Genomic DNA, 72,089 nt, shown 5'->3' on the forward strand with positions numbered 1-72,089 from the left:
TTTGATCGATTTGCATTTATTAATATTTTGTAAAATATACTTAAAATGAAACTAATAACGAATTTGTGCTATGAGTTGAGTTATTTTTGTTATAATTCATGATTTAGGTATCATTAAACGAATGACTTCAAATTTAGTTTCTGCCTGATTTTAAGAAAGGAAGAACTCACAATTTTATCTTCTTGAGTCTTTGACTGGTAGGAAATCTCGTTTTAAGGGGGAAAAAAAAATTTTTGTCCGCAACTTTTTGCTTCTTTCTACTATTAAATCTTGGGTCACCAACAAAAAGAAAATTCCATTCTTATTTACTTTGATTCCGACAAACTAACTACTTATTTGCTACAAATAAAATAATTAATGAATACGCCTTAAATATCGATTGAATTTGATTTAAAAGGAAAAAATGGTTTGGATATATATATATATAATTTAAACAAATAAAACATCATATATATATATATATATATATATATAGTATTACGTGGAGTTATTTTTTGTAGCAAGCAAAAAGACATGAGATCAAGAAAATAGAAATAATAACTGGCTCGATCGATCGATTCAATCCCTTCGCTTTTGGTAAAGATGCTAGCATGAGACGAACATGCAGCAGCTAGCATTCACTAATAATATTTTTTGAATGAATTGGAGATTTATTTTCAATTAAAAAAATACAATTTGATATTTTCAGCTCCCATATAAAAATCCATCATCGTCGAGCGACATGAATCCATTTCGATCCCTTCATAAAAACCAAATAATAATTTTTTTTTAAAAAAACCTTTTTTTCCCCGACATATATACATTTGTCACATTGGCAACACATAGTCAATTTGCTATAAATAGTTGGCACTTACTACCTCATTTCCACCAAATTAAATGAATGTCATCCGCACTAAAATGCTTTCTCCGGAAGCAAGAAAAGTTTCTTTTCTAGCCATTTTCACTCTCTTAATTATCGGTAACTCATCCAGAATGGGTTTCAGGCCAGCAATGTGGCTGCGCTCGATCCGTAAGACTGCTGCAGCCGTTACGGTTACTGCGGCACCGGCGACGCATATTGTGGCAGTGGCTGCAGAGGCGGCCGCTGCTACTCATCCCAAAAAGATAACAGTAACAGAGTTTCTGCCATCCTTACCGACGGATTCTTTAACGGAATACTCGATCAAGCAGACGGAGGCTGCCCCGGGAAGGGATTCTACACTCGGGATGCCTTTCTTGAAGCGCTCGGTTCGTACCCTAAGTTTGGGACCGTTGGCTCTTCCGACGATTCCAAGAGGGAAATAGCCGCATTTTTCGCGCATGTTACGCTCGAGTCGGGATGTAAGTTTTGTTACATAAAAAACAAAGAAATATTTTGGTTATTTTTTCATATTTCAGTTTTAGTTTTACATGTTTCTATTTTTGACAATTTCGTTCCATTTTATTCGAAAATGCTTACATGGCACTGTACACATCAGCTCCACATCAGCACTGAATTGGTGCCACGTTCAGCGCCACGTCGAAAAAATGACTAAAATTGCCAAAAAAATAAAGATAGCGGACTAAAACTGAAATCTGAAAATATAAAGAACTGAAATCGCAAAGTGACAAACATACAAGACCAAAAAAGCAATTTTCCCTAAAAAAAAATTTATTCATTTCAACAAAAAAACTTGATGTACGTACACCTAATTAATATATAATTTCCAACTTAAACACAAATTATTCTAAGTTTGATTCTGCATTGTACAGTCATGTGCCATATAGAAGAGATAAATGGTCCCTCAAAAGCAGCGCACGGTGAATATTGCGACAGTGAAAACACGCAATATCCATGCAAATGGGGAAAGGGTTACTATGGGAGAGGCCCGCTGAAACTGTCGTGGAACTATAACGATGGGGCGGCAGGCGAAAGCATAGGTTATGATGGACTAAACAACCCGGATATCGTGGCCAGGGATCGTCTCATATCCTTCAAGACAGCCCTTTGGTCCTGGATGAATCAATGTCACCAAATTATAACCTCGGGGCAGGGTTTTGGGGGGACGATTCGTGCCATCAACGGTGCCCCTGAATGCAATGGAATGGATCCTGGCACAGTTAGCGCCCGCTTTGGGTATTACAGAGAATATTGTTTTACGCTTGGAGTTGATCCCGGGACTAATATTAGTTGCTAGAGAACTAGAATTGCGTTTGTGCAAGAACTGCTAGCTGCTTTGTTTTCGATTTTATTATGTTTGTGCTTCTAGTAGTACTCTTTTCAAGTTAGGAATTTGTATTTGTGGCACTCAATATAATTTGTACTCGATTGAGAATTAAGTTAATTTGATTTTACATTACGTCAAAGGGAAATCTCTTCTTTTCCCAATTTTTACCTCTTAATTACGAAGTTGACTAGTTTTTAAAATATAACTCCAACAATAATGCCTAGCTAGTTTATGGAACCCAATTTCAATTAATTTGTCTTCCAACCTTATTTATGACAACCAAATAAATGTTGCTTATTCGGCTTGCCATGCAGACGTTACGGCATTCACTGGCTAGTTACTCCTTGTCTCATATATATATATATATATATATTATCTATTATTACTTATGTAAAAGAGTGAATAAAGGGCAAAGTTTTACGATTGTGAATTGGCTACTTTGCCCTTTTATTCTTCTATCTATATAATCCTAATACATATGTATGGGGATATAAAAGTAAATATGTATAATCCTAATGCATATGTATGAGGGTATAAAAGTAAATATGTATACTAATTATTGTGGCTATTATGGCCAAAGTAAACATATTATATATTAATTATTGTGGTTAATTATTGTGGTTATTATGACAAAGTATATATTTATGTGTATGTGTGAGTGGGCGGTTTCTTGAGTAATACAAATTGCCGGCTCGGCAAAATAAATATATTAATTACTATGGACATTATAATGACAAATGTATATATAAATTTATTTATATTTTTAGCAACATTTTTAATTATTATGGCCATTAAATGACAAATGTATATATAAATTTATTTAAACTTTTTAGCAACATTTAACATCTATAATATAATATAAAATTGTGTTTAAGAGAGTATATATTATCTATAGATAATTTATTTTGTTATTGAGAATCAATTTTGTTATTTAATTAATATACTAATAAAAGAAAGCTTTATTAGAAAAAGGTTCAAAATATAAGACCTAATCATAACACCAACCCCCAATAAATTCCAAAAAAAAAAAAGTGCTTTGGTTTGAAATAAATACATGCATTGTACATTTATAATAATTTAGTATGTTAATCAAGATAATTAGAGTTAGAATCATACAAGTACCTCATAATTTCTATTTAAATCTTGAATTTTAACCCAAAAAAAAGTTAGTAAAAAGAAATAGATGACTCTGTACATACTATAAAAATGACTATTAGTGTCTTCATGCTACATCTTATTTGTGAAGATGCAAATTATCGAAAATGTTTTTACTAAACTCGATTGACTCCACAAATAAAAAATAATGACTTGATTTACGTAATTTATATTTATTATATGAAATGTAAAGAATTAAATAAACAATTTTACTTTGTTATGTTTTGAATGTGAGCAAGAGGGTTTTTAAAAATATGACTAAATATTAACAATAAATCAATATAATATTACATTTTTGTGGCCTTTATTAAATGGATTTTGTGTGCAAAATCAAAATGAAACAATAGTCAAATAATTATACACGTTAAACGCAACAAATTATGACAATCCATAATTTAATGACTTAAATGACCACAATCAATAAGGGAGAAAGGAAAAATAAAATAAAAATAATGATTACAGTGATGCATACATACAACTTTACAAACTCTTGGCAGGATAACTAAAAATCTATTCCAGGATTTCACAGATTTATTGCCAAGTTTCTCGAACTGCTATAGTTATTTTCTCTTGCTTCTACCTGATTTCTGTATATGATTGGCAACTTGCAGACTTCTGATTTACTTTCTCATTTTGTCAATGGGCAGAAAGCCGCCCTCCGTACCATCTGGAAGGTTTGGTCCTTGATGCACTTATTTCCTCTACTGCAATCAGATTTTTTTAGGCGAAGTCAGATTTTTTAGGCACGATCAGTTTACTGTATACATATGCACCTACACTCATTTTTTGGTCCAACAGGCTCATTTACAATGAGAAGAATTCAAGTTTTTCTACAAACTTTGACCACAACACTTCATGGAAAGGTATAGATGTATGACATATAACATTAACATATTTATTAAAAAAAAAAATGGTGCATAGACAAGTGAATCAGAACTGAACATGTGTCTATTTCTTATCAACAGATAATATTGCCAGCAATAGGTTATATTCATTGAAGCACAAATACATAAACTATTCTTTAGATGAAAGACACCAATATATTAATAAGGTCATGGAATCGAGAAAGAGAAAAAAAAACACGTGAATCTGCTATGGGAAAAGATGTATTCAATCCGCTTAGGCCAAGATTCGTCCAATTTCTCATCTCATCCCTTGAAAAATTCAAAAATTCTAGATTTTATTGGGTCGAAAAGCATCAATTTTATCTTCCAAAAAGTTTGGAGATAGCGCTTTTGTTCCAAAAAAATTGTTTCCACGTCGTCTTGGGATTTTGATTCATTTTTCATTGTAGCATCAATTACCTTCAGGATTTAGGATTGTTATTTTATCTATATGTTTTGTGTTTAATTTGTTAACATTTGTTTTGGATGTAAATGACTTCTCATGGTCTCAGGTGTGAATTTCTCATTTTTAATATTTTACATACTTGTGTTGCACAAATGCAATTTAAAGATATACGATCAATTTTAAAAATTGGGGTTGTATGTGTTGCACATACATATATAATTATATAAATTAAGAGCTTGGGAAAAATATGTCTGCCCTTCGTCTTCGGAATTTGCTTCATTATTCATTGTAGTATTTAAATTCAATCGTCTTAAGATTTTGCTTCTACAATTTAAATTCAAAAGTATTTAATATGCTTATGCATGTTTGTAGATGATTTCATCTTTATCTTTGTCTTTATTCCCATGTTGTTATATTTTTTTCACGCAAAATGTTGTTCAATGACAGTAATGTTATGTTATAGACTAGAATAATGATTCCTAATCCTAACGAATACACTTTAGAAAATTATTTGAATCAGTCTCACTTATCCAAATTAATATGATTTTGAAATTATTTGAATCTAGCAATGAGACATGTTTGTGATGCCTTGGCATATGTGTATTAGCAGCGTGGCCAAAATTTGAACGGTACAATGAAATCCCTGAGCCTCCACAATGTGTTTTAGTTTGAAAATTGTCACAGAAAACATAAAGCTTATAACATAAGAGGAAAAATACAAAACAAATTAAAAACTAATTAATGTCTTTGCAAATGTTTAAAAAAAAAAGAGAATTGAAGAAGAAGCAGATGTTTAATGAATATAAATAATCCAATCATTAGTCAAAGCTTTCAACTTATATCTCTATTTTTACTATAAAATGAGTAGAATCATGGTTTTAAAAACAATAATTAATTGTAAATTGTGATAATAAATAAATTTCAATACAAGTTTAAATTCAACTTGATCTAAATCTGAAATCTAACTTGTGCTCAAACGAAAATTATCAACTTAAGGTTTATAAAATTTTCATTCAAACAAATTTTTGGCGCTGAAAGTTTGAATTCATTGTAAATAGAAAACAAATTCAGGGAATGCGGTGAGATCAAATTACAGCAATTGTTGGATGACAATCCTTCTTTGAAGTAGGTGCAAAAACAATGTCGGTTTCCTGAAATATATTTAAATAATATATTACTTATAAATAGATTTATATGATTTATGTACGTTCACATAAACATGTTAATGTCATGCACATTAATGTTAGAAAATTAATTATTTTCATAGGAACATTATTATTGTTTTACATCTATGTGTGATGAGATTAAAAGCAAAGCCGTGGTATGAAGCATGTTTTAATTGTTTCAAAGCAATCATAAAGACAAAGGAGGTAGTAAGTTGTATTAATTGAAAAACACATGCTAGCATTTTCTCAAATCATGCCAAAGTAATCATTTTCTCAATTGTGGAATTGATGATAAAATTAAATTGTAACGAGGTAATCCTATTCAATTATTGTATTTATATTAAAATGTTTACTTACACTTTGATGCCAATTGAAACTCTATAGATTTCGATTAACAATGACGGTGAAAGATGACACATGGGCAAGGATTACATTATTTGAAGATACGACGACTTTAGAGTATAAATGTTGCTCGGTGAATAAATACGTACATTGAGTTGCTCAACATGGTGAACATGATTGCAAATTACAATTCTCAAGTTTTTATATTTACGAGTTACATGATATAAAACACATTGAAAATATAAGATAACAAGATGAAGGAGAAGCACAAATCACAAATACTTTTAACCATCCAACCAAGGAAGAACATACATTTGTTTTCAAGATAGATAAAGAACTTAAAAATAAAAAGTCTCTCTCTATTGTGCAGGAAGTGTACCAAAAGCCGTTGCAAAAAATCTTCGAAGCTGAAACGCAAATAAAACAAAGGACACCGAAGAGGAAAGGAAAAACAGAAAAATTCACCAAAATCTACAAACAAGATAAAAGATGTGCAACCACCAAAACAAGCAATGACTGAACTCATTGAATCGAAGATGATGAGAAACTGTCAGCGTTTACTCAAAGAAAAAGACGTGTGATAATACAAATAAATGGATTGGATGTCAAAGTCGTTAGGATGAAAAAAAAAATATATTATTTGTCATTCGTAGATGATGTGACGTTCAAATTAAATTCATAATCTTATTATAATAATTAAATTTTATTTTTATTTTCTCATTCTCATTTATTTTACTTTATATATGTTCCCACGTGTGATTTCCCACGTGCAACGCACGTGCCTATTACTAGTCATACTAAAAACTTGGAAAAAATTATGCCATATATATATATATATGTTGGATCTTGGATCTCTATCGTGCCCAAGGCGCAACGGAAGTTTAAAAATAAATTTTGACGTTCAAAATATGTTTGGACACTCATATGGTTTAAATAAATCATTCATAGGGAGTATATGAATTTATACCTATCAATCTTAAAATATTGACGATGGCTCCAACTATTTCGAAACGATTTCGAAAATAGCTCTTGTTGTAAATCCCTACGAACGATCAACTGGATTATCTCCTTTCTTTAATCTCCGAATCAGGTCCACGACCGGATTTCCTGTTCCTCTTCTAAATTGCACTTAAAAGAAGAAGAAATTTTGCGTTGAAATCGAACTTAAGAATTGATCGTATCAATTCTAATTAACCAGAGCGAAAACAGAGAGAGCAGAGAGGAAGCCGAAGGAAATTGAATGAATCAAATTCTGATTGCAATTCACAATTGCAATGTATTTAATGAGTTGTCTCCCGACAACTCATTAATTTATTTTTTTTAATTATTATAATAAAATAATATATTATTATAAACATAAGGTCCCACATCCATAAATATATATTTATTATATATATCATATATATATATATATATATATCTATATATATGTATTTATATATATATTGTGTGAGTCCTTAAATCCAAGTCCAACTCGGAAAAATTAATTAAACCCTTTTAATTAATTTTGCTCTCAAAATTTCTATAAGCCTTTATAAACCATTTATAAAGCTTATCTATCGATCCAGTCAAATTTGTTTATCATAAATTCAACTCTTTGAATTTATTATCTCAACGGGAACAGGGAAATCAGTACTTGTGTAACCCTCAATGGTTCAGGGATACAGCTAGCTATGGGTCCAGGCTTACCCTTATTAGCCTCATTCTATGCATCAACTCCTTGATCATAAAATGTCAGAACTCATTTCTGATTTAACCCATCGAATCATGGTAAGAGCGTTAAGTAGCACCGCCCCATGATTCCCTAGGTATCACTGATAGTGCCTGCAAGAAGCAGTCGATTATGGTTAACGTACAGTACAGTCCCTTCATCTCATATATCCCGATCGAAACTGCAACCATTGGTTCATCGAGGGTTGCATGTGAATTTCGATAACGATGTGATGTCTTTGAGAATACATAGTGACATCACATGTGTAACTTGGTAAACACTTTACTCTACTACACATCTTACACTCTGACCAGAGATTCCATGCACTATTATCTCATTTTATCACATAGGATATCCACACTCATAGGTGAGCGGTGAATCCCCGACTACAATGCACTGGATCCTACATGTGTCGCAACTGTACCCAACCTCGCCACCTGATGACCCTCATGGAGTCGGTAAACGAGTCAAAGTAAAGTCCTAGCATGTAGAGCCTCAGTGTTGTTCCGGGTCGTAAGAACTAATGGTGTACAACCATAACCACAGACTTATCCACTCGATGAATGATAACCACTTGGGAAGTTCGAGGGAGGGTAGTTCAGTGAACTCATCGTATGAGAACCAATCTGTATGATTGAACATCTCTATGTCCATACGAATGAAATGTGGTACACATCATCACAGATTCTAGTCTCGAGCTCGAGCGATCCTTATCCTTATTTTGGACGGCCCAATAGACTAGGAACTTGATTTAGAATATACAGTAATTAATAATATGTGTTTCATGATTGTCATCATATGTACAACCTCATATCTTACTATAGTATATTCAAGGTCTTTATCTATGCAACTTGCTTGGGTATACAGATAAAGAAAATGCCAAATAAAAGATTAATTATATTAAAATAAAGATTGTTATTACTCTTGAGTCAATAAAATCCCTGACCAACATTTGGCTTGCAATGCATCTACTCTAACAATCTCCCACTTGCCCTAAAGCCAACTACTCATTAGTTTTAATCCCATTGTTTCACGATGCTTCTCAAACAATGGTCTTGGCAAGGGCTTTGTTAGTGGATCAACAACATTATCTGTAGAGGCAACTCTCTCGATTGATATGTCCCCTCTTCCCACAATCTCCCGAATGATGTAGAATTTCCTCAGTATGTGTTTGGATCGCTGATGAGACTTTGGTTCCTTTGCCTGAGCAATGACACCAGTGTTGTCACAGTACACGGGGACTGGATCAACTCCATTTGGAATAACGCCCAACTCTTGGACAAAATTCCTCATCCAAACTGCCTCTTTGGCTGCAGCAGATGCTGCTATGTATTCGGCCTCAATGATGGAATCCGCAACTGTGTCTTGCTTGGAAATCTTCCAAGAGACAGCAGCACCATTAAGCATGAATACAAAACCAGAAGTCGATTTCGAATCATCCACGTCACATTGGAAGATAGAATCAGTATAGCCTTCCAATTTTAATTCTCCACCCCCATAAATCATGAACAAATTCTTAGTCCTTCTTAAGTACTTAAGAATATCTTTCACGGCTTTCCAATGCAATGGACCAGGGTTAGCCTGATATCTGCTTGCAACACTCAGAGCATATGCTATATCAGGACGCGTTGATATCATACCATACATGATACTACCAATTGCTGATGCATAGGGAACACGTGTCATCATCTCTATCTCTTCATCAGTCTTAGGGCACATTGATTTAGATAGAGTAACACCATAACACATTGGTAAGTATCCTCTCTTGGACTCTTCCATAGAGAATCTTTTAAGTATGGTATCAATATACGTGACTTGGGTGAGCCCCAACATCCTTTTTGATCTATCTCTATAGATTTGTATTCCCAATACATAGGATGCTTCACCCATGTCTTTCATGGAGAATTTACTTGCTAACCATACTTTAGTTGATTGCAATAATCCTATATCATTACCAATGAGGAGGATATCATCAACATAAAGTACTAGGAATGTCACTGCATTCCCACTAACTTTCTTGTACACACATGGTTCCTCAGGATTTTTAACAAAACCAAACTCTTTGATAGTGTTATCAAATCTGAGATTCCAACTCCTAGATGCCTGCTTGAGACCGTAGATCGATCTCTGAAGTTTGCATACCTTATGCTCACTTCTCACTGATGTGAAACCCTCAGGTTGAGACATATAGATTTCTTCTTTAATGTCTCCATTGAGGAATGCTGTTTTTATATCCATCTGCCATATTTCATAGTCATACCATGCAGATGGCTAGCAATATTCTAATTGACTTGAACATAGCGACTGGTGAAAAAGTTTTCTCATAGTCAACTCCTTGTCTTTGATTATAACCTTTTGCCACTAGTCTTGCTTTGAAGGTCAATACCTTCCCATCCGCCCCAAGTTTTCTCTTGTAAATCCATTTGCATCCTATGAGAACAATTCCCTCATGTGGATCTACTAAAGTCCATACTTGGTTCGAATACATGGAGTCCATTTCGGACTGCATAGCTTCAAGCCATTTAGATGATTCAGCATCAGATATTGCTTCTTTGAAGTTTCGTGGATCACATCCATCACTAGGCTCATCATGGCCTTGTTCATGAAGAAGCGTATATCTTGCAGGCGGTCTGATTATTCTTTCAGACCTTCTAGGTATGTGTGATTCAACTACTGGCTGTTGGAGATTGGGTTCAACTTCTACAGTCGTGGGTGTATCTCAAATTTCCTCGAGTTCTATCATTTTGCCTTTTCTATCTAATAGAAACTCCTTCTCCAAGAAGGTGACATTTCTAGAAACAAACACATTTGTTTCTTTTGAATGATAGAAATAATATCCAACAGAGTTCTTTGGATATCCCACGAAGTAGCACAAAATGGATCTACTATCCAATTTGTCTCCCACTGTCTGCTTCACATAAGCAGGACATCCCCATATTCTTAGATAAGAATATTTGGGAACCTTTCCCATCCATATCTCATATGGTGTTTTATCCACTGCCTTCGTATGGACATTATTCAACAACATTGCCGCAGTTTCAAGCGCAAAGCCCCAAAACGATCTAGGCAATTCAGTGAATCCCATCATAGATCGAACCATGTCCATCAAAGTTCGATTTTGACGTTCAGAAACACCATTCAATTGTGGCGTTCCTGGTGAAGTCCACTGTGAGAGAATCCCTTTCTCTTTAAGATAGTCCAAAAATTCAGTACTCAAGTATTCTCCACCTCGATCAGATCGGAGTGTTTTAATACTTTTACCCAATTGTTTCTCTACTTCAGATCTGAATTCTTTGAACTTTTCAAATGCTTCAGACTTGTATTTCATCAAATACACATACCCATACCTCGAAAAATCATCAGTAAAAGTAATGAAGTAGGACTGCCCAAATTTAGTGCTAACATTTAGCGGGCCACATACGTCTGTGTGGATCAAATCCAAAAGACCATGTGCACGTTCTACATTCCCATTAAAGGGAGTCTTGGTCATTTTTCCTTTCAGACAAGATTCACAAGTAGGTAGAGAGTTTATATCTGACATGTCGAACATGCCCTCTCCCACTAACTTGTGCATCCTTCTTTGTGAAATATGACCTAGTCTAGCGTGCCATATATGTGCAGGGTTTTGACTATCTTGTCTTCTTTTGTTTGTTGTTATTGTTTGGACATTGTTTAATGGAATATCTTTTAATTTTAAGTCATAGAAATCATTTTGTAATTCACCAGTTCCAATCAAACATTCATTCTTATATATAGTGCAAACACCTTTTGCAAAAATACAAGAATAACCATATCTATCAAGCATAGAAATAGAAATAATGTTTTTAACCATATCAGGAACATACAAAACATCTCTCAAAAGCAACTTAAAATCATTGTTTAATATTAAAATAATATCTCCTTTGGCCTTGGCAGCAACCCTTGCTCCATTTCCAAGTCTTAGAAAGGTCTCACATTCTCTAAGTTTCTTGCTTCTTGTCATCACCTGCAAATCATTGTATAGATGAGAAGCACATCCGGTATCCAATACCCAAGAAGAAGATCATTGAGATATTAATTTCAATATAAAACATACCATGGCCAGAATGCTTCTGGGCAAGATATTCAGTGCAATTACGCCTCCAATGTCCAGGCTTGTTGTAGTGGAAACAGACTTGTTCTGATTTATTTGGCCTTTTGGGCCCTAGAGCAGGTTTCTTGTATGGCTTCTTATTAGGCTTGTTCTTAACTGCAGGGGCAGAACGCTTCTTTCCCTTGTTTTGGGCTCCCTTTTTCGTCCCAGACGATGAGCCCAAAAGCATAACAGACTTTTCTTTCTTGATTGTGGCCTCATAATTAAAAAGCATATTTACCAACTCTTCAAGGGTGGTCTCTATCTTGTTCATATTAAAATTAACCACAAATCCGTCGAACGAGAAAGGTAAAGACAACAAGAGAATATCAGTCGAGAGCTCATGAGGCATAACCACATCGAGCCCCACTAATTTCTCAACTAACCCAATCATCCTAACACCATGCTCATGGACCAAAGCCCCTTCTCGCAAGCGTGTAGTCATGAGTTCTTTCACAGTTGTGTGTTTTCTGATCGAGTTTGAACACCGTATAACTCTTTCAGATGAAAGTGAATGTCAGCAGCATTCGCAGCATCCTCGAACCGCCTTTGCAGTTCATTCGACATAGAAGCCAGGATGTAGCTCTTAGCTTGGAGATCATGGTCCCACCATTTCTCAAGCTTGGCTAACTCAGTCTCACTAATGTTAGGAGCTGCTTCCTTCGGTGGCTTCTTTTCAAGCACTTACGCAATCCTCTCAGAGTTCAGAACAATCTTTAGATTTCTTAGCCAGTCTTGATAATTAGGTCCGGTTAGCTTGTTTTGTTCGAGAATAGCAGAAAGTGGATTGCGTGTCGACATCTTAAACATACTGAAATTGAAAACAGATAATCGTTACTAATTATTTTAAAATAATTATAAGATATAAAATATGGACTTTAATTTTATAAATTTACTCCCACTATTTTGACATTTTCACCACCCTCTGATGAAAACGGGAAATCGTATTTTCTTAGTGAGCACGTAGAGTCCAATCTAGACAACTATGATCCCGAATAATATCAGCCAATCATAATTTCTAAAAGGTAGAGCCCAATTGCATCCCCATGCAACCTCTACGTGTTTCGTCTTACTCTTGATAAGGACCCAATAATATGACGTCGTTTATCTTCGAGTTTCAAGCCGACCCATCAATGTTGAATCGTAGTGGACGGTCGCCATGAGTTCCCTCAATAATATGAGCCGAATTCATGGGAGTTCCACCCAATTCACATCACCTATGTCAGTGAAAGTCACAGCTTTTCGGCGTCCAGGTCTCCCCAATAATATGAGCCAGACACTGACCGCGGGTAGCGTTCATCATGCAACCACCGTTGATGAAAGACAAGAATAAATTAAACTCTTTTAATTTTTATTTTTATGGCTTGATATAAATTTTGAATCATATTCAAAATGAGAGATTTTAATTTTGAAATTGTCTCATCATTTTATTTAAAATCGTGTGCCATGATTTTGTATGTTTGCCGGATTCATGCAACTATATTATCGAATAATATACATACATGCATATTATTATATATCGCATATATCATAATATGTCAATTAAATAAGGATGATCGATTGCCAATACTATTTGATCCATGCGAGCCAAGCATGGATCAAGGTCCAAATCCTAGGTAAATGCAGGGATGCAAATGCAACTTATTACATAAGCTTTCAATATTTTACATGTCGTCATCTTAATCATCGGGTCCACCATCTTCCAATATTGATCTCCCACTATTACAAATATTTACATTTGAATAGCCATGGCACATAAGAGATACATATCAAGGGTGAAAACGAGCCATAAACCAGGCTCACTTTAATTTTATCAAATAAAATTATACAAGTTGAGACATGAAAAATATCTTAACATACACCTAGCACATTGATCATGTCTCTCGATCATCCTTCATGCATATAATATCACATATTATATAATTCATCAATTTCATGTATCTTGTTATTTTATCACTAACCGCCACAATTATTAAACGAATTAATAAATTAAATAAACTTCTTTATTTAATTTCTAATTAATTCAATAATAATTGATTTCTTGTAAAACTCTTTTTACTATAAATAATTAGAATCACATTCCAATTATTTATTTCATAAGAAAATTTATAATTTTAAAATCGCATTGGGTCCAAAACCTTTTGGCATCCCGATATTTTGACTACCCGAACCATTTGGATATCAATAAATATGGGAAGGTGAAGTATGGCCTACCATATTTATTATTATCATTATCAATATATATATATATATATATATGTATATATATATATCATATATATATATATTTAAACATATATGTCCCACATATTTATTATTATCATTATTAATATATATATATATATATATATATATATATATATTTAAACATATATATATTAATGATATATTCATATATATGTATCGCATACAAATATATATATATAAATATCATATATCCATATATATATGTATCGCATACATATATATATCTATATATATATATATATATATATATTTAAACTTTAAAAATAATAATAATATGATTTTGCGATTTTATTAATTTTCTTATGCGGTTAGAAATCAAAATACTCAACATGAAATAAACCATACGATATAGAGAACTTGGGTCTGATACCATTGTTGGATCTCGGATCTCTATCGTGCCCAAGGCGCAGCGAAAGTTTAAAAATAAATTTTGGCGTTCAAAATATGCTTGGACACTCATATGATTTAAATAAATCATTCATAGGGAGTATATGAATTTATACCTATCAATCTTAAAAGATTGACGATGGCTCCAACTATTTCGAAACGATTTCAAAAATAGCTCTTGTTGTAAATCCCTACGAACGATCAACTGGTTTATCTCCTTTCTTTAATCTCCGAATCAGGTCCACGACCGGATTTCCTGTTCCTCTTCTAAATTGCACTTAAAAGAAGAAGAAATTTTGCGTTGAAATCGAACTTAAGAATTGATCGTATCAATTCTAATTAACCAGAGCGAAAACAGAGAGAGCAGAGGGGAAGCCGAAGGAAATTGAATGAATCAAATTCTGATTGCAATTCACAATTGCAATGTATTTAATGAGTTGTCTCCCGACAACTCATTAATTCCTTTTTTTTTAAATTATTATAATAATATATCCATAAATATATATTTATTATATATATCCATATATATATATATCATATATATATATATATCATATATATATATATATATCTATATATATGTTTTTATATATATATATTGTGTTAGTCCTTAAATTCGAGTCCAACTCGGAAAAATTAATTAAACCTTTTTAATTAATTTTGCTCTCAAAATTTCTATAAGCCTTTATAAACCATTTATAAAGCTTATCTATCGATCCAGTCAAATTTATTTATCATAAATTCAACTCTTTGAATTTATTATCTCAACGGGAATAGGGAAATCAGTACTTGTATAACCCTTAATGGTTCAGGGATACAGCTAGCTGTGGGTCCAGGCTTACCCTTATTAGCCTCCTTCTATGCATCAACTCCTTGATCATAAAATGTCAGAACTTATTTTTGATTTAACCCATCGAATCATGGTAAGAGCGTTAAGTAGCACCGCCCCATGATTCCCTAGGTATCACTGATAGTGTCTGCAAGAACCAGTCGATTATGGTTAACGTACAGTACAGTCCCTTCATCTCATATATCCCGATCAAAACTGCAACCATTGGTTCATCGAGGGTTGCATGTGAATTTCGATAACGATGTGATGTCTTTGAGAATACATAGTGGCATCGCATGTGTAACTTGGTAAACACTTTACTCTACTACACATATTACACTCTGGCCAGAGATTCCATGCACTATTATCTCATTTTATCACATAGGATATCCACACTCATAGGTGAGCGGTGAATCCCCGACTACAATGTACTGGCTCCTACATGTGTCGCAACTGTACCCAACCTCGCCACCTGATGACCCTTATGGAGTCGGTAAACGAGTCAAAGTAAAGTCCTAGCATGTAGAGCCTCAGTGTTGTTCCGGGTCGTAAGGACTAATGGTGTACAACCATAACCACGGACTTATCCACTCGATGAATGATAACCACTTGGGAAGTCCGAGGGAGGGTAGTTCAGTGAACTCATTGTATGAGCACCAATCTGTATGATTGAACATCTCTATGTCCATACCAATGAAACGTGGTACACATCATCACAGATTTTAGTCTCAAGCTCGAGCGATCCTTATCCTTATTTTGAACAGCTCAATCGACTAGGAACTTGATTTAGAATATACAGTAATTAATAATATGTGTTTCATGATTGTCATCATATGTACAACCTCATATCTTACTATAGTATATTCTAGGTCTTTATCTATGCAACTTGCATGGGTATACAGATAAAGAAAATGCCAAATAAAAGATTAATTATATTAAAATAAAGATTGTTATTACTCTTGAGTCAATAAAATCTCTGACCAATATTTGGTTTGCAGGACATCTACTCTAACAATATATAGTTCGGATGAAGGGTTAACTTAATTAACCCGGCGTAGCCGTGATCATTGGGTTCGTGAAGTCGTCCTCACAAACACTAATTAAAAAAAAATTAAGGTAGCTAGTGCTTGCATATACTTAAAAAAATTCTTTTTTTTTTAAATCATTTGCAAACACCTTAATATACAGCACAGATAATATATATTAAATCAAATCACTGTTGATCGTGAAATACTTAGATGAAAGTTATAGTTACCAAAACTTTTATTTCATGTGTAAATGATCTAACATATAGTCGGTAAAAGTTTTGTTTTTGTAAAGATTAATGAATCAAACAATATTTTAATTTGGTTTGACTCAATTATAATATTGTCGTATTGCTAAATGCAAAATGAACATGTACATGTAATTGAGTACACTCGGGTTCGGTCTGGTAGAATGGATCCTCCAATTCCTTTATAGAGCAAGTCGGGTCGGGTATGGCAGAACTGCACAAGCAACAGCTAGGTTAAGGGGCGCCGAAAGTGTTTTCGGCGTGACCTCTCCGATGCCTAAGTCAGCGTCTTGAAGGCAGAGGATATGATTAATGCGAAAACTGAGAGATATGAGTGCGTGAATGTAAAAGTGAGAGTGAATGTGTGATGAATAATGAAGAGTAAGTAATGAATAATGAATAGTGGTAATAATGAATAATGAATAGTGCAACCATAACAATATATGTATTTATAGGAAAAGAATAATAAGTTACCTAGTAGAATTATAACATGTCTTGGACTAGAACTCTTCATCCATTGGTCCCTCTGTAAGCTTATCTCTATCTCGTGAATATTTGAAAAGATCCAGGCTTATCTCATATATATTAGAGTCCTACCTAAACTCGAAAAAGATGCATGCGGCCTATTAGGCCCAGCCCAAGTCGGCCCATAAAATACCAGCCCTGGTCATATCTGGTAGACCCATTATAAACGGGCTCAGGTTGAAATATTTTCTCGGGGTAACAATAGTACCTCCCGAACTGGTCTAAAATAAGAATGAGTTTAGACCAAGATTGTAGACCGGACCCCGAGCTCAAATAAAGAGTTGTAGATAACAATTGATTAGAACCGAGCTCGAATAAAGAGCAATAGACGACAACCTGATGAAACCGAGCTCAAATAAAGAGCAATAAATGACAATTGATGTTGACGAGCGGATCGGGCTTTTAGGATAACCACGAGTTGCGTGGGATTACATGATGCCGAGCTTGGTCGGGCTTTGGAGAATACCATTGACGTAGATTTATGACGCCACTGATGTGGACTTTTTGATGCCACTAATGTGGGCTTTTGATGCCACTGATGTGGGCTTTTGACGCCGGACCTGCCCGGGCTTTGAAACCACTGATGTGGGCCACTGACGTGGGCTTTGAGTGCCAGACCTGCCTGGGCTTTGAAACCACTGATGTGGGCTTTGATGCCACTAACGTGGGCTTTTTGAGACCACTGATGTGGATTTTTGATGCCACTGACGTGGGCTTTGAGTGCCGGACCTGCCCGGGCTTTGAGACCACTGTTGTGGATTTTTGATGCCACTGACGTGGGCTTTGAGTGCCAGACCTGCCTGGGCTTTGAGACCACTGTTGTGGATTTTTGATGCCACTGACGTGGGCTTTGAGTGCCAGACCTGCCTGGGCTTTGAGACCACTGATGTGGATTTTTGATGCCACTGACGTGGGCTTTGAGTGCCGGACCTGCCCGGGCTTTGAGACCACTGTTGTGGATTTTTGATGCCACTGACGTGGGCTTTGAGTGCCAGACCTGCCTGGGCTTTGAGACCACTGTTGTGGATTTTTGATGCCACTGACGTGGGCTTTGTAAAGTGTTGAACCATAAATTGGGCCTTATTGCTAGATTGCATGCCCGATGTGATATAATTGGGCCTTACAGCGAGATTGCATGCCCAATGTGATATAATTGGGCCTTATAGCGAGATGGCATGCCCGATGTGATATAATTGGGCCTTATAGCGAGATGGCATGCCCGATATGATATAATTGGGCCTTACTGCGAGATTGCACGCCCGATGTCATAAAATAATACAAGGAAAGAGAAGTCCAACAAATTTGATCACAAGAAAACAATCATGTAATTTTGATAGTAGAAGATGCCTCATAATATTATTAATAATGATAATAAATAAAAATTTAATAATTTAATTCGAACATAAAGATTATTGAAATACTTATCTTATTCATGCGTTGTCGATGACATGACTTTGGACTGTAAGATAAAATCTTATATTCTTTGATCAAAGAACCGACTTGATGTAGCAACGAAAATTGATCCCCACCGTCCAAAATCAGTATCAAGATGTTCAACTTTGAACTCGATCCGACGGTTCAATTAATTCTTATGATTTTTACAAGATTCTGATAGAACACATAGAATTTGTGCGAGGGAGCGGCATCTGTGCGGCGGTCCAGATCTGATTCTAAAAGCCACCAATCATAATCTTCACCGTTCAGATCTTAGAAAACATATTACTGAATATGTATATAAAATTTGAACTTGATCCGATGGTTAAATTAATTCTTGTGATTTTTGCAAGATACTGATATGCAAACCCCGCGAAGAACACATAGAAGCTGTGTGAGAGAGCGGAATCTGTTCGGCCGTTCAGATCTGATTCTAAAGGCAACCAATCACGATCTCCACCGTTCAGATCTTAGAAAACATATTCATAAATATGTATATAAAATTTGAACTTGATCCGATGGATAAATTAATTCTTGTGATTTTTGCAAGATACTGATATGCAAACCCCGCGAAGAACACATAGAAGCTGTGCGAGAGAGCGGAATCTGTTCGGCCGTATAGATCTGATTCTAAAGACAACCAATCACGATCTCCACCGTTCAGATCTTAGAAAACATATTCATGAATATTCATACAAAATTTGAACCCGATCCGACGGTTCAATTAATTTCTGTGATTTCTTCAATATTGTGATAGGCAAGCCCCACGAAGAACACATAGAAGCTGTGTGAGAGAGCGGAATCTGTTCGGCCGTTCAGATCTGATTCTAAAGGCAACCAATCACGATCTCCACCGTTCAGATCTTAGAAAACATATTCATGAATATGCATACAAAATTTGAACCCGATCCGACGGTTCAATTAATTTCAATGATTTTCTCATGTTTCTAATGTGCAAGCCATGCAAGAATCCAAAATTTGTTTCTTCTCTTGTACTCACCATCTTAACCCTTTGTTTTCAAATTCCCACAGACGGCGCCAATTGATGATGTCGGAATTTTACCTCGGGTTCGGTCTGTTAGAATGGATCCTCCAATTCCTTTATAGAGCAAGTCGGGTCGGGTATGGCAGAACTGCACAAGCAACAGCTAGGTTAAGGGGCGCCGAAAGTGTTTTCGGCGTGACCCCTCCGATGCCTAAGTCAGCGTTTTGAAGGCAGAAGGTATGATTAATGCGAAAACTGAGAGATATGAGTGCGTGAATGTAAAAGTGAGAGTGAATGTGTGATGAATAATGAAGAGTAAGTAATGAATAATGAATAGTGGTAATAATGAATAATGAATAGTGCAACCATAACAATACATGTATTTATAGGAAAAGAATAATAAGTTACCTAGTAGAATTATAACATGTCTTGGACTAGAACTCTTCATCCATTGGTTCCTCTGTAAGCTTATCTCTATCTCGTGAATATTTGAAAAGATCCAGGCTTATCTCATATATATTAGAGTCCTACCTAAACTCGAAAAAGATGCATGCGGCCATTTAGCCCAGCCCAAGTCGGCCCATAAAATACCAGCCCTGGTCATATCTGGTAGACCCATTATAAACGGGCTCAGGTTGAAATATTTTCTCGGGGTAACAACTGCCAATCACATATAAATAAGGAAAAATTGTAATTTTGGTCCTTTATGTTTGTTACTTTACGATTTCGGTTTTCTATGTTTTCATATTTTAGTTTTAGTCCTGCATGTTTTGATTTTTGACAATTTCGATCCTTTTTATTCGAAAACGACTACGTGTCACTATACACGTCAACTCCACATCAACATTGTATTGGTGCCACATCAACAACACATCAAAAAAGGACTAGAATTGCCAAAAAAATAAAGATAACGGACTAAAACGAAAATCTAAAAATATAGAGGACCAAAATCGCAAAGTGACAAACATATATAACTAAAAAAACAATTTTTCCATAAAGATATGAATTCCAATGTGGGCCAAATTTGAATGCTTCAACGCACGTTCTTCTACACTCACAAATATTTTGTGTTCAAAACACACACACACATATATAAAATCATTAGACAAAATTACTAAAAGTTACATATTTTACTTGTGGGAAGCTAAGCATGGAGATACAACTGACATTTTATTTTGAAAATGAACAAACATTTAATTACTTTTTAAAATACTATATTACATAAAAATTCTACTATTTAGAATTCTTATTTCTTATTTTAAAAAAAATTTTGTGCCCTAGAAATTCTGTACACACATGCCATCTTAATTAATGGAGATGTCCCAATTGAAGAGTATTCTATCTAAATAAGATAATATTGTCCCAAGCGAAAACGAAATGATAATTCTCACTATACGCTTTCAACTTTTACATTTATTTCAAGTTTAATTTCGAATAAATTTCTATCATTTTTTAAAATAAAATATTAATATTTATTATATATAAAGCGTGATTAATTGGGATTCATGTTAAGTGTTCTCAAAATCCTAATAGATAAATGTGCAAATCTATTATAACACTTTGTAGTTAAACTCACTTAGCACAGTTTGGTTTGAAGTATGATATAAGTAATATATAGATAAGTAATATAATGTAATAAAAAATAAATAAAAAATGATAGTTAAAATAGTATTGGATTTGACTGATAAATTATAGTTTATTTGATTTGATTGATAAAATTTTATATAAAAATGTTAAATGACTATTTTGCCCTTTATTAATAAATAAAATAGAAATTATATTATTTAAAGGAGTAATATAGTAATTTGAATTCAATGATTTGATTGATATGAAATAAATAATTAATGATTTGATTGATGTAAAATAAATAGTTAATATATGGATAAATAATATGATGAGAAGAACGTGAGATGTGATGAGATGAATTATACATATATAAGTAATACAGTGAACAGAACGGTGCCTTAAGTACTACTCAACTTCATTGAAAAGGAGCAGTTCTGCCGTAAGATAATCTCACAAACATATATATATATATATATATATATATTTGAAATGAGTCAATCCACTCTGTACATATAATGAAAAGTAATATTTAATTTGACATAAAAACTAATATTTTTTATGTATCGCGGTAGTGTCACAAAACTTTTGTGTATAAAAAAATATGTGTTTATTTTTGACCAAGTCCAAACTGACGCGCTAGACCCATTATATTCCAAACAATTACGCACAAGCATTCGACGACACCAGTTTCATCTCCATGCCAATCCTTTAAAAATTATGAGCTATATATACATTTCTTACATAATGTGTGAAGTAACCAAAAATGTGCAGGCAATATTATAGCATTGGAGTGATCAATTGTAAAAGCTTAAATTATTTCCGTCAGTAGCTCGCCAGTTGTATTTATTAATATTTTATAAATATATTCAAAATTGAAACAAATTAATTCTCCAACTTAAGTTATGATTGTTTGAGTTATGATTTTTTTTTTATTGAATTGTGTTATGGAACAATGAAAATTACATACATACAAAATTATCTGATCATATGTACGTGTACTAATGAAAAAATCTTTTCGTTTTGATAATTTTGTAATTTTAACTACGTGTACCCTTATATAACGTTCATACCTATAACATTTTTCTGTTTTTGCTACAAGGTTTCATAAGTTAGAGTCCAAATCTTCTACATCATTAATTTCTGTAACTTCTTTTTATTAGCTTCCCACTGTCCTCGTATAAAAATCCAAAATGATATATAATAATTATATATATATATTTAAAAAAATAATAAATTTGACTGTGTCATTCTTGCAATATCGTACACAACTGATCTATAAATAGTTGCATATTTAATTACCCCCAGCAAGCCAACACTTGAACATCACCTATATATCCAAACTCCTCACTTTACACTAAAATGCTTTCACTTAAAAAAGCGAGAGCAGTACTCTTCTTTTTAGCCATATTTATTCTCATGACCGTATTCGAAACTCGTCCAGGAGGGGTTTCGGGCCAGAAGTGTGGTTGCGCACCACAAGAGTGCTGCAGCCAATATGGTTATTGCGGCACAGGTGACGCATATTGTGGCAGTGGCTGCAGAGGAGGCCGCTGCTACTCATCTCAAAATAACGGGGTTTCCGGTATCGTGACCGATGAATTCTTTAATGGAATACTTGATCAAGCTGATGGAGAGTGCCCCGGGAAAGGATTCTATACTCGGGATGCCTTTCTTGAAGCGCTTAGTTCATACCCTGACTTCGGGGCCGTTGGCTCTACGGACGATTCAAAGAGGGAAATAGCAGCATTTTTCGCTCATGTCACGCTTGAGTCAGGATGTAAGTAGGAAATTAATTATTATTCAAAAGGTCATATATATTTTCATATGCTTGGTTTCAATAATTGTATAATTTTCCCATACGCTTTCTAAATAACTATTGCATTAATGTCCAGTTATGTGCTACATAGAAGAGATAAATGGTCCATCAAAAGCAGCAAGTGGTGAATACTGCGACACTCAAAACACAGAGTATCCATGCAAATGGGACAAGGGTTACTACGGGCGAGGTCCGATACAACTGTCATGGAACTATAACTATGGAGCTGCAGGAGAAAGCATAGGTTTCGACGGGCTTAACGATCCAGATATCGTGGCCAGGGATCGAATCATATCATTCAAGACGGCCCTTTGGTTTTGGATGAATCAATGTCACCAAATTATAACTTCGGGGCAGGGTTTTGGTGGAACGATTCGTGCCATTAACGGCCCCCGTGAATGCGATGGAGTGAATCCTAGCACGGTTAGAGCCAGGGTGGGCTATTATCTAGAATATTGTGATAAACTTGGAGTTGATCCTGGTACTGATCTTAGTTGTTAAAGCTCTAAAATAGATTACTGGTTGTTTCATAAGAATAGTAGCTTTTGCCTTTTGCATTTTATGGTTTGTTTTTTTTGGTTCTCTTTTAATTAGGAATTTGTATTTTTTTAATGTTAGTTTGTATTTATAATTCGATATTTTATGTTAATTTATTTTTAATGAGTTGACTAGTTTTTTTTCTTTTTTTTTTTAAACAATAACCATTTATATCCATTGATCAAGTATCTAAACTACCATGTTTTACATGTACACTAATAAGGGACAGAGGTAAAGCCTCCAAAAGATCTACGTTACTTCCATTGTGTATGGAAAAATCAGAAAAACTTAAATTGATACTCAATCTTTCTTATTTGTCTTCAAAACTTAATATAGGTTAAATATTATTTTAGCTCGATTTTTTTAATCAGGTTGGATATTAGAAATACATGAAATTAGCTTAGCCCATATGATTAAAAATCAATCTGCTCGGACAAAATTTTAGTGAGGTTGATTTAGTAATTTTATAGTTATTTTTTATTATTTGAAATTAGAAACTATAATAAAATGATAAATATGCGACTAAAGTTATGAATTTTAGTGAATGTATTATACATTCAATAAGAAGTTTTCGATCAATCTTATTTTTATTTTGCAAATGTAACCACGTCATAAAAAATGCTGAAGAAAATATTATAATTTTATTAAAATAAAGGAAAATTACAATTTTTAATTTTGGTCCGGTAACTTTGTCACTTTGCGATTTCGATCCTCTATGTTTACTTAAAGAACCGGAATCAGGACCAGAATCGCAAATTGACAAACATATATGACCAAAAAATCAATATTCCCTTAAAATAATCTTGTCGGCTTTATTGTTCAGGTAAGAAAAACAATCTCGACTTACAAGTCAGATCGATGTTATAATAAAAATATGTCCGAACAATTATCAAATATTCCTGCAGTTTGACGTTTAATTTACCTTTATTACAAACCGTCGTCGCTTCTGGATTCAAAGAAATGAAGTAGCCATTAAAAAAGTTGCAATTTTCACTCGTACAAATTAATTAAGATTTTCTAAGTGCTTTCCATGCTTTTCAATGTTTTCATTGTCTATAGCTATACGAATATACGATTAATTAAAATTAAACTCAAATAATTAAGTTTTGATATATTGGTGAAACCTGTTTTAAAATTTTCATAAAAAATACTCATATATTATTATTAAAGGCAAAATATATAACAAACTTTTAATTAAATATTTCCCACGTTTTCTTCAATTTTTCATTCAGATTAAAATACCACAATTCTTTCGATTACGGGCAAAATATAGATAAGGGAAACTGTAAATTTGGTCATGTATGTTTGTCACTTTGCGATTTTGGTCCTCTATGTTTTCATATTTTAGTTTTAGTCCTGCATGTTCCGATTTTTGGCAATTTCGGTCCTTTTTATTCGAAAATATTTACGTGGAACTGTACACGTCAGCTTCACATCAGCACTGAATTGGTGCCACGTCAGCACCACGTCGGAAAAAGGACTAAAATTGCTAAAAAAAATAAAGATAGCGAACTAAAACTAAAATCTAAAAATATAAAAAACTGAAATCGCAAAGTGACAAACATAGGGAACCAAAAAATAATTTTCCATATAGATAACCACATATCATTTCCAAATCAAACCTCTATGCATGGGTCGAATCTATCATTTGTTTTGTTTTTTGTTTTTTGTTTTTTGTTTTGGAAACAATATCATTAGTTTTTGTACATGCAATAGTATTGTGTTAATGTCACTCCCAACACGTTCCCAATTATTAGAATTTTGGCTGCCACAGCAGTCATTACGATAGTTTAAGTAGTCAAGTTTCTCAAATTTATTCTTATAGTAATTTTTTTTTTTGAGCCAGTTATAGTAATTTTTTCGATCTCCTAATTATAGTAATTTTTTCGATCTCCTAATTAATTATTTGACGAACTTAATTTTGGCATCTTCAAAATAAATATATATCTAGCCATTCAAGATTTATTTATTCTTATAAATAATCAAGTCTAATCTTATGTTTCACATCTAGTTGCTCTTTATTTGTTTTTTTTAAAATTAATTTCGTCGAACATTTTGTTATTAGCTCTAAAATCATGAATAAATATTTCCTACTTTCTCATAGAAAAAATCTGGTCCACGATTTTACATGTGAAGTTAAGTAAATTATGGGTTCGACTAGCTTGAAGTTTTTCTGCCCAATGGGAAAGTTGTGACCCAGAGATGCAGAGATGCAGTCAAGTCAAAGTATTATTGCATTTTGGGAATGATCTATTGGCTCTCAATGATATATATCTAATGAACTAATTATTATTATTTTTTATTTTATATATTTTTTTATATACAACACATATATGATATTGAGAAACCATACATCCACATCAAAAGCTATGGTAACCTTTGAAGGTGATAGCTTTTGTGGTGATTCACTTTTGACTAGTGTCTCACATCTCTAACACATCGATCATATATGTGTGTGGCATAATTATTATTTTTATTTATTGGAAAAAGTAAAATGGGTTATAGTGTAATTTTAGATAGTTTTTAGGAGAGCTTCTCGAAAGCACTTTTCAGGTTTTTTCTTAACAAAATTTTGAAAAATTTGAAATTTTGTCAAAAAAAAAGAAGAAAAATGCTTTTTATAAACTCTCCAAAACACTAGCTTATGTACGTACATTGATTTTTATCGTATAGAATTCTCTCATTTGATTTATTATATTATATATAAATTAATTGCAATAAATAATGGATGCTATTATTCTAGCTAGGTACGTAAATTTGCCGTCAAAAAAAAAAAAAAGAAGCTAGGTACGTAATTAAAATGTCATGTCTGTTGACTTGAAGTCAACTTTGTAATTTCCGTCCTTCAGTAGCCTAGCTTCTATAATACTGTTCAATCTCATTGTCTAATTGACTTAAGTCAACTCTCACAAAATATATTTTAGAAGGAAATACAAAGATTAAAGGTGGAATTCTTAAAATAAGAGCCAAAGTATGAGATGCGTTTGTTTTGAATTAATTGGTAATAAGTGGGTGGCGTTCAAATTTTGGATAAAATTAAAAAAATCGTAATTTCAAACCGAAAAAATCAAACATCGAACCGAATTGAACCGAACCGAAAACCATATTTTATAATTCGGATATAAATCTTAAAATCGAAGTTTATTTGGTTCGAATTTGGATTATATATGTCAAAACCGAACCGACCGAAAAAACCAAAATTTCATTAAATTAGTAATTTATTTATATTTGTATTTATATTATATATGTTATGAGATGATATTTAGTAAATGAATAATCATTTTTAATAGTTCTTAGTTGATTGTTGTTTATGTAATTCAATTTTTTTTTATTTATAATTGGTTAATTGATGATTGTTTAATATAATTTTTAGTTGATTTTTGTTTATGTATTTCATTTAAATTTTATTTTAAAAAGTTTTACTAAGAAATAATGTAAATATATAACATATTATATTTTACAACATATTTATATTATTAATTTTGAAAATAGTATCAAAATCGAAATAATCGACTGAAATAATCAAACTGTTTTGGTAGAAAACCAAATCGAATCGAAAAAAAACGATTCATATATCAGATTATATAGTTCTAAAATAAAAATAAAAAAAAACAAAATAAAAAACCGAAAACGGAATCGAACTGATTGATGAACACCTCTATATTTTTTTGTTATGTATTATTGATCAAAGCGACCAAACTGAACCGTATAAACCGGTCCATTATAGTACAAAACCGAATTTTATATACCGAAAACCGAAAAACCGAACAGAATTTGGACAAATTAAAATCGTATCGACCGATGAACACCCCTAGTAATCAGTTCAATTTTTAGGTATTTTTTTAAAAAATATTATTTATTCTAAACATGATTCAAATTTATTCTAAACATGATTCAAATTTATTCAAGCCTCCAAGGCCACTTATAATGAATACAATTGTACAATCTCATTGTCTAAATATAACTACGTACCTCCTCGAACCTGCTTATAATGAATACAATTGTGCCAGTAGGTAGACAAAAAGGTTCTTGCCGTTCAATTACGCAAATTAAACATGTTTGGATCTTCGTTGACTTTAAGTCAACTCTGTAATTTCTTTCTCCACCAGCTGGAACACTGTTAGTGACACGTCTCAATATTTTCTTGTTGACTTGTGCCAACTCTCACAAATTGATCATAGAGGGGTAATTATAGTACCCTTAAAAAAAAATTTAAAATGACTTATAATAAATTATAATTATAATTTGAGTTAACCATCTTGCATAAATCTAACTATTGACTAGCTAGCTAATTAGTGTGTATTGTGTGTGTGTGTTGTGTATATATATATATATGCCATTAAGGTTTTCAATAAGATCGATGCATGGACCTCAAACATGGAAAGAGATGCAAGAATTATAAAGTTGTTAACCCCTCTACTGTTTTTGATTTTATTGAGCAAGAAGCCTGTAGTTGCTACAACTTCAAGCCTCCAAGACCATGGAGTCAGGTGCCTTGACAGTGAAAGACTCGCGCTCCTCGAGTTTAAAAACGGGCTGAAGCATCCTGGGCAATTGCATACTTGGGGAACTGAGGAGCACAAAAAAGATTGCTGCAAATGGAAAGGAATTCTTTGTGATAATCACACCAATCATGTTGTGGAATTGAATTTACGAGATATAGAGTTGGGCAAATTTCTTATACATTGCGGTGTGTAGTTCTAAGTACTTATGGATTTTGTAGATATATAAGTCATTGACAATGACCACCGCATATTGAATATATGTAGTGATATTGTTGCAGGTAATATTTCTGAAGCTCTTGGAAATCTGGTGTCTCTTTCCTATCTTGATCTCTCGGGTCATAGGTTCCAAGGCAAGATTCCTGATACTTTTGGGAATTTGACGTACCTTTCTCATCTGGATTTGTCGAATAATAGACTTGAAGGTGCTATCCCGGATAGTTTAGGAAATTTGATGCACCTTTCTCATCTTGACCTGTCTGAAAACCAACTTGAAGATGGTATTCCTCACACTTTCGGGAATTTGACGTCTCTTTCGCATCTCTACATGTCTTTCTATAATTTAAATTTCAACCAAGAAAGTGGTATTAATCCAACTCCTATCTAATTTCTGTTTTCTAAGAAGTTATGCGGCCACTTAATTAATTAATGTTCTTAACGTTATATCTTTTAATTTGAAGGTTGGTTAATTCCTGAGGCTTTGGGGAACCTGGAGTCCCTTTCTGTTCTTGATCTCACTAGTACTAAGCTCAAAGGAAGGATTCCCGATGCTTTAGGAAATTTGACGTCTCTTGTATATCTTGATCTCTCTGTTAATGGTCTACAAGGAAGGATTCCTGATAGTATAGGGAATTTGAGGTCCCTTTCTAATCTCCATCTTCCTTTAACAAGCTTGAAGATTGTATCCCACCTAGTTTGGGGGAATTAACGTTCCTTTCGCACCTTGATCTCTCTTTCAACCAATTTCAAGGTACTTACTCTCCTCAATCCCGTAGAAACTGATTGTTTTAAATTGGCTTGACAATGAGAATTGTTATTCATGATCGTTTCGGAATTCTACTATGTTATTGCTGTTATCGAATGAAATAATACATATATATATACAAGCATGTTAACCATATCAAATTTGTTCACAATCTAATCTAATATTCTAATATATATTAAAAAGTCTGATTTTAATTATTAAATGTCCACTTTGTCCTTGTGTGAACATTAAAATGGTGAAAGTTTAGATGTGAGTTTAATAACATTAAAATGGTCTGAGTTTAATTGTGAGTTTTCTTCTTAAATGCCTTCCTATTAATTTAATGTCATGTTAGATGAATTTTTATACAAACAAATTTTTTTGCATCTCATTGTTCAATTAAATTTTTTTGTCATGCTCTCTTTAATTTATTGTGCAAATATAAAATAAATTGTATTTTTAAGTTCAATGCGTAAATAATTTTGTTTGTTATCCAAATTGTCGTAATATTTAAATTATTGTCTTAAATTGATATTTGTATCCACATTCGTGAGTTTTTATGTATCTATTAAAATTTTCATTTTATTTTCACTAGATTTAAAAATTATTTGTTCGATTTAGTCGTGTTTAATGGAGATAGAATGAAAAATTATAAATTTAGTTGTCATCATTTGAAACTTAATTGGATAAAAAATAGTGATAGTCTAAAAATAATTAAAATAATGATGACAATGTTATCAATTGTTTTTATCTTAAAAAATGACAACATATACAAAAATACATGCATTATTAAAATATAATATTTACAATATAATGTATCGAATTTTTATTTAATAATATTTAGGTAACTATATTATTTTTTTATTAAAATTATTAGTTACGTATAATAACTTACCGATAATAGTAATTAGGTTATAAATAATTTTCTTAAATAATACAACAAATAAATTAAATTTATCAAATCTAATATCTAATTTAATATAATAATAATATTATATTACTATTATAAAAGTATGAGTTTGAATTGTAATTTTACATTATTATCCCTCAATTTGATACATGAAAAATTTGTATCCCCAAATTTATATATAAAATTTATTATAAATTATAAATCCACACAAAATTAATTAATTTGTGTATATAATAATTATTAGTAATACTAATAACTCCATATATACAACAACAACAATAATAATAATAATAATAATAATAATAATAATAATAATAATAATAAATACATATAATAATTATTAGTGATACTAATAATAAAAATAAATACAGAATGTGATTGCGTGTAGATATATCTCATAAAAAAACAAAGTGTAAATTAGTTTATTGTATATTGTTTGTCTAATATTAATAATAAATATATAAATTAGGAAATGTCAGTGCACGAAAACCTATACAATATTATAATAATAAATAAGAAAATTTGATTGCACGTAGAAATAAAGATTAATATCCAATGAAACGATTTGTTTTCATAAAAAATAACTTCATATATACATTAATTAATGTATAATAATAATAAATACATATAATAAGTATTAGTATTAATAGTACTAATAATAATAATAAATAAATATATTAGGAAATGTCATTGCACGAAAATCTATACATTAATAATTGATTGTTATGATGATGATGACGACGACGATGATAATAATAATAATAACATTGAACGTAGATATATCTCTTGTAAAAAAACTTTAAAATATGTCGAAAAGGAGGGTTGAAAATTTATTTAATATATTACGTTTGGTTCATTTACAAGAAATATTGATCGAGCAAATACTACCACAGAAAATCAACTAAAATATGTCTATCAATTAAGCTCGAATAAATCGCAAGTGCACGAGTCAAGTAATAATATAGTGTACAAAGTACGAGTATCGTCCCACAGAGATTGATATCTGACAAAATTACTCAAGTATTATTCTTTAGTTAATTAAGATAACATGATAATAAATTAATAAACTAAAATAAAAGATGGAAAAAAAACAAAATAATAAAATTAAATTCAGAAAATAAATAAACGATTGTTAGGATCTCGGTTCACCTACCCCTTTTTCTTTTCTAATAATTGAAATTCAGTTCTCAAGTCATGCTTTTGAAGGAATTCTCTAATCTATCAATATACTCTGTCGAGTTATATTAATCTAATTAACAAATTGCAATAACCAAGTGTCCTTGTGTTATTTAACAATTGCAATTGCATTACGATTTGTGGAATCCTCTAGCTTTCGACCTATTGGACTATGACTATCAACATGTATCCAACCTCATATGTCTATGTAAGTTGTAGATCCATGGACTATATTACCCTATCATGTTATAAAATCTCCTTTCAGTATCAATTATAACACATAAAATCAATTCGAAGTTGATCAATCTCCAAATAATCAATAAACACAGTAATATAATCAAGAATGCATAAAAACCAAATTCAATCTTCAAGAAAAAATCAAAACAAAGATTTGGGGGTAGGATCCCCTAAATCCCAACAAATATAAAAGAAAAAAAAGAAAACTAATGTTTGCGGTTCTTGTTTCTGGTTGAGTTCTTCACGCCGTCTCCCTCTTCTCACGTTCCTTTCTCTCCTTGGTTGATGGCAGCTGCTCGCCTCCCTTCCGTTTCTGATGTGTGGAACTTCGGAACTGTGGGGACCCGGGTTGCTAATCTCATCTTAGGGAAATTAACGATTAATAAACAATTAATCGAACAATAAAAGAATATTCAAACCAAGAACAAACAAATTTTTTTTTTTAAAGAAGGCCCCTCGCTCGATCGGGTAAACTTGCCCGATCGAGCGAGCAAGAATATCCTGCTCTCGGGTCTGAACATATTTGGCCTCGCTCGATCCGCAAAAGTCACCCGATCGAGCGGGCTCCAAATTCTGGAAATTCTGCTGCAACTTAATGCTGTCAAACTTGGAATATAAAGACATCTAGTCTTATACAAGCTACAAAATAATATACATGCATTGACAAATAAATCCTAACTCATAAATACATCAATTCATGAATATAAACTAGGATTTACCAAATAGAAACATGTACAAGATTCTTTGTCTTCTAACATGTTATTAACAATACATATCATCTGCTTAAAACCCGAATCACCACATGCTATCTCTCTTCTCAAGCTATCCAAGCCAACTCTAGTTTGATCATGCCCCAACCTGATGTAATGCACACATACAAACAAAGCAACAGCCGGATAACTCCGATGAGAATAAATCTCAGTATGAATAACATGCATATACATCATTTAAGCATATAACTCATTCATATCATGAACGTTACATAATAACATAACATGCTAGCATTTATAAACGCATATTCTAAACCATAAAAATCTCTAGGTTAATGCATAAATGCAATGCATGTGCCAAGGAATAGGCTATCAAATCTGATATCAATAAATCGTAGTTCTGGGATCCCGGGGAAATAAAATCTTTAACCGACCACCGACTCTCCCAATCGAGGTGGTGTTAAATATCTCAATTTCCCTGAATTTGGTGCAACTATAGTGAGTCATCTAGCTCTAGAAAATAAATCTATATTTCGTGCCATGAGTCATCTGACTCTGGAAGTAAATCTACATTTCATGCCACTTACTACAGTTCTCCAAACGTCATCTGCACTCTAGGCCATTCTGCCCTCTGTGCTTTTCAGGCTGGAGTTCAAGATGAATGCAACATGTTTTGTATGCATTAAATGCTATAAAACACTTTGAACACATCAATCATATAATCATATGAGCATATAATCACTCAACGATACCGACAAATCTGTAAGTATCACATGTAATACATAAAACATGTTCTATACAGAAAATACTATAAATAAAAGAAAACAAGTAAACATTTACATAAATATTCTGGAAATTCAAGAAGATAGCTATCTTGAATAATCTATCCCATCTATGTAAACATAACAATAACATATATGAAAACATGCAGGTATGTGATTTTAGACAACTCAATAATCAGAAACAATCTCGAGTTATTCTGCCCATATTATTAATGTCTATTCATACCTTTCATCGCGATTCAAACCTCTTGAATCTGTTGCCAATGCTGATCATCTCAACGCTAGCCAAATCGGTCATCAAAATCTGCTCATTTCAATCAGTGCTACTTGAAGGTATTCTTGATTCAACTTCAAACACTTCAAGTCATTCGAACTCGAACTCGTCGATTCGACTTCGATAATCTTCAATTCAAATCTGAAATGGTTTATAACATAGCTAAACATCAAGTTCAAATCTGAATCGATGTTTCATTAAAGCTTATTCAGTTCAAATCTTGCTAAGACAATCGGAATTCAAACCGACGTCGCAACTATTCGAGTTCGATAAATCTTTCGATTCAAATATCATTATATCTTCATTGTCAACATAATCACATATTCAATTCATCCACAATAAGCTTAAAGATGAGCTCTAGACATTGAGAATACATAACAATTCAAAATCTTGAACCGGCGGCGTAACGATACGATTTCAAAAATCCCAAAAGCATTAACATCATCTTGTTAATCATTTAAACTCAATATCATCACCAATTCAATAGCATAATCTCGAAATCATCAGCCTCATAAATTCAGAATTTCGAAAATTCTTTTAAAATTCCAAAACATGTCCAAACGACGATCTTTTCTCGATCCGTCTTAGATATGCTATCGTCGTATATACTAGAACATGTTTATACAATCAAATCTTAATTCTAACAACATCATAGAATTCAAACATGGTAGAACTTCATAAAACTTACGTCAAAACGTAGCACTCGGAGCTGTGATCGCAAATATACGATCAATCGGAAATTCTACCGGGCGGATCAAAAGATATTGGAGCTTAAAGGGACAAAAATGGCTTGGAACCCTTATTTCCCCATTCTCACGGTTATTGTCTGATTACATTCTGATTCCCACGTGAAAATGCAAGGAAATATGTGAATTTAGATATATATTGGCCTATTTGCAGTTTAGTCCCTGAGCTTTGGCCTAATTGCAATTCAGTCCCCGGACAAGCGATTTAATTCAATTTCAATTCTAAATAATTTAAGAACATTAAAATTTAATTCTAAACTCTAAATATTCTCAAATTAAATATTCTCGAATTAAAATTAAATCATTTCGAACCTTATCGCATTTTAGTCCTTGAACTATTCAATATTTGCAAATGGGTCCTTGCTCGAATTTCATCCTCATATTCTATTCTTGATATTTATCATCTTGGAATTCACATCTTAAATTTCATAAATATCAATTCAAATATTTTTAATATTTTAATTTAAGAATTCCGGATATTAAAATTTTAAAATCCGAAAAATCCTCAAATTAAATATATCTGACCCGAAATTGAAATCTCTAATTTTCATATTCTTAAATTCATATTTTCACTTTTATTCGGAATTTAAATCTTAAATTCCGTAATTAAGAAGTTAATATTTTCGGGTCTTACAATTCCTCCCCTCTAAGGAATGATTTCGTTCTCGAAATCGCATTCGATCTTACTGCTGATTCTCGTAAACTGTATAGCTGACTGAAGTAATACTAACTCCAATTCTCCGAGCTTTCAATATCTCTTATGATATCTTCTCTTCTATCGTATCTTAATCTTTTTTCTGATTACTTCTGCAAAACATATAATCACTGAGTCAACTTATATCTAAGTTGCTCTTTTTCGTGATCGAATTCTGCATCAGTTAATCTGTCTTGCTTACAATCTTATAGACTTCTGTTGTATCTGAATTGAATGCACATACATATTCTAGCTGATATTCTTCAGCCAATGCATATGGATAACAATTCATCTATCTGACAATTTACGATTGAGTATTCATCAACTAGCTAGATCAAATACTCATAGCTTCTAAAATCTCTTTCTGAACTGAATGATGCTTGGGAAAATAAATTCTTGACTAATCATTTTATTCAGGCTTCAAAATCTATATCTGTTGCTCATCTACTAGCTCTGTTTATGCTGCTCTATTCTTATTTTGTTCGAAACAATCTTCACATTCTCTATCGTTTCTTGACTCATATCTGGTCTGATAGCTGATATTTCTGTAAGATTGTTTCCATATAAAGAAAATTCTGTGTTTCTGATCAATCAATCATCAAAATACTGTCTTTATATCTATCAAATAGCTGTCACAGGAATCATAGTAATCACGTGGCAAATAATCAATCAACTAGTATCGAATCTAGTACTATAGTTCTGAGCATATCCTCGAAAATCTGGATAATCACATCTGATAGTCCACTAATCAGAGGATGGTATAATGAAATCTCATACACCTAAACACTCAGAACATCTGACAATCAATGCCACAATCTAGAAAACAAATCTAAAGTCTCTATCTTGACAATAGATTTCCATAATTCCTGTAATCTGATCATCTTGCTAAATGCATAACCAGTATCTTTTTATGTTTGTATCATATCTAATATAACATATTCATGAATCTGTCAAAATCTACTACACTTTAAATCGCAAAAGCATGACGATTCAAGTAGATTAGACTAAAGTCGTTCACAAAGTTGATCTGTTTTCAATTCTTATGTAACTAATCTGTTACATAAACCACTTGCGTTCTTCTTTTCTGATTCTTTTACTGGAATTTTAGTATTGGTACTGTCAATTCTGTCGTATCTGTTTTCAATTCTTCTTCCAATACTAATTTTCAAGTACTGACTACATGTAAGTCATACATGTTGAGACAACTGAATGGATATTACATATGTTGTCATATGCCGCTTTCAAAATCTGATATTCCATATCTAGAATATCTGGCATAATCAAACGATTATCACCACAAACATTCATCTGTTCTGCTCTGCTGTCTTATCTCATATCTTAATCTAGCATTCTCAATCAATATTCTATTGCTTGATCTAAGATCAATATTGCATTTCTCTTTCCAAACCAATCGAGTTTAGCTTGGATTGCAACAATTCTGATCGTTTGAGTATCTGTCAAGCATAAACATTCAACAAGTATAGATCTGTACCCAATAAATCCAACAATTAGCTAAAACCCAGAAATCTTGCTAATAGTCTGAATCTGAATTTCTATCAGTTACAAGCCAAAGTAGTCAAGATAAACTGAATATTCACATCAAATAATCAAGAATTCTCAAATTTCAAATCAAAGAAACTCGCTCAAGTCAAGGTCACCCAAAATCAAACATTCTGAATAACAAAATCTGCACAGTGAAAACAACTCACTTGCATATCAAAACTTAAAGCTAGTAAATCAAATCAGACTCTAGCAAAGGAATAAGAGTCAATCAAAATCGATCGAGGTCGAATACAAAAACCTCAGAATCGATAGCAAGAAATTCAAGAATCACAATTTCTATGATGGAATAGCTTCAGCAAAATTGAAGAAAAAGCTCAACTGTAACTGATTTTTCGTATTCTCTATTGATATGAGTTCATTTATTAATTCTTAATTCTCAGCTGACAATAGTCGAATAAAATCTTTTCGACGTAACTTATTGTCATAGAATTAATCATCATTTCGGTACTACATAACTCTTTTCTACTCAATCTGCTAGCTGTTTCTGAAGTTCTTCATTTCAAGTAATGCTCTTCTATACGAGTTGCCATAATACTTTCGTACTAGACACCACTCTATATAGAACTGCATTCATGTCGTAGAAAAATCGATATATGTCATTGAATTATTTTTGTACATTCTAACCACTGACATAGCTGTCAATTCTAGGTTAATTCTGTACTAGTTCAATATATCGACTAGACTTCTACTGACATTCTTCCACGATCATCGTGATATAAACAATACCGACAGAATAGAAATTTATTTCTAAAACTCATATCAAATAGATCTCTACTCATTGCTATTGCTGATCTAACTTTATCACTGCACAGAATCAATCAATTCTTATCTGATACTCAGTTATTGCATTCATATCTATAATGCATATTCAATCTTATTTCCTCAAGTCTGCATTTCATCTTCTCTGTCTAATCATTCAAATGCATTTCTTCTACTCAAAGGCAAAAATCTCAGCAAATATATTGAATAAAGGCTCATCAGATACGGATTATAGCATAACAAATCACTAATCTATGACTGTATACTATGCAATCAATATATAAGCGGTTAACTAGAATTAACTCACTTACCTGTAATATTCTTATCTGATACAACTTGAGCCTTTCAATCTTTGCTGTTGTTGCCACTATCTCTTGCTTCATAGCTATACTGCTATGGAAGTTGTAGTGGAGGTGATGATCATAGTGTTTCCACAATTACAGAGGCATGACTAAAAATTCAACTCTGCCTCGTACTACCGGTTCATGATTTTGTTCTTCTATTACTGGCTTGAAATCAACTTATGCTTCTATTCTGCAATAGTCTACTGTTCTATCTTCTTTAGCATATACGGAAAGAAACAATTCTGTTTACTTACCTGCCAAACAATTTCAGTACTTCTTCTGGCAACTTCACCAATTTCTTGCTAAGTCCTGGAGTTGATATAAAATCAGGCTGGTTCTATGTTTATCTGAACATGCTTCTCTTGAACAACTGATCTAGCTCTTCAAATCAACTCCTTTCTAGACATAGCATATTTTGTATCTTTCTGAGTTGATAATTCATAGCTTTGGAGTTGTTCAACTAACATACTCCTCAGTGTAATCGGCTCAAAAACTTACCTCAACACTGTTCTGTTCTATCAGAGGTTCTGTTCTGTCTGAGGTTCTCATGCTATCTGCATAAGCTGTCTTATTCGATAACAGAAGCAATCGATATGGCAGATATTATAACATACAATTTAAGTATAACATACATATAATCTCATGCTTCTGAATAGAACACATGCTTGCAAATTCTCATGCTTTTCACATAATACATGCTTGCAACGAATTCACTAACTCTAATGAATTCAATAAATCATGCATACATATCAGCATATAAGCATGTAATTCTCATCTCAATAAAGCAAGTAGTGTTCAATCAAGCAATCATAGTCGCATACAATTCTGTAAAGCAAGTAAAGCATAATCATGCAATACTATAAATGCATACGACTCAATCTACCCCACTCAACTTCTATCTTAGTCCAAGACTTTACGCTCTGATACCACCTGTTGTGGGGACCCGGGTTGCTAATCTCATCTTAGGGCAATTAACGATTAATAAACAATTAATCAAACAATAAAAGAATATTCAAACAAAGAGCAAACAAATTTTTTTTTAAAGAAGGCCCATTGTAAACAAAGAGCAAACAAATTTTTTTTTTAAAGAAGGCCCCTCGCTCGATCGGGTAAACTTGCCCGATCGAGCGAGCAAGCCCGATCGAGCGAGAAAGAATATCATGCTCTCGGGTCTGAACATATTTGGCCTCGCTCGATCCGCAAAAGTCACCCGATCGAGCAGGCTCCAAATTCTGGAAATTCTGCTGCAACTTAATGCTGTTAAACTTGGAATATAAAGACATCTAGTCTTATACAAGCTACAAAATAATATACATGCATTGACAAATAAATCCTAACTCATAAATACATCAATTCATGAATATAAACTAGGATTTACCAAATAGAAACATGTACAAGATTCTTTGTCTTCTAACATGTTATTAACAATACATATCATCTGCTTAAAACCCGAATCACCACATGCTATCTCTCTTCTCAAACTATCCAAGCCAACTCTAGCTTGATCATGCCCCAACCTGATGCAATGCACACATACAAACAAAGCAACAGCCGGATAACTCCGGTGAGAATAAATCTCAGTATGAATAACATGCATATACATCATTTAAACATATAACTCATTCATATCATGAACGTTACATAATAACATAACATGCTAACATTTATAAACGCATATTCTAAACCATAGAAATCTCTAGGTTAATGCATAAATGCAATGCATGTGCCAAGGAATAGGCTATCAAATCTGATATCAATAAATCGTAGTTCTGGGATCCCGGGGAAATAAAATCTTTAACCGACCACCGACTCTCCCAATCGAGGTGGTGTTAAATATCTCAATTCTCCTGACTTTGGTGCAACTATAGTGAGTCATCTAGCTCTGGAAAATAAATCTATATTCCGTGCCATGAGTCATCTGACTCTTGAAGTAAATCTACATTCCATGCCACTCACTACAGTTCTCCAAAAGTCATCTGCACTCTAGGCCATTCTGCCCTCTGTGCTTTTCAAGCTGGAGTTCAAAATGAATGCAACATGTTCTGTATGCATTAAATGCTATAAAACACCTTGAACACATCAATCATATAATCATATGAGCATATAATCACTCAACGATACCGACAAATCTGTAAGTATCACATGTAATACATAAAACATGTTCAATACAGAAAATACTATAAATAAAAGAAAACAAGTAAACATTTACATAAATATTCTGGGAATTCAAGAAGATAGCTATCTTGAATAATCTAACCCATCTATGTAAACATAACAATAACATATATGAAAACATGCAGGTATGTGATTTTAGGCAACTCGATAATCAGAAACAATATCGAGTTATTTTGCCCATCTTATTAATGTCTATTCATACCTTTCATCGCGATTCAAACCTCTTGAATTTGTTGCCAATGCTGATCATCTCAACGCTAGCCAAATCGGTCATCAAAATCTGCTCATTTCAATCAGTGCTACTTGAAGGTATTCTTGATTCAACTTCAAACACTTCAAGTCATTCGAACTCGAACTCGTCGATTCGACTTCGATAATCTTCAATTCAAATCTGAAATGGTTTATAACATAGCTAAACATCAAGTTCAAATCTGAATCGATGTTTCATTAAAGCTTATTTAGTTCAAATCTTACAAAGACAATCGGAATTCAAACCGACGTCGCAACTATTCGAGTCCGATAAATCTTTCGATTCAAATATCATTATATCTTCATTCTCAACATAATCACATATTCAATTCATCCACAATAAGCTTAAAGATGAGCTCTAGACATTGAGAATGCATAACAATTCAAAATCTTGAACCGGCGGCGTAACGATACGATTTCGAAAATCCCAAAAGCATTAACATCATCTTGTTAATCATTTAAACTCAATATCATCACCAATTCAATAGCATAATCTCGAAATCATCAGCCTCATAAATTCAAAATTTCGAAAATTCTTTTAAAATTCCAAAACATGTCCAAACGACGATCTTTTCTCGATCCGTCTTAGATATGCTATCGTCGTATATACTAGAACATGTTTATACAATCAAATCTTAATTCTAACAACATCATAAAATTCAAACATGGTAGAACTTCATAAAACTTACGTCAAAACGTAGCACTCGGAGCTGTGATCGCAAATATACGATCAATCGAAAATTCTACCGGGCGGATCAAAAGATATTGGAGCTTAAAGGGACAAAAATGGCTTGGAACCCTTATTTCCCCATTCTCACGGTTCTTGTCTGATTACATTTTGATTCCCACGTGAAAATGCAAGGAAATATGTGAATTTAGATATACATTGGCCTATTTGCAGTTTAGTTCCTAAGCTTTGGCCTAACTGCAATTCAGTCCCCGGACAAGCGATTTAATTCAATTTCAATCCTAAATAATTTAAGAATATTAGAATTTAATTCTAAACTCTAAATATTCTCAAATTAAATATTCTCGAATTAAAATTAAATCATTTCGGACCTTATCGCATTTTAGTCCTTGAACTACTCAATATTTGCAAATGGGTCCTTGCTCGAATTTCATCCTCATATTCTATTCTTGATATTTATCATCTTGGAATTCACATCTTAAATTCCATAAATATCAATTCAAATATTTTTAATATTTTAATTTAAGAATTCCGGATATTAAAATCTTAAAATCCGAAAAATCCTCAAATTAAATATATCTAACCCGAAATTAAAATCTCTAATTTTCATATTCTTAAATTCATCTTTTCACTTTTATTCAAAATTTAAATCTTAAATCCCGTAATTAAAAACTTAATATTTTCGGGTCTTACAATTCCCTAAATTCTCCACCCCTTCTCATGTTCTAACTCTCTCCCTTAAATATGGGTTCAAAAAGCCCATAAAATAAAGCCCCAAAAAAATCGCAACTTTTAATGTTAGAAAATTAATATTTTTTTCAGTCCGCGTCGTGCCATGGCGCAGAAAAATCACGCCATAGCCTGAAAAGTTCGGTTTTCACTTCTTCAAAATCCTCGGTTCACGCCATAGCCTGAAAAGTTCTGCCTCCAGTTTTCAGCGCACAGTTATCTTGAAAAATTCATATCTTAAGTTCTAGCCGTCGGACTGACCTGAAATTTGGACAGCAGCTTCAAAACATCCTGAATTTATTCTGAACGGTGAAGATCGGATTTGGATCTCTCTAAAATTAAATATGATTTTTCTACCAAAGCTGCTCCATAATTCACTCTTCACAAATCCATTTTCCTACAAAATTAACCCGAGGAGTAAAATACACACACATAAACTAAAACACATAAAAATACATAAAAATAATATGAATGCACATAAAATAGACATAAAAATAACATGAAATAATGCACACAAAATGTAGTTATCAACACCCCCATACTTAACTCTTGCTCGCCCTCGAGCAAGACATGCAAAAACAAAATGCAAACAAAAACATAAGTGAGGACGATTCATAAATATGCACAGCCTCCGAGAAGTTCAATCACAAAACCAAAAACACAGACATGCTCTCAACTTTTCATAATATGCTTTCGGTTTAACGTAAACGTGTGTGTGTGGAATGTCATTCCAGTTTTATGCAACATAGACCGAATTCGTCTCAAATCTGCTTAGCAACCTATGACAATTTAGTGCAAGTTTCACTCTTCAAGTGCTCATTCCTTCCAATGACCTCTAGACATACCCACCTCCCTTGAGATAATGAATTACACACCTCCGGATTTTGCATCCGGTATTGCTTTAGCCCCAATAATTACCCGCATACTTAGCTAAAACTTTGATAGGATACAAAAAATCTTTATCTTTTTTTTTGTTCTAATCCCCTCGTCTATAGCCCGGATGGAGCATCAATCCCATTTAACCCGCATACTTAGCCTTAAGTTTAATTTTTTTATAGGATTTTAATCCTTTCAAGGCCCGGATGAAATTGTATACAAAATTTTTTCTAGGTGCGCCCAAGATCATAAGTGTAAACTAGAGCCTCATCAAAATTCATAGAACACAATCAAGATCCACAAACCACCTATTTTCGTGCAATGGTCAAACAGACAGAAACTTCATCAAATCTTTCGTTACACTCCACTGGTCTAACACAAGTACTTATAAATATTTACGATTCAACCTACAGTTTCTCATGTCAAGTCAAGAGCAAAATTTTTCAAAAATAAATTTTTTCAACATAAACTTCATCATCATTGGCTATTATGACTCATCCCACTCATAATAATGCAAACAACAACAAACACAAACTGTATGAAAACAAATATGTAACACGACAGATGCAACACAAAAACATAGATAATAATGCAATAACTAATCTACCCCCCCATACTTATCCAAAGCATTGCCCTCAATGCTCCAGAACAATAAACAGAATGAGAAACGAACAAATGCAAAACAAAAATAAACACAATGAAAACAAAATAACACTCCCCTGGTCAATCATCGTGGTGTATATCCATCTGCCGCTGCTGCACCACATTTCTTAGGCCATCAATATTCTTATATATTACCTTGAAAATCCAAAAATTGAGGGATTAAACATGATCAACTCAACACGAAATGACACTAGATAAAAAACTGAAATTAAATAAACAAAACAGAAAGAATTAGAATTCTTGGGTTGCCTCCCAAGTAGCGCCTGATTTTCAGTCCTTGGCTCGACCCTCAGAAGCACTCATCAAAGAGCGGCTGATGCCCAAAGTAAGTGTCATATGACACCACCAATGGGTGTTTGTCCATGTGCCCTCAAGCTTGGCCATATGTAAACAGTTTATGCTCGTCACCTCAACAACACTCCATAGCAGCTGATAAACATGGGAAGAGAAAATCTCTGTTGGCTCTCCATGTTGTTGGGTAAAACTCGTGAATACTTGTCGATGGATCATCTCAAAGTATTACGCCAGATGAATTCCTGCAAGAATAGAATATACAACGATAGATCATGCACGAATAAAATAGAATAAATAAAAAAAAATTAACTAAAGAAAATAACAAAAAGTAAAATTTGTCTATTTCAATCCCCGACAACGGCGCCAAAAACTTGATCGAGCAATTACTATAACAGAAAATCAATTAAAATATGTCTATCAATTAAGCTCGAATAAATCGCAAGTGCACGAGTCAAGTAATAATATAGTGTACAAAATACGAGTATCGTCCCACAGAGATTGATGTCTGACAAAATTACTCAAGTATTATTCTTTAGTTAATTAAGATAACATGATAATAAATTAATAAACTAAAATAAAATATGAAAAAAAAACAAAATAATAAAATTAAATTCAGAAAATAAATAAACGATTGTTAGGATCTCGGTTCACCTACCCCTTTTTCTTCTCTAATGATTGAAATTCAGTTCTTAAGTCATTCTTTTGACGGAATTTCCTAATCTATCAATATACTTTGTCGAGTTATATTAATCTAATTAACAAATTGCAATAACCAAGTGTCCTTGTGTTATTTAACAATTGCAATTGCAATTGCATTACGATTTGTGGAATCCTCTAGCTTTCGACCTATTGGACTATGACTATCAACATGTATCCAACCTCATATGTCTATGTAAGTTGTAGATCCATGGACTATATTACCCTATCATGTTATAAAATCTCCTTTCAGTATCAATTATAACACATAAAATCAATTCGAAGTTGATCAATCTCCAAATAATCAATAAACACAGTAATATAATCAAGAATGCATAAAAACCAAATTCAATCTTCAAGAAAAAATCAAAACAAAGTTTTGGGGGTAGGATCCCCTAAATCCCAACAAATATAAAAAAAAAATAAGAGAAAACTAGTGTTTGCGATTCTTGTTTCTGGTTGAGTTCTTCACGACGTCTCCCTCTTCTCACGTTCCTTTCTCTCCTTGGTTGATGGCGGCTGCTCTCCTCCCTTCCGTTTCTGATGTGTGAAACTTCGAAACCCTAAATTCTCCACCCCTTCTCATGTTTTAACTCTCTCCCTTAAATATGGGTTCAAAAAGCCCATAAAATAAAGCCCCAAAAAAAATCGCAACTTTTAATGTTAGAAAATTAATATTTTTTTCAGTCCGCGTCGCGCCATGGCGCAGAAAAGTCATGCCATAGCCTGAAAAGTTCTGTTTTCACTTCTTCAAAATCCTCGGTTCACGCCACGGCGCAGGAAAAATCACGCCATAGCCTGAAAAGTTCTGCCTCCAGTTTTCAGCGCGCAGTTATCTTGAAAAATTCATATATTAAGTTCTAGCCGTCGGATTGACCTGAAATTTGGACAGCAACTTCAAAACATCCTGAACTTTATTCTGAATAGTGGAGATCGGATTTAGATCTCTCTAAAATTAAATATGATTTTTCTACCAAAGCTGCTCCATAATTCACTCTTCACAAATCCATTTTCCTACAAAATTAACCCGAGGAGTGAAATACACACACATGAACTAAAACACATAAAAGCAATATGAATGCACATAAAATAGACATAAAAATAACATAAAATAATGCACACAAAATGTAGTTATCAAAAATGTAAGTCTAAACATGAAAAAACTTTAAAGAACCAAATAACAAATCACACAATGTTTTGTTTTTTTTAATTTGACAAATTAAAACCTAAAAACAATGATGTATTGTTAGTTACACTTGAAAAAATGAGAAAATCGAGTGATTCTTAATAAAACACAAAAGGATGGGGGGTTTGAGGGAAGAAAACCCCAAAAGTTAACTAAAATAAATAAATAAAAGTATATTACAATAACTCAAATAAATAAAGCAATAATATCACAATAAAAAAAGGTAACTGTCACAGAGACTAAATAACATTAAATTCGATAATGACAAAGAAACATGGAAATAAGAGGGAGATGATAAGATTGGTGAATTTAATCGAAAATAAAGTAGAAAAAATAAAAATAAAAGATAAAAAATTAAATGATTAGAAAATTGAACAAGAAAATGAATAGTTTAAAATAGTTGAATAGGAGATGAAAAAAAATTGCGTATAATGTTCATTTGCAAAATTTTGTGACCATTCATAGTACATTCAAATCAATATCCACGAGCAATGCACGCATCTGTTACTAGTTTTATGTTAAATGTAGTACATGCAATATTCAATAATACTTATGTACAGTCTCTAAATCATTATCATTTATGTAACCAATCTAACTAGACTGATATATCTTATCAAAATATCCAAATTTAATTGAATGATTTATTTAAATAAACATACAAGCATGTTAACCATATCAAATTTGTGCACAATTTTATATTAAATGTATCACATGCAATATTCAATAATACTTATGTCCGAGTCTCTAAATCATTATCATTTATGTAACCAATCTAACCAGACTGATATATCTTATCAAAATATCCAAATTTAATTGCATGATTTATTTCAATATTCATGTTTAAATGACAATATATATTATTTTAAGACAAAAAAGTATGTATATATATATATATATATTATAAAATATGTATTATCTAATCCAATTTTCATTTACATAATTAGTTATATTCATGTGTTTCAAAACATCATCTTTAATTCAATTGGATGTCTAATTGATCACAAATAAATCGTTCTCACGTGTGAAGCACGTGTTCCTTACTAGTTATTTAAAAAGAGCTTAATTATCATTATCAGTAAAAAAATTTTAAAAATATATATATCAGAAATCTTGTAAAATATCAACTCTAAATTTGAAGTACTCCCCGACAGTGAATAGCTAGAAGTACATGCAGTGTAGGTACTAGCTGTTTATGTATCGAAATAATGGATTTCAAGCGTATCAATTCAAATGAAAACTTAGATATGAGATTTTGCTCACATGGATAAGCTTTAGGAATGTGGCCACGGACATATATACGCATATAGATTGAATTAGAACAACACACTAATTAATTAATTAATTAATTGAGTTACTTTAATTTGAAATTGTTCTGGTTAACTTGATCTATATATCTTCCAATTATTTTGAAGGTCGGATTCCAGACACTTTAGGAAATCTAGCATTTCTTCTCAATCTTGATCTCTCCCGCAACAAGCTGGATGGTAGGATTCCTGATTCTTTGGGGAATTTGACGTCTCTTTCTTATCTCTATCTCTCCAACAACATTCTTGAAGGTATTGTTTATAATGATAGGAACAAACTAATTTTAATGGAGACAAGCATGTCTTTATTTCATTTTACGAACTAGGATTCAGGGGAGGTCGGGGTGGGGAACGAAAGATGATGTATTTGGGAAGCAAAACATAAAATTTTATAAACATGAAGCATAAAATTTAAATTTGATCTGTCTTTAAATTATTTTGAAGGTCGGATTCCTGACTCTTTCGGAAATCTAGCAACTCTTCTCGAGCTCCATGTCTCCTACAACAACCTGGATGGCAGGATTCCTGATTCTTTCGGGAATTTAACGTCTCTTTCTTATTTCTCTCTCTCCCGTAACATTCTTGAAGGTATTGCATGTTTATAATGATAGGAACAAACTAATTTTAATGGAGACATGCATGTCTTTATTTCATTTTACGAACTAGGATTCAGGGGAGGTCGTGGTGGGGAACGACAGAAGATGTATTAATTAACTATTTGGGAAGCGGTACATAAAATCTTACAAACATGAAGCAAAAAATTAAAAAAAAATTTTTTAAAAAAAATCCTGCATTTGTTTGGGTTAATTTGATGCGTCTTCAAATTATTTTGAAGGTCGGATTCCTAACTTTTTGGGAAATCTAGCATCTCTTCTCCATCTGGATCTCTCGTACAACAAGCTAGATGGCAGGATTCCTAGTGCTTTAGGGAATTTGGTGTCCCTTACCTATATGGACCTCCACGAAAACAAGCTTGAGAAGAGGATTCCTGAATCTTTCGGGAATTTGACGTCTCTTGTTCGGCTTGATCTCTCCTCTAACATGCTTGAAGGTATTATTTATAATGATTTGGATGTGTAAAATCACGTATTTTAAATTCTTAATTACCATGCATATATATATCCTATCTCTTTCATAATGAACTTTTTAGCAATGGCAGCCTAGCTAATATCCTGATTATAGGTAATCCACTAATTAATATAGCGACTTGAGCAAAATAGTATAAACTGTATAACATAGTTTTCTCCCGGCAAACATTATTTTAGAGATGAGATTTTGTGCATATGGACAACAAACATTAGGAATGTAGGTGTGTGATGTGATGGACATACATATATAGATTGAATTGGAACATTAGCTCGTTAACCAATTAATGGTTCGTTTGATGTACAAGATTGCCACGTCAGCTGTTGCTGTTGACAATGTAGGTGCCCATGGTGGTTGCTCATAATATCAAAACTCTCTCTCTATATATATATATATCTCGTAGCTCTTTCATAATATACTTTTAATTATTGGGAGCTAATTAAACTTTGAAATTAGGAATATACTGTATTTTGCAAGCGAAGCATAAAATGCGTGTTTTTTTTATTTTAAAAAGTTACATTCATATATACAAAATATAAAAATAATTTGAAGAAGGCACGATTTCTCTACTCGAGGTAATTTCAGTATTTTCAAATTAAATTAACTTTGTATCGCCTCACATGATTTTATTTAATCTCAACTTCATTTTCCCTTTTTGTTGAGCTGATTTAATATCCTATTATTTTTAAGGTGGGATTCCAGTTACTATGCGGAATATGACAAAGCTTTCAGATCTTGATCTCTCAAATAACATGTTTCAAGGAAGGATACCTAACTCTTTAGGAAATTTGGTGTCCCTTTCATCTCTTGATCTCTCAAATAACATGTTTGAGGGAAGTATTCCTGATGCTTTCTGGACTCTGTCATCTCTATCTCATCTAAACATTTCGAATAACAAAATTTTTGATAGTTTTCCGAAGAATTCGAGTAGTTTGAGTTCTATAGATATGTCGCACAATCAAATTTTTGGCCATGTACCTGATTTATCGTCCAACTTTCCTGAGCTTCGTACATTGGACTTGAGCTTCAACGAGTTTAATGGTTGGGTACCACATTTCCCTCCAATTTTAGAAACTCTGAATCTAAGAAAAAACAAGATTTCCGGGAAGTTGAATGGAATTTGCAGCGATATCAATATTTCTGATACAGACCCATATACGTTAGCGCTACTTAATGTTTCGGACAACCTACTATCAGGCGAGCTTCCTACTTGTTTGCATAATTTTGTATCACTCCAGTATCTTAATTTGGCAAACAATAATTTGTCGGGTGATGTGGGATAAAATGTTGACTTGTTGACTTGAGCATTAGTTGTATTCAACGGCTTAGATCAGTCTAATGGAGTCAAGATGTTATTCAACAGATTAGATTAGCTCAGTTAGTTAGGGTAGTTAATTAGTTGAGTTAGTTTAAGTAGAGCTTGGATCTGGGGGGTTAATCGACACAGAAAAAGTAAAATAGATCTGGGTGCTCTTCTCCTTCTTGAGTCGTCGAACAGTTCTTATCCTTGAAGATTATTAGGTATCTTCTTGATATTAGAGTGAAGATTGAAGGGTTCCTGATTGGAGCTGAAACTTCGGTGATTGTGTCCCTGATGTTCTTGTTCGTTTTATGCCTGATTTACTTGTTTTAGTTCGTGGCATAACATCGATTGAGAGGATTGTATTGAACTGGTTTTTTTGTCTCGATTCTTAGTGAATTCTTTGGGAGTTTCCCAGAACCTTGGATGTAGGATTGATCTCAATCCGAACCAAGTAAATTGCCGTGTTGTTATTGTTTCTCTTGCGTGTGTTCTTATTCTTCGAATGTTGGCTGGATTTTGGTGAATCGTCTATTGATAGTGGTTGCCGTGAATGATATAAATTGCTCTCCTTGTGCTCTGAAATACAACAAGTGGTATCAGAGCCTCAAGGTAAAAATCTTGGGGCGAAAAGATCTTGAGAGGGTGTTCTGATCTATCTTCCTCTTGTTTGAATCATTGGATTATCCTGTCTCGGGTGTGTGTGGAATTATTGTTGAAGCATGTCTACTGGCCAGGGACACTCTCTAGCAATGTCCACCTCAAGATTTGAGGTAGAGAAATTCGATGGAAAAAATGACTTCAACCTATGGAGGGAGAAGATGATAGCACATCTAGGAAATCTTGGTCTTGATGATGCATTATTAGGAGAGTCTAAGATTCCAGATTCGAAGGAGAACAAATCAGAGATATTAAAGAAGGCAAGAAACACAATTGTTCTCAGTCTAAGTGATCAGATCCTTAGAAAAGTTGTAAGAGAGAAAACTGCTGCCGATATGTGGCTCAAACTGGAGCAATTGTATATGACAAAAGCATTACCAAATAGGATATACTTGAAGCAGAGATTTTACAGCTTTAAGATGGAGGAACACAAATCGATAGATGAGAACATTGATGATTTTACTAAGCTGTTATCAGATCTCGAGAATATGGAGGTCAATATTGATGAGGAAGATCAGGCAATCTTTCTTCTAAACTCCCTGCCAAGAGCATATGATCAACTGAGGGACACCTTGAAATATGGCAGGGAGACTCTTACACTTGAAGAAGTGACAGGAGCAGCTTATTCCAAGGAACTAGACTTGAAGGCAAATGGAAAGCTTCAAAAGCCTGCTGGAGAAGGCCTAAATATAAGAGGAAGATCACTTGAGAAAAGAGAACCTGCCAGTAGGCCAAAATCAAGGTCTAGATCTAAGTCAAGACCAAAGAGAACATGTTGGTCTTGCAAGAAGGAAGGCCACATCAGGTGGTTCTGTCCTTTGAGAAAATCCAATCAAGGACAGGAGGTCACTCATACAACTGATGCAGCAAATATTCTTGAGAGTTATGAAGAGGCTGAGATCCTAACCATCTCAATGGATGACCCAAAAGAAGAATGGATTCTTGATTCAGGATGCACCTATCATATGTCCCCTAGAAAGGACTGGTTCTCAGATTTCGTTGAGACACAAACAGGCTATGTGCTTCTAGGAAACAATGAGTCTTGCAAAATTCATGGGGTTGGATCAATAAAGCTAAAGATGTGGGATGGATCAGTGAAGATTCTATCTGATGTAAGGTACATTCCTGAGCTAAAAAGGAATTTGATCTCTTTAGGTACCTTGGATCAGAAGGGGATGAGTTACAAAGCTCAAGGTGACACTCTTAAAGTAGTGAAAGGTTCACTAGTGGTAATGAAAGCCATTCTGAAACAAGGGCTGTATATACTTCAGGGATCAACTCTATTATCTGAAACTCATCTAACCATGTCTGATAAAGATCAAACTCTTCTTTGGCATCAAAGGCTCGGGCATATGAGCTTAAAGGGGTTACAAGAGTTGTGCAAGCAGGGGCTTCTGGATGCAAAATACATCAGTAATCTGAACTTCTGTGAGAATTGTGTTTTAGGTAAAACACATAGATTGAGTTTCAATACAGCTACTCATAACACTAAGTCACCTCTGGATTATATACATGCTGACCTGTGGGGATCTCCTAAGGTACCTCTATCACTCTCTAAATGTCAATATTTCATTTCCTTTATTGATGACTATTCTCGAAAAGTTTGGATATATTTTCTGAAAACAAAAGATCAAGCTTTTAGCAAGTTTATAGAGTGGAAAATCTTAGTTGAGAACAAATCTGGAAATAAAATCAAGACTTTAAGAACTGATAATGGCTTGGAATTTTGTAATCATGATTTTGATGAATATTGTACTAAGTATGGCATTACTAGACATAAGACTTGCACTTATACACCACAACAAAATGGAGTTGCGGAACGTATGAATAGAACTATCATGAATAAAGATAGATGCATGCTTAGTGAGAGTGGATTGCCACAAAGATTCTGGGCAGAAGCTGCCTCCACAGCTTGTTACTTGATCAATTTATCACCATCTTCTGCCATCGAGTTTATGGTTCCAGAACAGAAATGGTCTAGCATAAAACCAAGTTATACACATCTAAGGACTTTTGGTTGTGTTGTATATATTCATGCAAATCAAGGGAAGTTAAGTCCTAGAGCTAAGAAGGGCATCTTCTTGGGGTATCCTACTGGCGTAAAAGGGTATAGAATCTGGCTTTTAGATGAACAAAAGTGCATTATCAGTAGAGATGTGGTATTTAATGAGTCTAATTTTTATGCTAACAAAGTTGTTCCAGGAGCATCCAGCTCTAAACAAGCTGAGCAGCCTTTTCACAATGAAAATCAGACTCAAACATCCAACAATGCACTGTATAAGGATGAAGGTGGAGCTAACCAAGACTCACCTGAAGATTCTTATGATATATGTCACAATGAAATTCAAAAGTCAGAGGTCTCAAATGAAAACAAAGATGAACAAGATGTTGATACAGATTCTGAACACAATTTGGAAGACTATAAACTAGCAAGAGACAGAATAAGAAGAGAAATCAGGCTTCCCTCAAGATTTGCATCATCTGAGTTCACTGCTTTTGCTCTTAATATGGCTGAATTAATGGAAGTAAATGAACCTACAACATATGAAGAGGCAATGAAAGGTAAAGATAGAGCACTCTGGCAGAATGCTATGCAAGAAGAGTATAAGTCATTGATCAAGAATACATGGACATTAGTCAATAAACCAGAAGATAAGAGGGTGATTGGATGCAAATGGATATACAAAAGAAAACCTGGAATCCCAGGAGTTGAAAAACCGAGATACAAGGCTAGATTAGTTGCAAAAGGATTCTCTCAGATTGAAGGTATAGACTACCATGAAGTGTTTTCTCCAGTCGTGAAGCACACTTCTATCAGAATTTTGCTTGCCATTACAGCTATGGAAGATCTTGAATTAGAACAACTAGATGTTAAAACAGCGTTCTTACATGAAAATCTAGAAGAAAAGATTCTGATGACACAGCCTAAAGGTTTTGAGATTAATCCTCGAGCAGGACAAGTCTGTATGCTGAAAAAATCCTTGTATGGTCTTAAACAATCACCAAGACAATGGTATAAACGTTTTGATGATTTTATGCTCCAGCAAGGTTATGAAAGGTTCAAATTTGACAGTTGTGTTTATTTCAAGAAGCTTCATGATCAGTGTTTTATCTATCTGTTGATTTATGTGGATGACATGCTTATAGCATGAAAAGAGCTTAAGGAAATTCAGAAACTAAAGCAGCAGCTTAATATTGCATTTGAAATGAAAGATCTTGGTCCAGCAAAGCAAATACTAGGAGTTGAAATTCAAAGAGATAGAAGGACAAGGATTTTGTGTTTGACTCAAGAAAGTTACATAAACAAGGTCCTAGAAACTTTCAATATGGCAGAAGCTAGATCAGTAACTACTCCTATTGGTGCTCATTTCAAGTTAAAAGCAATGAAGGAAGATCAAGAAGAGTTAGAGGCTTTGCATATGAAGAATGTTCCATATTCTAATGTTGTAGGAAGCATCATGTATATGATGGTTTCAACTCGTCCAGATATTACTTATAGTTTGGGTCTTGTTAGTAGGTTCATGAGTAAACCAAGTCGAGATCATTGAAAGGCTGTACAGTGGTTACTAAAATACCTTAAGGGAACTAAAAGATTAAAGCTGAAGTATTCAGAACCTGCATTGAAACCATATGAAGTCACTGGTTATTGTGATTCAGATTATGCAGCTGATTTGGATAAACGGAGGTCAATTTCAGGATATGTGTTCACTTTTGGAGGAAATGTAGTGAGCTGGAAGTCAAATTTGCAAAGTGTGGTTGCGTTATCTACTACTGAAGCAGAGTATATAAGCTTAACAGAAGCTGTAAAAGAAGGTCTTTGGATCTCAGGATTTGTGACAGAAATTGGATTCAAGCAGAAAGGTGTTACAATATTATGTGATTCACAAAGTGCTATACATCTATCGAAAAATTCTGTCTTTCACGAAAGGACAAAGCATATAGATGTAAGGTTGCATTTTGTAAGGGACATTGTATCAAAAGGATTGATTAAAATTTTGAAAATTGATACAAATGTTAATCCGGCAGATATGTTAACTAAAGTAATACCGGTTGGCAAGCTCAATCAAGCTTTGAGCATGCTGCAGCTTGTGGAGTGATCTAATCTCTGTTGAAATGGGAACTCATTGAATTCATTTTTTTTTGGAGCAACGAATCTGTCAAAGGTGGAGATTTGTGGGATAAAATGTTGACTTGTTGACTTGAGCATTAGTTGTATTCAACGGCTTAGATCAGTCTAATAGAGTTTAGATGTTATTCAACAGATTAGATTAGCTCAGTTAGTTAGGGTAGTTAATTAGTTGAGTTAGTTTAAGTAGAGCTTGGATCTGGGGGGTTAATCGACACAGAAAAAGTAAAATAGATCTGGGTGCTCTTCTCCTTCTTGAGTCGTCGAACAGTTCTTATCCTTGAAGATTATTAGGGATCTTCTTCTTGATATTAGAGTGAAGATTGAAGGGTTCCTGATTGGAGCTGAAACTTCGGTGATTGTGTCCCTGATGTTCTTGTTCGTTTTATGCCTGATTTACTTGTTTTAGTTCGTGGCATAACATCGATTGAGAGGATTGTATTGAACTGGTTTTTTTGTCTCGATTCTTAGTGAATTCTTTGGGAGTTTCCCAGAACCTTGGATGTAGGATTGATCTCAATCCGAACAAAGTAAATTGCCGTGTTGTTATTGTTTCTCTTGCGTGTGTTCTTATTCTTCGAATGTTGGCTGGATTTTGGTGAATCGTCTATTGATAGTGGTTGCCGTGAATGATATAAATTGCTCTCCTTGTGCTCTGAAATACAACAGGTGATATTCAAGATTCCATCCTCTGGCCGAGTACTCTTGTTTCGTTGCATCTGTGGAACAATAGTTTTCGAGGGGAAATACCAAAATCATTAAGAGGGTGCAGTGGTTTGCGCTATTTGATTCTTGGAGAAAACCACTTTACGGGAAAAATACCAGCTTGGATAGGAGAAAGCTTATCAGAATTGAGTTTTCTAAGTCTGACATTCAATAATTTCAGTGGCAGTTTGCCTTCAACCTTGTGTCATCTTCAAAAGCTTCAGGTTTTGGACATCTCTTCCAATAACATTTCTGGTACTATACCAAGTTGTTTTAATAATTTAACGTCTATGCCTCCTTCCGCCTGAAATAAACTATCAAGCGAGTCCTGTAGTCCTTCAATATGGGAAGAATGTTTTTACAATGGAGGGGCAGTGCGATTATGCAAATCTTTGTGTTCGAGAACCATCAACAATTCCAGATAAATATAACCGTTTAAAGGTAGTGTGGAAAGGTAAAGAGGCCGAGGAGAACCATGAAACTCTTTACATTTTGAAACTCATTGATCTTTCTGAAAACAAATTAGTTGGAGAAATCCCTTCTCAAGTTACGGGTCTCGATGGCCTTATTGCCTTGAACCTTTCGGGCAATCACCTTGTAGGAACCATTCCACCTAACATTGGAAACGTGGAACTATTAAATTTTCTTGATTTGTCCGGAAATAACCTTACTGGTTGCATTCCAAATGTACTTTCACAGCTGAATCAACTCGGAGTACTCAACTTATCATACAATAATTTGTCGGGCAGAATTCCTTGGAACAAACACTTGATGACCTTCAACTCTGATTCGTTCTTTGGGAATCCTGAATTATGTGGTCCTCCTCTCTCACATCCTTGTCCAGGGGATGGTGAAAAACATGGCAAGCCTGAGTAAGTTGATGGAATAGATGGGGACAAGCTCATAACTAAAGGATTTTACATTAGTATGACGTTCGGGTTTATCGTTGGATTTTGGTGTGTTCTCGCGACTCTTCTTCTCAATATAACTTGTAGATTTGCATATTTTAGGATGCTTGTTGTTGCAAAAGATTGGTTGTATGTAAAGATAGTCATCTGCTGGAAACGTTTGTATGGTTAATTTTCAAAATTGGTTGTAAAATATAAATTAGTGTTATTATTAATTAATTAACTATATATATAAATGACTGCTCGATCTAAATTTTCAATAATTGAAATTTCATAATTTATGTTATACATATTTCAGAGTTTTGGACGTGAATTGATAATTTTGTCCTTTTAACTGCATTGTAACAATGTTTTAAATTAAACCGTATTAGTAGCAAAGCACATGTAGGTAATGGATTCGTAAAGGATATAGAAAATCGCTTTAAGCAAACGAAACATTAGCAAGGAAATTAAAAGGGGTATAATATAAAATCGATGTATGAATTCATGAAAAGAAGATGAATGGAATGGGCTGATTTCTTTACCTCGAATACTATCATCTTCCATTTTTATTATTGAATTGGAACTGGATTTTAAATCCATAAAATTTAGTTAAAATGTAATTTGGAATTTGATTTGATGATTAAAAATAATAATATTTATATTAAAATATTTGTATTTCATATTTTAAAATTTTTTTATTAATAAAATTTATATAAATATTCATATATAGTTTATCAAGAACCCAAAAAAATTCAACATATCAAAACTATTTTTGTTAAATAGTTATTTTTAGAAAGGACAAAAAACGTAAAGTTTATCAAAATAAATTAAAAATAAATGTAGCAAATTTTGATAATTAAAGTTTTTGGTAGTAAAAATAATGAAGTTTTTTTTAAGAGAAAAAATAATTATAGAATTTTTTAAATATAAAAATATTTTTTATTTGATTTTTCAAAAATGTAGATAATATAATATAATGGTGCGAATTGATAATATAACTTTTGGATAAATGATATTTTGTAAAAAAAGTTTCAAAAAAAGTAAATTATATAAATTTATTATTAAAAATAATTTTATTGTTTTTATAACTCAATTCCCATGAAATCATATCAATTTAATTTGTAAGAATTTTACTTAATTAAATAAAATCCCATCAAAACTAATCTCATTTTGAATTATCATTTTGTCAAATATTAAAACAATATGAACCAAGCACCGATAAATTATATCGATTTTGGTTACAAAACCAAGTGGAAATCACTAAACATAATCCCTCTAATTGATTAAGCATTTGAATAATCGTTTGAAAAGATTGCAAGTTGAAATAATAAAACATTAAGGTTTAAGCATTTGTACACAACATTTTTGTATTTTAAAGAACACACTTAAACAAACCATCCAAAAACATCAACAATAATTAAATGCAATAAAGTAAAGAAACATATATTTGTTTATGAATGTTCGAAGTTCGATCTTCTAGGTTACCCATTCTTCCTCCTTGGAAGGATCCACTAAAAGACTTTGACAATTACAACATCTTGTAATATATCCGCCCCTACCTTAGGACTTATCACACCGCCTAATTCAGAAAGTCATAATAGCGGAGAGACAATATAATAGATAATAAACTACGTACTAATAGGATTTTCACAACTTGGTCACCAACCCCAGAATGCATGTTGTCATCCTCTTCCAACTGTTTTGCGTTATCTGGGGAGGAAGGTAGAGGTGAGTGTTTTGAAAAACATTCAGCAAGTGGGGGCCGATCGAACATGATAAACACCAAAATATACACATGTACATATTATATTCTCGAAACAAATTAAGCATGTTGAATCTGATACAAATACAAAGCAAACTTTGCACTGATAATTATCTCATTTTCTATGGTTTACTGATCAGTCCTCTATCTGTTACTCCTCTAAGGGCTGAGACTAAAGGGACAATTATTATAACCCACCGTATCAGGGCCATATCAAATTAAATCATCGAAAATTTTAATCATTTCTAAATCAATTCTTAACAGTGCAATCTAATAACTTTAACATGCTTCGAATAATATAACGAATAGCCAACAAATTCAAAATAACATATCAAAATGAAACGGATATACGTATTATGCCGATCAAAATTTCAAAAAAGCATACGTAATTTATTTTAGAAAAACTTAAACTCACTCAAGATTTGTATATAAGTGTAAAGACTTATATCACGAAACAGAAATATGTAAGTTTGATTTCCAAGAAAATCGTGTAGGAGTAGGTGTTGTTGGAAACCTCGAACTTGTGTAAATCTCATACGAAAATGAAGGACATAATCTGCTAAAACCTTTTGGGGAACTAAGATGCTCGATTCTGGACAGAAAAAGGCAACTTCTTCAGTTGAATTCTAGGCTTATTCTTGCTCAACTTGGACGGACCTTTAGCTTAAGATTTGTTGCTAACCACTCTGATGATTGCTGCAGATGCTAGCTTCAAAACTTGGATAGCACTTGTAACGCCCCGAATTTATCTTAATTGAGTTTATTTGAGATAACCGGAGATTTTATTATTCAAAGGCCGTTTTGATATTTATCAGAGACTATTTTGAAATTTTTGGATATTCAAGGACTAAAACGCAAAAATTGGATTTGTTATATTAATTGGTCTTGGATTTGGATTGACTTAGTCTCAATTGCTTCCTTCATCCCTTCCAAACGTGATCCCTCTATTGAAGAAGCTCCAACGTTTCTTCGAGCTTTTGGATTTCTCGGTTTACTCGATCCGTCCGTTGGAATTTAATTCTGAAGGCGGTTTAGCGATCACGGCATCGTAGGCTTCGTTCTATTGTAAGTTTTTCTTCGATCGGATATATTTTATTTTTTAGATGTAGTTGGAATTCGATTCTTTTCGAATATGATGTTCTTGAGATAGTTTGTGAGACCTCGGTTCTAAACATCTAATCAAGGAGTAAACAATAATTAAGCATACAAGATCCAAGAACTAAAAGCAAAGCCAAAACAAAAGAAATTTTTTTTTTTTTAAAGGGGCTGCGCTCGGGCGACCATAAACTGCCGCTCGAGCGCGCCCTACTCCTTGGCGCTACTGCCATGCTCGGAATGGGGTGCGCTCGGGCTGCTAAAAAGTGTAGCTCGAGCGCCCTCCTACAGCAGAAACAGGACAGCAGAATTTATGCTAAAACTCAAGTCCAAAACCATCAACTAATAATCATGCATTACAATCATGAATTCTCCAACTAATACATGAAGTTCTAGAGTTGATCAAATGTCCAAAAGGCTAGAACATGCAACGAACATATCTCGACAAGGCTATTACAATATGAATACAAACATAAGAAGTTCGAATTCTAACATGCTACTATCTAAACTAGATGAACATGCTGACACGACTTCTAAACCGAGTCTCACTACTAGCTCTCCCTCTTGAAGCTAACCATGCCTCTTCTGACTTGGTCCTGCCCCACCTGTTGCCAAGTACACATGCAAAACAAAGTAACAGCCGGAAAACCGGTGAGAATGATAATCCCAGTAAAAGCAACATATCAAATAATGGATATACAACATGCTATCAAAACAACATATTTAAGTCGAAGCTAAAGATATGCATGTCTTTAAAACCAGGATATCAATTCTGATAACAAGGGAGTGCTGCTCTGCTTTTGGGATCCCGAAGATGAGATCACGTAACGACTCACCGACTCTCCCAATTGAGGTGGTGCCACGTATCCCACTCCTCTAGACTTTGGGCAACCATAATGAGTATGCTAGCACTAGGCAAAATACTACAACCTAGGCCACTCAATCATAGTTCCCAAACGTCTAAACAAAAAGGACGGTTCTGCCCGCTGAAACAAGATTGACTCAAGATGAATGCATAACATAAATATAACACATAAGTCATTTAACAAAAGCCAATACGATCAAACAAGACACAAGTTCCTCATGCTAGAACAAGTGTAAATGCAAGTATGTGATTTCAAAGGGAAAACTCGAGAACCACAGTCCCGAGTATGCTATCCCGCTACGATGACTGCTTTTACCTTTCAATGCAGTAGCTTCCAATTCTGGATACGCTACAAAAGAGACTGTATCAACAACTATACAATCTAACAACAACAAGGCAACGGTTCAAGGAAATGCTCTATACCGTTCTTTGTTCAAATCTCGGAAGCAAACAAACAGCTGCTAACTCTGGGCTTGATACCTCCAAACGAATCTGTACGGAGACAAATGAATGATCAATAACCAAGATCAACTTATAAGCCAAGTTCCAACTACTCAAAACGGTTCAAAATCCCCAAAACTCAAACCGACGGCATAACGGCTATAAACTGAACAAACCGGCAACGCAGACAGCAGTTCAATACCGATATCAACTCAACTCAATGCTAATACAACAACAACAAGACAAACCCAACAAATCTCAAAACTCACATTTTCGAAAATAGCTTCCAAAAATCATAACAATTCCGAACGTCGCTCTATTTCAAAACCGACAGATAATAAACGACCAGAACTCTGTCAAGAACAACATACTGGAATCTAGAATGATTCTAACAACATCCAAAAACTATAATGTATCGGATCGAAGAAGAACTTACGATATAACAGAGCTCTCACTGCTGTGATCACTAATCTGCCTTCAGAATTAATTTCCAACGGCTGGATCGAGCTCGGACTGAAATCCCAAAGCTCAAAAGCTCAAGAAGGCGTCTACAATGGAGGCTCTCGGTTGGAGGAGGAAGGAGGAGGCTTTGAATAGTCAACACAAGTGTAGATAATATATAAAACTCCATAATTGCGTTTTAGTCCTTGAAATTTCCAAAATTTGCAAAAAGGACCCTGATCAAAAACAAACCGGCTCGAGAACTCTGTAATCTCTGATTAACTCAAATAAATTCATTTAAGATAAAAACGGGGCGTTACAATTCTCCTCTACTAAGAAGAGATTTCGTCCTCGAAATCAACGAGAACCACAACTCATAAGATAGAATAAAGAACTAAAGACAATAAGAAGAACTCACGTCATCCGAATAACTCTGGAAACCGCTGTCTCATGTCAGACTATGTTTCCCAAGTCGCTTCCTCGACTCCGTGACGGCTCCACTGCACTTTCACCAACGGAACCAACTTGGTTCTGAGTTGCTTTTCTTTCCGATCAAGGATCTGAATCGGTCGTTCAAAATAGCTCAGAGTCTCGTCTAACTCGGCTTCGTCAGGCTGAAGGATATGAGAAATATCTGGTTGATACTTTCGCAGCATAGAGACGTGAAAAACGTCGTGAATACCAGATAAAGACGGAGGAAGTGCAAGTCTGTAGGCAAGATCGCCTATCTTCTCGAGAATCTCATACGGCCCGATGAATCTCGGAGATAACTTCCATTTCTTACCGAATCTGACAGTGCCTTTGAAAGGATAAATCTTAAGGAAAACACGGTCTCCCTGCTCAAAACTCAGAGGTCGACGTCTGACATTTGCATACTTCGCCTGTCTATCTTGAGGTGACTTCATTCTGGTCTGAATGATCTTAACCTGCTCTGCCATATCTCTAAGCATATCCGGTCCCAAATCTGGTGACTCGGACAAGTCATCCCAAAACAACGGAGATCGGCATTTCTTACCGTACAATGCCTCAAAAGGCGTCATACCGATACTCGCTTGGAAGCTGTTGTTGTAAGAAAACTCGACAAGAGGCAAAGAATCCTGCCAACTAGTGCCAAGTCTAGCACTACCGCTCGCAGCATATCCTCTAACGTCTGGATAGTCCGCTCTGACTGTCCATCAGTCTGAGGATGATAAGCTGTACTCAGATGCAATCGAGTACCAAGTGCCTCCTGAAGACTATGCCAGAAGTGCGAAGTGAATCTAGGATCTCTGTCTGAAACGATCGACTTCGGCACACCATGCAATCTCACTACATTGCTAACATACAACTTAGCCATCTGATCATGACGATACGTCATCTTGTACGGAATAAAACACGCAGACTTCGTCAATCGGTCGATCACTACCCAAATAGCATCGCATCCTCGAACGGATCGTGGTAGCTTCGTGACAAAATCCATAGAAGTGTGATCCCATTTCCATTCAGGAACAGATAGGCTGTGCAAAAGACCTCCTGGTCGCTTCCGTTCTGCTATCACTTGCTGACAATTCAAACACCGAGATACAAACCTCGCAACATCGTCCTTCATTTTCTTCCACCAAAACTGAATCTTCAGATCGTTGTACATCTTACGACCTCCAGGATGAACACTGAACCGACTGCAATGAGCCTCTCGGAGAATACGCTGTCTCAACTCCGAAATATCAGGCACAACAATACGGTTATTTACAAACAAGACGTCATCTCTAACCTGGAATTCTGACTGATGCCCAGATCTGACTTTCTCTACTGAAACCTGAATGCTCGGCTCAGACTTCTGTGCTTCTTTGATTGCAACAAACAACTCCGGTTCGGCTTGAATAGCAAACATCTGATAGTCTCCCTATCTATTTCAAACTCTAAACCAGAAGTGCAACAATCATCGATCAACTGAGAAACACCAATTGTAGAAAGAGATAAAGAACAAAGCTTTCGGCTCAAGGCATCTGCAACTGCATTCGACTTCCCCGGATAATACTATCTCACAGTCGAAATCCTTCAACAGATCTAACCATCTTCTCTGTCTCATATTCAGCTCTGCTTGGAAAAACAAATATTTAAGGCTCTTATGATCAGAAAAGATCTCGAAGGACTCACCATAAAGATAGTGACGCCAGATCTTCAAAGCAAAGACGATCGCAGCTAGTTCAAGATCATGAACCGGATAACGAGTCTCGTGCGGTTGAAGCTGCCTCGATGCATACGCCACCACATGCTTATGCTGCATAAGAACACAACCCAAGCCTCGGTTAGAAGCATCACAATAGACTGTGAAACCTCCAGTACCCTTCGGAATAGAAAGAATTGGAGCACTGGTCAGTCTCCTCTTCAGATCAACGAAGCTAGCCTCACAATCTGGAGTCCAAACAAAAGGCGCATTCTTCTGAGTCAGCTGGGTAATTGGCTTGGCAATAGACGAGAAACCTTCGATGAAACGACGGTAATAACCAGCTAAACCCATGAAGCTTCGGATCTCAGGTACTGATGTCGGTCTAGGCCAATTCATAACCGCTTCTATCTTGCTGGGATCGACAGAAATCCCATCTTCAGAAATGATATGACCGAGAAAAACAACTCGATCTAACCAGAATTCACACTTAGACAGCTTGGAAAACAACTGCTCAACTCGCAAAATCTGCAGTACGGTCCTCAAGTGCTCTGCATGGTCAGTACGGTTCTTCGAGTAGATAAGAATATCATCAATGAAAATAATGACGAACTCATCTAAATAACACTGGAAGATACGGTTCATCAAACCCATAAAAACCGCTGGGGCGTTGGTCAAACCGAACGGCATGACTATAAACTCAAAGTGACCATACCTCGTCCTGAATGCGGTCTTAGGAACATCTTACTTTCGCACTCTCAACTGGTGATAACCTGACCTTAGATAAATCTTAGAGTAGACAGAAGAACCCTGCAGTTGATCAAACAAGTCATCTATTTGGGTTAAAGGATACTTGTTCTTAATTGTAGCCTGATTCAATTGACGGTAGTCGATACAGAGCCGCATAGAACCATCCTTCTTCCGAACGAATAGAACAGGAGCACCCCAAGGTGATACACTAGGTCTGATGTATCCCTTGGCAATCAAATCCTCAAGCTGCTCCTTCAACTCTCTCAATTCAACGAGTGCCATACGATAAGGAGCTTTTGAAATAGGTTGAGTACCTGGCACTAAGTCAATACTGAATTTGACTTCTCGAATAGGCGGCAATCCAGGAACATCTTCCGGAAACACATCCGCAAAATCTCTAACCACTGGTATATCGACCAAAGCTGGGCTAGATTTCAGTACATCAACGGCATACACCAAAAATCCTTCTGCACCTTTCTGCAGCAAACGAGTCATAGATAACACTGAAATCAAAGGAATTCTAGATCGAGAACCCTTACCAAAGAATTTCCACTCGTCGGCCATTTCAGGTCTGAACCGGACAACCTTCAGAAAACAATCGACTGTTGCCCTGTACTTGGTCAAAGCATCTATACCGACAATAAAATCAAAATCTGACAACCCAAGCACAATACAGTCGAATTCTAACAAATTCCCCTCAAAACAAAGTTCACAGTTCCTGACTAATCTGACAGAAACAATTCCTCCACCCAAAGGTGAAGTAACAGCTACTACTGTAGGCAACAATTCAGTTGGCAAAGCATGCAATAATACGAATTTCTCAGAGATAAAAGAATGGGAAGCACCCATATCTATCAAGACATGAGCAGAATAACCGAAAATCGAACAGTTACCTGCTATGACATCGTCAGGTGCTGCCTGAGCCTGATCCTCTGTCAATGCAAAGACTCGTGCTTGCTGTCTCGGAGGCTGATTCGCACTAGAATTACCTCCCTGTCTGTTCTGCTGCTGAGGCTGGAAAGAGTGCACTGCAGACGACTGCCTCTCCGACTGAACTGCAGGTCTAGACAAAATCCGACTCTGAGCTCTGTCTCTGTTACGCTGTGGGCATACTTTAGAAAAGTGTCCCGATTGCTGACATGTGTTACAATTGCCGAAGACTCCCACACACTGATCCGGTGAGTGTCTTCCTCCACACTTGCTGCAGTACAAGGATGATGACCCAGAACTCGGTCCTGATCCGAATTGCTTCAAACCACTAGAACTGGACGAACTGTTCCCCTGCCTCTTGAACTGTTTACCTCTTGCTTTGTACTGATCTTTTCTGTTTCCCCCACTGCTACCACCTTCGTACCTCTGCTGCTGGTTCTGATGTTGAGGTGGCTGATTCTGGTACTGAGATGGTTGGTTTTGATACTGCCTCTGCTGCTGAGGTGCCCCCTGATTACCTCTTTGCCTCCACAAGTCTGCTTCTGCTCCCTTTGCGTAATTCATGGCATCCGCAAAGTTGCTAGGCCTGTTGGTGTTAACCAACGTGAAGACATCGGGGTTCAACCCATTTATAAATGATCTGCCTTTGCTTCTTCATCTCTGGCAATTAGCGGTGCAAAACGCAACAGACTATCGAACTTAGCCACGTACTCTTCAATGTTCAGATTCTCTTGCTTTAGATTTGCAAACTCTGCTCCCTTATCCTTACGATACGAGATAGGGAAAAACCGCTTATAAAACTCAGATTTGAAAAGAGTCCAAGTAACCTCTGTACCTCTACTCTCAAATGCTTTCTTTGTCATGATCCACCAGCTCTTAGCACCACTACGCAGCTGATGAATTACTAACCTGATTCGGCAGTCATCTGTGTAGTCAATGGAATCAAACAACTGATTCATATCATCCAACCAACTTTCACAGTCAACTGGATTTTCTGAACCCATCAACAACGGCGGATTGAACGACTGAAACCTCTTCAGCAAGGTTTCCATAGGAGTCGCTGAAGCATCCAACTGATCAACTTCAGTGCTAGCTTGCTCAGTTGCAGGGATAACTGGCTGTGTGTTTCTGTTTATCACTCGACGAGGACCCATCTGATAATCAAAGGTTAGGACACGAGATATCTCAATCGCTACAATCAGTGCCCTTACAACCGCTTGGAATACCGGATACCAGTCGATAACAGAAACATATATATCTCAAGTAGATCATGCTTTATTAATTTAAATCACACAACCATGTAATTCAAATAATGTTCAAACAATAAAGCATGCTCGCATGGAATTAAGTACACAATAAAATAATTCAAACACATGCGAGGAGCCAATACATGCAGACTCGATCTACCCGCTCACTCTAGTTCGACCAAGAATCTTAATTCTCTGATACCACTTAATGTGAGACCTCGGTTCTAAACATCTAATCAAGGAGTAAACAATAATTAAGCATACAAGATCCAAGAACTAAAAGCAAAGCCAAAACAAAAGAATTTTTTTTTTTTTTTAAAGGGGCTGCGCTCGGGCGGCCATAAACTGCCGCTCGAGCGCGCCCTACTCCTTGGCGCTACTTCCATGCTCGGAATGGGGTGCGCTCGGGCTGCTAAAAAGTGCAGCTCGAGCGCCCTCCTACAGCAGAAACAGGACAGCAGAATTTATGCTAAAACTCAAGTTCAAAACCATCAACTAATAATCATGCATTACAATCATGAATTCTCCAACTAATACATGAAGTTCTAGAGTTGATCAAATGTCCAAAAGGCTAGAACATGCAACGAACATATCTCGACAAGTCTATTACAATACGAATACAAACATAAGAAGTTCGAATTCTAACATGCTACTATCTAAACTAGATGAACATGCTGACATGACTTCTAAACCGAGTCTCACTACTAGCTCTCCCTCTTGAAGCTAACCATGCCTCTTCTGACTTGGTCCTGCCCCACCTGTTGCCAAGTACACATGCAAAACAAAGCAACAGCCGGAAAACCGGTGAGAATGATAATCCTAGTAAAAGCAACATATCAAATAATGGATATACAACATGCTATCAAAACAACATATTTAAGTCGAAGCTAAAGATATGCATGTCTTTAAAACCAGGATATCGATTCTGATAACAAGGGAATGCTGCTCTGCTTTTGGGATCCCGAGGATGAGATCACGTAACGACTCACCGACTCTCCCAATCGAGGTGGTGCCACGTATCCCACTCCTCTAGACTTTGGGCAACCATAATGAGTATGCTAGCACTAGGCGAAATACTACAACCTAGGCCACTCAATCATAGTTCCCAAACGTCTAAACAAAAAGGGCGGTTCTGCCCGCTGAAACAAGATTGGCTCAAGATGAATGCATAACATAAATATAACACATAAGTCATTTAACAAAAGCCAATACGATCAAACAAGACACAAGTTCCTCATGCTAGAACAAGTGTAAATGCAAGTATGTGATTTCAAAGGGAAAACTCGAGAACCACAGTCCCGAGTATGCTATCCCGCTACGATGACTGCTTTTACCTTTCAATGCAGTAGCTTCCAATTCTGGATACGCTACAAAAGAGACTGTATCAACAACTATACAATCTAACAACAACAAGGCAACGGTTCAAGGAAATGCTCTATACCGTTCTTTGTTCAAATCTTGGAAGCAAACAAACAGCTGCTTACTCTGGGCTTGATACCTCCAAACGAATCTGTACGGAGACAAATGAATGATCAATAACCAAGATAAACTTATAAGCCAAGTTCCAACTACTCAAAACGGTTCAAAATCCCCAAAACTCAAACCGACGGTATAACGGCTATAAACTGAACAAACCGGCAACGCAGACAGCAGTTCAATACCGATATCAACTCAACTCAATGCTAATACAACAACAACAAGACAAACCCAACAAATCTCAAAACTCACATTTTCGAAAATAGCTTCCAAAAATCATAACAATTCCGAACGTCGCTCTATTTCAAAACCGACAGATAATAAACGACCAGAACTCTGTCAAGAACAACATACTCGAATCTAGAACGATTCTAACAACATCCAAAAACTAGAATGTATCGGATCGAAGAAGAACTTACGATATAACAGAGCTCTCACTGCTGTGATCACTAATCTGCCTTCAGAATTAATTTCCAACGGCTGGATCGAGCTCGGACTGAAATCCCAAAGCTCAAAAGCTCAAGAAGGCGTCTACAATGGAGGCTCTCGGTTGGAGGAGGAAGGAGGAGGCTTTGAATAGTCAACACAAGTGTAGATAATATATAAAACTCCATAATTGCGTTTTAGTCCCTGAAATTTCCAAAATTTGCAAAAAGGACCCTGATCAAAAACAAACCGGCTCGAGAACTCTGTAATCTTTGATTAACTCAAATAAATTCATTTAAGATAAAAACGGGGCGTTACATAGTTCTTATCGTTTATTCTCAGACGGAATTGAAATAGAGCGTCGTTCAGAATTGTTATGATTTTTCTTGTGATATTCAAAAATTTGAGTTTTGAGATTTTATGAGTTTGAATCTCTATTGATTATTTGGTATTGATTTGAGTTGGTATCGATATTATACCGCTGTCTGTATTTCCGGTTTGATCAGAAAATAGTCGTTATGCCGCCGGTTTGAATTTTGGGATTTTGATTCGTTTGAATTGTTGAAACCATTTTCAGTTGGGTTTGATTGTTAATTCCGGGCCTTTGTTACTTGTTTTTAGATTGGTTTGAAGACCGTGGAGTTCGGAGTTGAAAGAATTCATATCATTTGAAGATCGAAGCAGGTATAGTATCGATTTTCTTATTAACACTTTAGGAAGTGGAATGAGTTTGATTGAATCATTGTTGATTATCATTGTTGTTTTCCAGATTTGGAGCTTCAACTAAATCGAAAAGGTATAAGATGACATTGGATGGAATATGACGATTAACTCGAATCCGGATTGATTCGAGTGTCCTAGAGAAATCACATACTTGCATGTTTATGTGAATTACTTGAATTATTTGATTGAATGTTTTATGTTCATATGCATTCATATCGAGCCGAACGTTTCGTTTTTTTTTTTAATTAGACGATCTGGGGGTTATAGTCGAGTGGCACTCATAGGCGATTTACTACAGTTGTCAATCAACTCTATTGAACGCCCTGGAGTCTGGAGGATTGGAGTATACATCGCCCATCTTAAAAGGGAAATTCGGTATGATTGTTGTGATGTTTCATCCTCGGGATCCCAAACCAGAGAATGGAGGAATTGATTCACCTTTTGATTATCCAGATTGATAATCTAACCTTTTGAAGTCATGCATTCATTTCTTTCATTTTGGATATTTGGAAGTTGATGTATTTCATTTGAGATGCCTATTTGATATAGCATGATTGTCTCTTTTACTGGGAATATTATTCTCACAGGATTATCCGACTGTTGTCTTGTTTTGTATGTGTACTTGATGACAGGTGTGGCAGGATCGAGCCAGAGGCAGCGTGGCTAGATCAGAATTGTGAGCGATAGAAGTGAGGGCTTGGTTTAGAGTCGATTATGTATTCGAACTCGATTTGTACTTTGTACTGTAACGATTAGAACTGATACATGTTCTACCTTTCGAATACTTGAATAACCTTAGACATGTTATGTACTTTATTATGCGAGTTGATTGTATCGAAGCATGTTTAATATCATTTTTAAGGTTGTATTATTTTCCAGATTGCTGTCATGTTCTTATTTTTCAGAATTTATGCAAGGCACGGAACCCGTGCCTAGGTCCGTGTGGGGGTCCGTGTACCCTCGCATTTTTGTAAGAGTTTGATTTTGTGTATGCAAGGACCCCGTGCCCTTTTTGTGTAAGGGTCCGTGTAAGTGGATGGAGAATTCGACATTTAGTGCATTTTTTGTGCACGGACCCAGGCACGGAGATTTGCACGGGGTCCGTGTACACTGTAGCTTCGAGTGTTGGCTACAAAATAATGCACGGACCCAGGCACGGAGGCGTGCACGGGCTCCGTGCATTTGTTTTTTTTTTAAAAAAAAATTATTACCTTGTCAAATTGATTCTTTGTTGATTAATTATGAATTTATTCTCGATTAGATGCTTAAAGACGAGGTCCTCACAGCACTTGTGCTCAAAACTGAATACAATTCTCTCAACTTCAGCAGCTTTCGTTCACTCAAAAATGACAGAAACTACTGCTCAAAAATATGTGTTGCTGGTGCTTGATTGCTGTGATTTTTCCTTCAGAATCTGCTACTATTTATAGGTTGTAAGTAGCAAGTGAAGGGCCTCCTATTCATGGTCCATAAATCTCATTAACAGCCATTATTCCTCATCATTACACTTCTTGGATGTTACATGCAACATGAATTTCGAAATTGGCAGCATGTTCCATCAGTTTCAGCCTCTTCATTACTGTTATTGGTTGTTACAACTCCTCCTATTCAGCTGATTATTGTCCCTTTGAGTTTCAAATCTGAATGTAATTTATCCCATCAGTTTTGACTCCTAGTAATGTTGCTGAAAATTGAGTTTTCACACTCTCAATCAACTAATCTATAAAAATCGATCATCTAACAAATACGTGTGAGTGAGTTGGGGTATGAAGAACTTGACTGTAAAAGCTCAAGAAACCTGTTGTTTTTTTCACACCAAGAGCAAGCAGTCAACTAGTTGAATGAATCTGTTTTGACGCCCTCTTCATGTGAAAAACTCTAATTAACTAGATGAATAATATTTTGGTTATCCACTCTATCTTCTCCTCAATCACTAAATCTTGTATTTATAGCCTCCAAGAAGGATATAGACGTTAGATACAAGAAATGTGGTTATTGGAAAATGTTGTGTATTGTTTCTGACAACACAACTGTCATATTTGAATTTTTGGACCACATCTTTGACCGATTGACTAGATCTGGATCTGGAGCAGTCGACCGGTGAAAGCATATGACAAGCTAGATGAGTGGTCGAGTGAGAGCAGATGACAATCTTGGTGAACGATCGAGTGAGAATAGGTGACAGTACCACAACCGGTTGAGAGACCAAGTGAGAACATCTCGAATACTTGAGCAACTGCTTTCCGTTCAGGTGCTTATAATTCTTGCTGTGTTGATTTCTGAGCAAAATGATAAACATGAAAGTTGTAGCCCTTTATCTTGTCTTTCAAACTCATAAGAATCCCTCATTTTAGAGTTCATATGAGAAATTTATGCTCAAAATACCATAGATGCTCATCAACAGTCGAGGAGACTTTTCAGTGGTCGAGGAGATAATGAGTGATCGAGGGCTTATAGATCTTGATATGTTGATTTTTAATCAAAGTTGTGAACATGAAAGTTGTAACCCTTTGTCTTGGCTTTCCAAATCATCAAGAAGCACTCCATTTAGATTTTATATGAGAGAGATATGTTTGAAATATCAGGTCTGCTCCAAAACAGTTGAGGACAAAACAATCGAGCGCATGTGGTCTATTTGAGTGATTATATCTCTTGATTCGTTTTTGGGCAAAGTGATAAGCATTAATGTTGTAGAATTTCACTTGTCTTTCAATGGAATCAAAAATCACTCCATTTCGATTTTGTATGAGAGCGATATGCTCGAAATACCATACTATGTGTAGACTTGAATTCCGTCATCAACCTGTGCAGAACCAGCAACTTTCACTCAATAAATCAGCACCTTAAGATCTGATTCAAACTTTGACTTGTGAAGATGATTTGTAGATCATCTTCTTAAATTTACAACGCATATTGAATCATTCCATTTGGCTAATGGAGCTGAGAGATATGACCATTAAACCAGATTTGGTCTATCATTCAATTTGTCGTTACACTTCATCCAAATCTATCTTGAGACGAGGGTTTGACCTTGATATCATCTAAATTGGTCCACCTGGAATGAGATATGACTTTTAGACATTTGCGTTGGTTATGTGAAGGTTTTGGTGGCTGATCATTCGGATCTTTGAGCTATGAGATATGTTTCTCCAGAAATGAATCCAAGTTCACCTTCTCAAAACTTCCAAAATATGATCTAGCAACTATATACTTGAGTAAATATGTTAGAAACACAATAACAAGTTTTGTTATCATCAAAATCAAATTACTTGTACTTTCGGATCCAACAAGGAATCATGCCTAACTATTTGTTCTACATTCAATTTCATGTTATATGTATGCATATATTGTTGGAACACGCGTTCTCTGATCACACGGATGTGATACCCGGAGCAGCGGAAGTTTAAAAATTTTATTTTTCGATATGGAACGATTCCATATCGTAGGTATCAAATCCACACGATTAAAATCTTGCAAGTAAAAATATAAATTCATAATTAAATATTTTTACCTCTTCAAGCTAAGGCTTGATTATGGACTCCAACAGAATTTAATCTTTTCTTTTTGTAAATCCTGGGAACCGATGATTTGCTCGATCAATCTCCGGAATTAGGTCCACGAATAGAAAACAGAAACCTATGATTGATTGCACTAGAAATCAATCAGATGTTTATCGTAGAGAATAAACAGATTTGATCTGTCAATTCAGAAAGTGACTTTTCAGAAAAATCATAGACCGAATTTTCTCAAAAGGAGTAGGGGAAATTTTGAAAAATCCCCTTAGAAATTATATGTGAGTATTTTGAAAAATACCAAGGAGAAATCCCCCTAATTTTCGAACACTACACCTATATCTATAGATAATTTTTAGACTAGATTAAGTTATAATTATATTAGGACTCTAACTCCTTAGGGCCCATAATCCATAACTTAAGCCCAACAAGCCAACCTGTTATTATAGAAATTAATATAAAATTCATCATGACTCCAATTGATAAACTGATTTCACCAATGTGCACAGAAACCATTTCTGCATCTTTTAAAGTCAAGATAATTTTTCTGAATTCGAATTCAGTGATTTCCAAAAATGCTCATCCATATGTCATTTTAGGAAATTCCACTCCCTTTAGTTAAGAAGTCCAACTTTTCTTTCATTAAATTTAACTATCTCAACGGGGTTTAGTAATTCATTACTTGTGTGACCCTCAATGGTTCAGGGATACAGCTAGCCGTGGGCTCACAACTCCTTGTGACTCGGAACAACGATTTCTGACTTGCCCAACGAATCATGGTAAGAGCGCCTAGCAACATCGCCCCATGATTCCTTAGGTATCACTGATAGTGCGTGCAAGAACCAGTAGATTTTGGTTAGCGTACAGTACGGTCCCTTCATCCATATATCCCGATCGAATCAACAACCATTGGTGCATTGAGAGTCGTTCGAGATTCGATAACTATGCAATGCATCTTGAAGATCAAATAGTGACATCGCATGTGCTACTAGGAAACCGAGTAACCTAAAACACATCATGTACTCTGGCCAGAGATTCGTCTCACTAATATCTCCTCAGATCGCATAGAATATCCACATTCGCAAGTATGTGGTGAATTCTTGACAACAAAGCATCGACTCCTATATGTGTCATAACTGTACCCAATCCCAACACCTGATGACCCCTATAGAGTCGGTAAACGAGTCAAAGTACAGTACTAGCAAATAGAGTCTCAATGATGTTTCAAGAAGTAAGGACTAATGGTGTACAACCAAAACCGCGGACTTATCCACTCAAATAATAATAACCACTTGGAAAGTCCGAATAGGATAGTTCGATCATTCATCATATGAATATCCATTTGCATGCTTTGAACATCTCCATGTCCATTACCAATGAAACGTGGTACTTGGCATCACAAATGCTAGTCTCAATCTCGAGCGATC

At 34.6% G+C, this 72,089-nt stretch overlaps 3 protein-coding genes and 1 pseudogene across 3 annotated transcripts; all 4 read left to right on the forward strand.

The window, feature by feature from the left end:
- Positions 1-897: 897 nt before the first annotated feature.
- On the forward strand, positions 898-2,156 carry LOC140888126 (endochitinase PR4-like; annotated as a pseudogene).
- A 20,410-nt stretch (positions 2,157-22,566) lies between these two features.
- Positions 22,567-23,524, forward strand: LOC140871439 (endochitinase EP3-like). The gene is made up of 2 exons (XM_073273949.1): positions 22,567-22,984; positions 23,100-23,524. Exons 1-2 carry the CDS (start codon positions 22,567-22,569, stop codon positions 23,522-23,524), a joined length of 843 nt encoding a protein of 280 aa, XP_073130050.1.
- A 4,286-nt stretch (positions 23,525-27,810) lies between these two features.
- LOC140875802 (uncharacterized) lies at positions 27,811-29,505 on the forward strand. Its single transcript, XM_073279596.1, has 3 exons — positions 27,811-28,250; positions 28,344-28,646; positions 28,743-29,505. The coding sequence occupies exons 1-3, from the start codon at positions 27,938-27,940 to the stop codon at positions 28,988-28,990; spliced, it is 864 nt and encodes a 287-aa protein (XP_073135697.1). The 5' UTR covers positions 27,811-27,937; the 3' UTR covers positions 28,991-29,505.
- A 16,477-nt stretch (positions 29,506-45,982) lies between these two features.
- Positions 45,983-49,334, forward strand: LOC140871446 (uncharacterized). The gene is made up of 5 exons (XM_073273960.1): positions 45,983-45,995; positions 46,190-46,333; positions 46,526-46,669; positions 46,917-47,132; positions 47,858-49,334. Exons 1-5 carry the CDS (start codon positions 45,983-45,985, stop codon positions 48,448-48,450), a joined length of 1,110 nt encoding a protein of 369 aa, XP_073130061.1. The 3' UTR covers positions 48,451-49,334.
- The last annotated feature ends 22,755 nt before the right edge of the window (positions 49,335-72,089 follow it).

The sequence above is a fragment of the Henckelia pumila genome, chromosome 1 (assembly GCF_033568475.1).
Source record: "Henckelia pumila isolate YLH828 chromosome 1, ASM3356847v2, whole genome shotgun sequence".
NCBI lineage: Eukaryota > Viridiplantae > Streptophyta > Magnoliopsida > Lamiales > Gesneriaceae > Henckelia > Henckelia pumila.

Coding starts and splice junctions, on each gene's coding strand:
- LOC140875802 (XM_073279596.1), top strand. CDS start 27,938: ATGGAAAGAGATGCAAGAATTATAAAGTTGTTAACCCCTCTACTGTTT. Junction 28,251..28,343: donor CAAATTTCTTATACATTGCG/GTGTGTAGTTCT, acceptor ATATTGTTGCAG/GTAATATTTCTGAAGCTCTT. Junction 28,647..28,742: donor AAATTTCAACCAAGAAAGTG/GTATTAATCCAA, acceptor TTTAATTTGAAG/GTTGGTTAATTCCTGAGGCT.
- LOC140871446 (XM_073273960.1), top strand. Junction 46,334..46,525: donor CTCCAACAACATTCTTGAAG/GTATTGTTTATA, acceptor ATTATTTTGAAG/GTCGGATTCCTGACTCTTTC. Junction 47,133..47,857: donor CTCCTCTAACATGCTTGAAG/GTATTATTTATA, acceptor ATTATTTTTAAG/GTGGGATTCCAGTTACTATG.
- LOC140871439 (XM_073273949.1), top strand. CDS start 22,567: ATGCTTTCACTTAAAAAAGCGAGAGCAGTACTCTTCTTTTTAGCCATA. Junction 22,985..23,099: donor TGTCACGCTTGAGTCAGGAT/GTAAGTAGGAAA, acceptor ATTAATGTCCAG/TTATGTGCTACATAGAAGAG.